This window comes from Acartia tonsa, chromosome 3, assembly GCF_053477335.1.
Source record: "Acartia tonsa isolate MP-2025a chromosome 3, ASM5347733v1, whole genome shotgun sequence".
NCBI lineage: Eukaryota > Metazoa > Arthropoda > Copepoda > Calanoida > Acartiidae > Acartia > Acartia tonsa.
Window position 1 is genome coordinate 21,826,051 of NC_137262.1, and position 72,089 is coordinate 21,898,139.

General features: G+C 30.7%; 3 protein-coding genes and 1 long non-coding RNA gene across 7 annotated transcripts; 1 reads left to right on the forward strand and 3 right to left on the reverse strand.

Moving 5' to 3' along the window:
- Positions 1-1,253: 1,253 nt before the first annotated feature.
- On the reverse strand, positions 1,254-11,677 carry LOC145313642 (uncharacterized). 4 transcript variants are annotated; one of them, XR_013877433.1, is made up of 8 exons: positions 11,519-11,677; positions 10,946-11,005; positions 9,882-10,166; positions 8,957-9,160; positions 6,617-6,729; positions 5,939-6,084; positions 5,066-5,285; positions 1,254-1,461 (listed from the first exon to the last, which is right to left on the reverse strand). XR_013877433.1 is itself a non-coding variant. In XM_080153148.1 (6 exons), the coding sequence occupies exons 2-6, from the start codon at positions 10,144-10,146 to the stop codon at positions 5,165-5,167; spliced, it is 849 nt and encodes a 282-aa protein (XP_080009274.1). In that variant the 5' UTR covers positions 10,147-10,166; positions 11,519-11,660; the 3' UTR covers positions 5,061-5,164. The 4 variants fall into 4 exon arrangements, 1 of the variants encoding a protein (XP_080009274.1); XR_013877434.1 differs by having other exon boundaries at positions 1,254-1,502; XR_013877435.1 differs by having other exon boundaries at positions 4,870-5,285.
- A 3,448-nt stretch (positions 11,678-15,125) lies between these two features.
- LOC145313643 (uncharacterized) lies at positions 15,126-17,482 on the reverse strand. Its single transcript, XR_013877436.1, has 3 exons — positions 17,356-17,482; positions 16,125-16,212; positions 15,126-15,498 (listed from the first exon to the last, which is right to left on the reverse strand). It is a non-coding gene; the product is annotated as an uncharacterized LOC145313643 (long non-coding RNA).
- Positions 17,483-22,097: 4,615 nt separating this feature from the next.
- LOC145314796 (uncharacterized) lies at positions 22,098-30,423 on the forward strand. Its single transcript, XM_080154875.1, has 9 exons — positions 22,098-22,227; positions 23,504-23,726; positions 24,097-24,401; positions 26,102-26,204; positions 26,850-27,104; positions 28,548-28,673; positions 29,092-29,228; positions 29,492-29,604; positions 30,173-30,423. The coding sequence occupies exons 1-9, from the start codon at positions 22,112-22,114 to the stop codon at positions 30,421-30,423; spliced, it is 1,629 nt and encodes a 542-aa protein (XP_080011001.1). The 5' UTR covers positions 22,098-22,111.
- A 2,291-nt stretch (positions 30,424-32,714) lies between these two features.
- On the reverse strand, positions 32,715-58,401 carry Tes (testin LIM domain protein). Its single transcript, XM_080153149.1, has 19 exons — positions 58,161-58,401; positions 57,900-57,941; positions 56,448-56,543; positions 56,185-56,261; positions 50,997-51,097; positions 50,095-50,201; positions 43,342-43,517; positions 42,947-43,183; positions 42,273-42,444; positions 41,255-41,582; positions 37,892-38,010; positions 37,489-37,551; positions 37,173-37,246; positions 36,754-36,887; positions 36,208-36,314; positions 35,601-35,964; positions 34,539-34,800; positions 34,113-34,189; positions 32,715-33,890 (listed from the first exon to the last, which is right to left on the reverse strand). Exons 1-19 carry the CDS (start codon positions 58,271-58,273, stop codon positions 33,762-33,764), a joined length of 2,778 nt encoding a protein of 925 aa, XP_080009275.1. The 5' UTR covers positions 58,274-58,401; the 3' UTR covers positions 32,715-33,761.
- Between the last annotated feature and the right edge of the window lie 13,688 nt (positions 58,402-72,089).

Below are 72,089 nucleotides of genomic sequence, written 5' to 3' on the forward strand. Positions count from 1 at the left end.
TCCTGAGCAGAAACTAGGGTTGGAGAAAGCCGGTCGGCTTGTAGGAAAAATGAGTCGACACCCAAGGAAAATAGGATTAGTGTTATTAGTTAAGCATTCTAATAACGTTTTTATATGTACATCAATATTAAGCATCCGGTTATTATGGTCCAAATTGTTACAGAATTTTTAAAAGCGAAGATTTTCTATAATTAGGGTCGGTCCGTACGTCACGGATAGCTCTTTTCGTAAATTTCAGCAAGTTAGAATTGTCCTATCAATTTCAAACTTTGCATGGTGATTCCTATAGGAGTTAGGTACGAGTTAGAAAGCGAAGCAACTCTATAATCGTTACCAGAAAGTCCGTAAGTCCATTTTCAACATATGGCTTTTTAACATTAAATTTTTATGTGATAAAATTATCCGATTGGTCTGATTTTTGGAATACTGATTCCTAAGACAACAAAGTACATTGTTATAAGCAAAGCATCTCTTTAATCAAGTCTTAAAAATGTAAGTATGTCATAAACAATATCCTGTGCTTAAGCAGTTTTTTCAGCAGATTTTCTTACAATATTGTTTCGTTCGACTTTCTTTTATACATTTATATTCTGATTATTCACTATTCAGTTCTGACACTCTACAAGTGTTAATGTTCGTTTGTCCAACTGTTTCAGAGCTTTGCTTTTATGGATGTTGTCATCCTTGTTTTTTAAAAACTTCCAGGTAATGAGAACATATTGAATGCGATGTTAATCAACCTTTATTTCTCTAACTTCTAATATTTCGAGATTAGCTTTTCTGAATTGTTTTAATATTTTTTATAAAGTGACTATAACCAGATGACCAACAAGATGACTTGTAGTTGGCTTCGCTACCAAATAAAAGCGTAATAACACAGATAGCAATATAACCTAGATCAAAATACCAAAACATGTTTTTTATACAAAAATATTTTCTCTCTAATATGTAATACCAAGACGTAGAACCATAACATATTTCCATAATTAAAAGGTAAAGAATGTCCGTAAAAAAGGACGCGCTGCTTTCACAGTAAATTAAATACCCCTATCAAAACGACGCATTTTTGAGCTAATGCATAACAAATTGAATATCACTTTTTCATAATTTTATCCATAGAAAATAATTAAACAAGAATAGTTTTCATGAAAACTCATGCCCATTTTTTTTTGCATTTAAAAAAAGATTGAATTGGTGGAAGAATGGAAAACTTGATGCCTTTTTTTCGATGAGTCATAAAAAATATATGGCCGTTTGTTAAAAAATCTAAATACACTTTATTTCTACATAATTTACATTGATTACATTTTAATTTACATAAAATATGAAATATTTGAAATACATAAATGCATGATTTAGCTTATTTTAATGTACACATAGAATAAAAAGGAGAAGAATTGAAAACTCCGTAGAACATAAAATGACACATACATAGATATATTATCACAAAGGCTCTAGTTACTTATAAAAGCGGGAAGTTTGTAAATATTTTACTCAACACACTAAATCGTTACAATTTTCATGAGAAATACGCATTTTATAAGGCATACAAAACGCTCTAATTTTCGTTCTATTTAACGTAATTTTGTAATTTTTTTTGCTGGTTATTTCATTTTACATATACTTTTATCATTTTATCAAAAAAAAATTATCTTTTTTCATCATTTTTTGGAGAAATTAATGCTTAAACTAAGGGTATCTTTAAACGCAAAATTGACGCACTTAGAATTAATAATGCATATTGAGTACAAAGGGGGGATAATTTCAAGACATGCATGTTCCAAAGATATCTTTTTTTCCATAAAATTTTAATGTTTAGTCCACCGGAGATTACCCTGAAAATCATATATCAATTTAGGAAGATAATTTTTGTAGAATAGTTACTGAATTTACAACTTTATTTACTATGAAAGTATTGTTAAGCTCAAAGGCGTGCAAAAGGTTGGTATAGGGGTTGTTTACACCACCCTTGTAAAATTAAGGGGGATGGATACACCTCCCTAGGTGTCCACCCATGTCCACCCTCTTGACAAGAGCTTACACCCTCAGATACACCCCTCTATAAATTCCGAGGGGGTGTAAAGGAAATAAATTTACACCCCTTAAAATAAAGTGGGGTTGGGGGTGTTTAAGGAGGGTGTATTTAAGCAAGTCACTGATTCAGATAATTCTATGCTATCTATTTTTAGGTAAATTAATTACCAGACTTTACTAAAAAAATCTTGCAATATTCTGTACAACTGTACTGTACAACTTTTAATTAGTAAATTGAGACATGAGGAAACTCTCATACATATGTAGGGGGGGGGGGGGGAGTTAATGCAACCATCCCATAATCAATTAATCCAAATTTTGTTATGAAAATTGGCATGTGTAATCCTTAGTAGGTCTGTTTTCAAAATTTAACAAAAAGTTAAGCTTAGGGGGGGGGGGGGGTTAAGGCAACCATCACGTAATCAATGCACAAATGGCACCTAGAATTCAAATTTCATTACAAAACTTGGCATGAGTAATCCTTGGTAGATCTTTTTTTCCCAAAATGGAACAAAAAGTTGGAAAAGTAATAGCTAATGGCTGTTTAGCCATTTTTGGGCTATTTTCAGGGCAAATCCAGCAACAATTACGTAGGAATCATCCATTAGGGATAGGTTTTAATGGGTGTTGAGCTGAAAAATACTACCAAAAATAGTGGCAGCTGGGTAATGGCTTATAAGGATATAAAAATTGACCATTTCCATCCATGGAATTAAACTTTTCTTAATTAACATTATGACTTTATGTCGTGGACATATTACTAAAAACACTTTTTTAATTTCTAGATTTTGCTGTCATAACAGCTGAAAACTGCCAAAAATGGCTGAGAACAGCTGTCAACAGCCAAAAGTATATATTGTAGATTAAATCATCCCGCCATGGAAAAACTTTTGAAAAAATTTTTGCCCCCAGTAAAAATGTGGTTGATTTAAGCAAAAAAATGACCCATGCTAAATATTTTTTCTGTGATGCAATAATTGTGACCTCACAAGCACTTCTAAGTTTTTGAAATCTGAAATTACCCATGCTAAATATTTTTTTCTGTGATGCAATAATTGTGACCTCACGAGCACTTCAAAGTTTTTGAAATCTGCAAAAAGAATGTTTTTTTAGTTCTTTTGTGTAATCTCAATTTTAAAGATTTTTACAAAATTTCAATTCTAGTATGTAAATATAAACCTGAAATTTACCAAAAAAATGGAGCAGTCTCAATTATAACATATGAAGGTGTGGCAAGAAATCTGCAAAGTCAAATTCCATTTTTGCAGTTTTTCTTACCTAACTTAAAAAAAAAATTTTAATTTTGTTTTTCTTTTAGATGCAGTAACTACTGGACCAGGTAGTTTAAAAATTTTAGCTCAATATATATCAATTTTGCCCACCTTCCAGCACCAAACACCCATTTATTGATAAGAAGACCATTAATTTTATTTTATTAATTTTTAAAATACCACAAAAAAATTTATTTGGCAGCTTGCTAATGGCCGCAGCTCAGCTGGGAGTAGCCAAGAGTAGAATGAGTAGATAGGGCTTGTGATGTGTCTCTAGGTAGGTTTTTAACAGTCTGTGTAACAGCCCCAGCTGCCAAATGAATGGACCCCCACTATTTATAGTAGTATTTTTGAGCTCAGTACCAATAAAAACCTACCCCTAGACATGTCACAAGCCCTATATACTCTTCATACTCTTAGCCGCTCCCAGCCAGTTCTAGCAGCTGGTACAAGAAATTTTAAAAATGTATATTTAAAGCAAAAATATGTTTCAAAAAGTTGATTCCTATGCAATTAATGATAGTTTCGCCCTGAATATAGCCCAAAAACGGCTAAATGACTGAGCCGCCAGCTGTTAGCCGTCACTTTTGCAACTTTTTGTTCCATTTTGGGAAAATAGATGTACCAAGGATTACTCATGCCAAGTTTTGTAACAAAATTCGAATTCTAAGTGCAATTTGTGCATTGATTACGAGATGGTTGCATTAAGCCCCCCCCCCCCTCAAACTTGAGTTAATTCCTTTAATGATCTTGATAGATATATGTTTATAACTTTTAATATATTTTACAATAGTTTTTAAAGTTAATGTTGGGAGGGAGATATATCCCAATCATCTTTTTATAAAAAAAAATTTAAAATGTAATAAATTTCTTATGTAAAGTAGGTTTGGTAAAATCCTAATAAAATCACCCTTGATTTTAGTTAAAGGGGGCTGTTAAAAGTCATAAGTGGGGTGTCAAAAAATTTAGTTGTAAATAAATTAATGGAATGTCTGTTAGACCAAGGGTAGAAACTAAGTAGATAGACAGACAGACGGGCAAGAAGAATTATCAAAGTTTTACTAAAATAGACAATTAATTAGATAAAATCCAATAGACAACCTGTGAATGATCAGACAGACAGAGGGACAGACAGAGGGACAGGTAAATAGTAACAGAGAGTCTTTGAGGCATTAACAAATTACAATTAGGCTATGCTAGATGATTCATTGAAATCCAAAAGAGAGGCAGTTAAACAGATAGATAGACAAGTGGTGGGACAGACAGACAAAAGGACAGACAGACAGAGGGACAGACAGACAAATGGGTATTGCCTAAAACAGTTTGGCTGCTATATGAATCATTAAAACCCACCGTAGAAAAGAAATTTACATTAGTTTCTTATTTCGATACTCAACGCCCCCCCCCCCCCCTCCAAGGGGTTTATTATTTCTTAATATCAATAAGTGACTTTTCAGCTTAATAAAATTGAATGTACTTTTTATTTCATCAATTTATCTTAAATAGAACGAAAGTTATAATCATTTTATTGTCTACAAGATATATGCTTTGAGTAAAAATCAACATAATTGTCAGTAAAAACGTCATATTTATGCATATTTACACAGTAAATAAATTTTAAAATTGTATTTTACTGTAATGAATAACTTAAGGGGGTTGTATGAAATATCAAAAACCTAAAAAAAACCTAATTTGGTTAAATTAGTCCAAGTAATGATTGATTTAGTACAGTACGTATGAAAAAGTTGTCAATTTCCTACCAGAGTCCTTGTGTTATGTGTGTATTGTATATGCCATTTTAAATGAAATATATTTCTTTTGTTGACTGTTGTTGTACTGAAATGTGTGTGGTTACACCACTACATGACAACACAATCTTTGCAATTCTGATCATCGTCACCACTGTCATCATACGTCAGGGATCCGAACCCAGTCTTCCCAGTGTGGTAACCAGTTTTAGAGTTCGGCTTGCAGTAGGTTCTAAAACATACAATTCAAATATACAGCAGGTTGCCAATACACAAATACTAAGTAAAACTTTAAACGTAAGCAATGGATAAACTGATATTCAAGAAATATTCAACAAATAGGTAAACCAAATCACGTATTGATCTATTTTTATCCTTTTATATATAGTAAGCTTTTTTGTCTGCAGCGAAAGATCTCGCTAACAGCTAAACCGATATGGTTCTCCTTTACAACGAAGCTTCTTATTTGTCCAGAAAAGGTTTTAACCATTTTCGGGGAAGGTGTTTCCTCCCTCCCAATAAAAAATGACCCCCACTTTAAGCGTTCTTAGATAGCCGCTAGTTTTGATATATTTCATCTCAAAAATAATAATTTTTCCAATCTTAAGAGCATAGACGTCTAAGGGTTGGATTAAATGAATGTTTCCCACCCTCCACTCCAAACATCAAAACCCCTAAATTTACCCCACTAAAAATAAAAAAAAGATACATGCGATTACCCCCCTCAAACCTTTGAAACTCCTCATTTTACGCCCTTCAAAATAAAAAGCTATAGGTAATATTTTAAGATTGATTTTTTTCTATCATGATTTACTTTTAGACCAAAACAGTGCAAAATAATTCTTATCTATAAGAAATATATAAGATAAGATTATATGACATTACCTGTAATCATTGAGACATCTTCCAAATCCCGGACACTCCTTGCAATGATTATGGAACTTGCCCGAGTCCAGCTTGGGGTGGGGCGTGCACAGGTTTGTAACATAGGTTCTTCCAACGTCGCAATCATCAGCCTCAGAGCCATACTTCTAAATATTAAAAACTAACATAACAAGGATGAAAACATCAATAAAAGCGAAGCTCTAGTAAAACGATAGAAAAATAAAATTAGACTATATTGAGTAACAACGCCTATAATTTTCAACAATGTCTAGTCTAGAAGTATATAAAAAAATTATTAGTTGGTACCTAACTTTTACTAAAATCATCATACAAAGTAACATGCCTAAATTAACGATAAGAGATATCTAATAAAGACTTATGGAGCGATCGTAAAAATAGAAAAGCTTCCGTATTAAGCAGTAGAAGGATATCCATGTGTTTCCTATTCATTTTAAAAACAAATCCATACATGGAATTAGAAAGAGAAAAGGGGCAGATGTTTGGTTCTTAAAAGGAAATGCTTAATTGTATGGCTAAGAAAAAATGATTATCATAAAAATGGCCCTCCAAAGGCCAAAACTAAGCTTGCTTTTAAAATTGTAAAGTAATTGGATCAGTCATTTACGAGATCTAACTGGGCACACATTTTTTATACAATATTATTGCAGATTAGATTACCTCACAGAAAACAGTTGCATCCTGTAATCCATCTTCATAATCAAGTCCTGCATAATCTGGTTGTTTTATTAACATCCTTGTTGTAACTTTAAACATATGTGGACACTCATCACCTTAATAAATATTTAAATTTCAGGTATACTTTTTAAAATTTTATTAGGGTTGGCAATCCCAATTATTGGGACTCAGAATCCGCAATCCGCAAATCAAATTGCAGATTGGGATTGTTAATTTTTATGACTTTTGTAGCAATTAATTTGGATCTACTGCAGTTCACGGTAAAATATTGCTGGTAACGACTATTGCTAAAAATCTATGAATTTCAAGTGCTGCTAGCTGCCAAACGGCTGAACGTACAGATCATACCCGCACACCATTTAAAACGGTACAAGAAGGCCTACAAATAATCTGGAATGGCCAAGATCCAATGATGCACAGGGAAAGCTTCACTGAAGAAAAAACGCGTAAAATAGACCATTTTCGCGCATTTCTCTGCACTGCGAGATAATTATGCATTATTAATTTATGGCTATTCCAGATTATTTGTAATCCTTCTTATGCCGCTTAAAACAGTGTGCGGGCATGATCTGTACATTTAACCGTTTGGCAGCTAGCAGCCTTTTAAATCCATAGGTTTTCAGCAATATTCGTTACCAGCAATATTTTACCGTCAACTGCAGTAGATCCATTAATTTTTTAAAATGTAGCAGACAGGGTTGTCGAATTGGGCACTTTTTTTGATATTGGGCGGCCCAATTGCCCAGAAGGGTTTTAGGCGGGTTTTGGGCGCCCAAAAGTGGTTTTGGGCACTCTTTTTGGGCAAATGTCGTAAAAAGCATATAAAAAGGATATAAAATAGCCTAAAACCATACCTAGACTTATTATTAGAAATAAAATAGCCTAAAACCATCTCAGGACCTATAAAGGCTCCACTGGAAAGGAGAACCATATCGGTTCAGCAGTTAGCGAAATCCTTCTCTAGATACAAAAAAGCTTACTAATTTATATAGTTAAGTAGCGGATACGGCCCTAGAGGCCTCTAGGGGCACTTGAGGAGGGGCGAGTCAAATTTGATAATCCAATTATTATAAGTATTAGATTTAAAAAGAAAAAGTAAAAAAAATTGGGGGGGAGAACAATTTTTTTTTTTTTGGGGGGGGGGTGGGTTTCCTCCCCCCGATTTTTATTTATAGTTAAAAAAAAATTTAAAAAAGTTTTTGGGGGAGTGTAATTTTTTTCTAGGGGCGATTTCTCTTAGGAGGGTGGTGGTACCCTCCCCCAAAATAGTTATAAACCTTCCCAGAACCTATGAGAAGCTACCCTGTTAAGGAGAACCCGATCGGTTCAGCGGTTAGCGAGATCCTTGGGTACAAACACACAGACACACATCCTGTTACTTTAGTATAAGGATATCACCCAAAAAATAGGCCCGCCCCCCCCCCTCTTTTTTAACCCCCTCCCCTTTTTCTCTCCCCCTAAAAGGGGGGTGCCCAAAAGTGCCCAAAAGGACCTTATATTGGGCGGCCTAAAACCGCCCGCCCAAAACTGCCCGCCCAAAAGCGCCCGCCCAAAATGACAACCCTGGTAGCAGACAAAACCAAAAAAAGTATTTTATTGTTTCTCAACTACAAGTAAGATGGTGTGTAGCATTCAAAGTTTTTGTATTTTTTTCTACTGTAACGTTTCATGCTTATTTTAGGTTAGGTTAAGTAAAGGTTAAAAAATGGCCGCTATAAAAAGACCTTTAAATTTTTTTCTATAAAATCCACGATAATTAAATTCACAATCCGTAAAAAGATAAGAATCCGCAATCGAATGATTAATCAGCTTTATCTTAGGGCGGATGTTTGGAAGAATCCGAATCCGGCCCAAAAATTTGGCGGAATGCCGTCAACCGTAATTTTTATATTAATAGTTGACCGTGGATATATTTATAAACATTTTATTGCTCCTCTGGGCCAGCAAACAAAAGTTTTTTATTTATGTTTTTGTGGCCAATCTTGAATAAGAATTTCATAAATATAAAAATCAATTTATCTGATGAGATCATTCAAGCTAAATTTATGTACAATAGTACTTACTAGATAAAGTTCCCCTAGCCTGTTGTGGGGGAAGGGGGGGCATGTTCATAGAATAGAACTATTCTAAGATATTTATAAAGCTTCCCTGAAAATTACAACCAATTTAAAGAAGCTATTTTAATTTCTTTAATGTCAAACAAATAAAAAACTTACTGCTTCATGTTATAGGATAATAATAATATTGAAAATCACGAAACCTTTCTAATTGAACAGTTTGGTAAGGGGAGAAAAAGTTTCTGTGTTAAACGAATAATATTACCTTCAAGATTTAGTATGACTGTGTCCAGATCTCCACCTTCTGGGATTTTAATATATCCAGCCATTAATCCTGCTAACAGGCATTTACTAACTTCAGACTTGTTAACATCCTCACCATAGCTGGAGAAAATATCAGAGACCTCCTTGCAGCTCAACATACCTGGATCCTTTTTACCGCTTCTTTGGTAACAGGGATTTTTCGGACCTTATAATATATATATATATATTACTATCAGTCCAGCCTCAATAATGAATTAAAGAGTTAAGCTTTAAATTTTTTCGGCATTTTATAGATAGGGAAAGGCTGTTTTTTTTTTAAAAAAAAGGGGGGGGGGTACAAAACAATATTTTAAAATGAGAACAAGATCATTAGAAAGATCTCGGAAAAGCCTATCAGGTCCTAAGATAAAATTATCCTAGGACTTTGCGAAGTTTATCAAAATTGTACCTAAAAATTCTACCGACTTCGCCCCGCCTCGAGGCGAAGTCGGTTGTCGATTTTTAAGCTTTCAAAAACATATGACACATTGATTTAATTACAGCATGCCTATAGGTTAAAGTTGCTAAATGTAATAAACAGCACGCACATTTTTTTTAAAGATGCTTTTGTGGAGAACAATATGGAACTGTGAAGAAATGGCGGCGGAACCGCCGCTCCCGCCAAAAACCGCAAACAAAATGTTTTTTGCCTATTTTTCGTCAAATTAGACAGTTCTCAATCATCTGAGATAAATTTTTAAGAAAAAAAAGTTTATCTCAGATGACTTTGAGACCCAATAAGTACCCTAAAATTTCATCTCGCACAAAATTTAATAACAAACAACTTGGGTTTTAAGTTTTTTTTCTGTCAGTCGATTAGAACACGGAGATAAGGGTAATTGAAAAGAAACACAAAGATTGTGACTTTTCCAACAATATTTCTTTACCTGGCTGACATATTTCAACACAGTTCTTTGGGTTCCTAATTTTGTCCTTCTTTGCCACCACTTTCTTTACTTGTTTTGCCGCTGCTTTCATGCCAGGGGTAGATTTCTTATTACTATTGGTTCCTTGGCTTAGTGGATGCACGTTCTCTTGGTCAGGATTTTCCTTGGAATGCTGGGAAATTTTGAGTTTTCCATCTGAATCCCGTTTTAAATTTGTGGCATTATTGGTGCACTTTAGCAGGTTATTTTGTTCTTCGTTTGACATGATTGTTCTTGGTTTGTTATCTAACAAAATAAAATTAAGAAAATTTGAATTAAAAAAAAAGGGGGGGGGGGGGTTAATGCAACCATCTCGTAATCAATGAATAAATGGCACTTAGAATTCGAATTTCGATCTGAAATATTTCATGAATAATCCTTGGTAGGTCTATTTCCCTAAATCGAACAAAAAGTTGGAAAAGTAACGGCTAACCCGTTTTGCCATTTTTTGATATCTTAAAAGCAAATTAGATATTAAAACCTATCTCCATATAATACATTTTGTGGCTCAAAAACCTTATCAAACGGTTCTAGCCGGTAGCTCTTGGTACTAGAAATATAAAAATGGTTATTGCTATCAATTAACATGAATTAAACCAAAAATATGTTTTAAAAAGTTGAATCCTACGTAATTAATGATGAATTTGCCCTGAAAATAGGCAAAAAACGGCTGAGCCGCCAGCCGTTACTTTTTCAACTTTTTGTTCGATTTAGGGAAAATAGACCTTCCAGGGATTACTCCTGAAAAATTTCAGATCGAAATTCGAATTCTAAGTGCCATTTAATCAATGATTACGAGATGGTTGCATTAACCCCCCCCCCCCCCCTATATTATCTTTCATCTTTTACTGTTGTCACGGAGGTAAAAAGTTCGACACATTTAGCCCAAACCGTGTATTAACTTGAGATATTAACAATTAAGATGATGTCAAATATGTTAGATGCACTTTTTTTGAGCTTATGAAAGGGAAAACTTTTGCACCTAACAATTGTAAAAACATATTTGTAAAAATAATAGGACTTACCCAAATTTCAGTTATGTCGTTACTCTTTAAGATCTTTGCTCCACAAATCACAAGTGTGAACTGAAAATAAAAATTAATCTTTTAAAATATAATACTTCCGAACGGGCTGGAAATTAACCCACCCCCTTCTATCCTCTACACATGAAAAAGATGTTTACATAATGCAGCAAATCTAAATCTTTATTTGAATATCCCACGCAGTACAGTATCTACACAATTTGTTAAAATATGATTGTAAGGGTAGATAGGGCCAAAAATCTCTCTTTATTTTGTTAGTGCAATCTAAAAATCAAACACTGATATAAATGTAAATATGTGAATTATTGACTAGTTTGTAGGAACATTATAATAAAATTTGACCGGCTCTGGTAGCCGATTTCCTTATCCCAATTAAAGAACTCCTCCCCCTCCGCTTTTTAAAAGTTCCCACTAAATTTGACTAATCTTAATATCAAACCTTTTGCATGGCAAAATCATCTAAGATTGTCTAAGTCGATCGGCGGATTTTGCTGTCGGGCATATACTTTCCCCCCAATAAAATTACTTAGCGAAGTTAAAATTAATAAAACATACCTTCAAGCTTCGTATCTATCACGCTAAACTCACTATCAGACGATCTACAACCTCTTCTTTCACGAAATGGGAATTACTCTCAGAGATGTTGTTGGCACCTCCGACACGTGAAAACACAATTAATAATTGCGCGCAATAAACGAAGGACGCAACATTGCCGCGTCACACACATAAAATCTGTCTGCTTTTTTATTTATTTTTCAGACCGAGGTTACCAACTTTTACCTTACACAGATGTTCAAGGCTTTTTCTACATCTATGGTTTTCCTGATTCACTCTTATGGATGAAAATTTCCTTGTTTATTTACATTTTAAATTGATTCGGCGCACGTTTGATAAAATCTGTAAATAGTTGTACATATATATCCGCCAGTCAAAATAAGCAATGAATTGAAATTCTATTTTTTGAACAATTAGAATAATTTATACAGCTAAATATGCATACTATAACATACAAGAGAAACAATTTATTTCATTTAAAAATATTATTTTTTGCTTGGGTGAATGATATATATACACCTCATCTCTGTATAATTCGTAGAATCAACAAGGCTGAAATTTTGAGATGAAGGTAAATAGGGTCACAGGACAAACTCATGAGTGTGTTTGTCCTTCCTGAGTTTGTCCACTCCAGCGTTTGTCACTCCTGCGTTTGCCATGTAAATATTGATTTTCGGACAGGGCTAATCTTTGTTTTAACATATGTTTCAGTACATTATCAAATTATAAATATTTATTACTTTAATTGGGTGCGAAATTTTTGAAATTTTAACTTGGCAATAAAATTTTTAAGACATGGAAGAAAATTAAGTTTCCTTACACTCACCAATTATTTTTTACTTTAAAGATTATTATTTACAAAGTTATAAAAACAATATTTAAAACATTATTAATTCAAAGCACATTTGTTACAATTTAAATTTAAAAACCAATAAAATTTATCAACAGACCATTTTTTTAATTAACAACATAATCAGATAAACAATTAACTGTAGAAAATAATACACATTTGGAAGTGATTCCTATAATAGTTGGGTACGATTTAGAAAGCGTAACAGCTTTATATTCGTTACCAGAATGTCCGTACGTCCATTTAAAACCCTTTTTGTAAAAAAATATGTGATATAATTATCATATTCCCATTTATCAGATTTGTAATACTGATTCTTATTACAACATGGTACCATCTTATAAGCGAATTCTAAAAATCTAAGTATGTCCTGAAACCAGTGTTTCGGAGCCGGAGCCGGGAGCAGCAACATTTTTGGTGGAGCCGGAGCCGTATTTTTCGTTAAAAACGGCTCCGGCTCCAGATAAGCTAAAAATGTTTCGGAGCCGGGAGCAGCAACATGTTTGGTGGAGCCGGAGCTGGAGCCGTATTTTTCGTTAAAAACGGCTCCGGCTCCAGATAAGCTAAAAATGATTTTATAAAGTAATAGTATAATTTGGTAACGGTCTATTTCCATATAATAAACTGAAAAAGTATTGTTACTTAACAAATAGACACACATCCTTCTACTTTTATATAGCTTTAATGAAATAAAAGCAAAATATTTTATATTATTTATTTTATTTTATCAAATTCAATAATGAACAAAAATTTATATATTAATTTTAAGGTAGGAGCCGGAGCTGGAGCCGGAGCCGCATCAAAATTATACGGCTCCGACACCCTAGTTGAAACAGTAACTTCTATTTAAGCAGTTTTTTAACAAATTTACTTACAATTTTGTTTAGATTTTATACATTTATATTCTGTTTAATCAGTTCTGACACTCTATTAGGGTTCATGTCCGTTTATCCTACGGTTTTAGTGCTTCGCTTTTATGATGATTGTCATCATTGTTTCATTGAGTATAGAAGCCTTTTCAATTTGAAGCTGCTTCACTATCTAATAAGTTCGAAATTATTTGTATAGTTACCGTTGGACTGAAAAGGTTCTCTTTTACAGTGAAGCTTTCTATTGGTCCATGAAATGTTTTTAACTATTTTGGGTAGAGTTCCCTTATTTTCTTAAGAGAAATTGCACCTGAAAATATTGCTCCCCCTCTTTATACTTTTTCTTTTTATACTTTTCTTAAATTGAAATTGGAGTGTTGACAGTCTATACTTCCCTCCAGACATTTATCTGGACCCCCTACTAGGATGCTAAAAAAAATCTGGTTTTTTTTGAAAACTGTCGACAATTTTTCCTCTGTCATAATATCCACGTATATTCTACATACTTTAGTCAACTCTTCGCACACTGTGCATGCATAGAAAATGAGAAAATATTTTCTGTTTCGGCTCTCGGATAATAATATTGTAAAGGAGCTTATACCAACAACGAAAAATTACAAAACATATACGTTGGGGGGTAACATTTAGTTGAATTGAATTTGACAACCTTTTTATCTACCCCCTAAATATTATTTTTGATTTATTCCTCTTGTTGCCTATACCTTATTCCTGATAGTAAAGTACCATTGCTATTATAAACAAACTCATAATTCAAATAAAGAACATTTTATTTTATACTATTATTACTATTAATCATACTATAAATTTATTACAGAAACAAACCAAATGTTAATCAATTGTTATACTCTAATTATATATAAAACTATACAAAATAAAATGATATAAACTATTTTTTTAAAGACTGCTTTATTTCCATGTATACATACAACACATTGCCGATTACTTATATAGTTTTTGGAAAAAGCTAAATTAAGACGAAAAAATTTTACAAGTAGAAATAATTTTGAATTTTTGTAATGGAAGAAAACAATCTTTATATATTTTATTTTTTTTCTTTACTAATAAAAGTACATTTAAACATAAAGTAACATAAAAATCGGTCAACTGAAAATAGTTGCCGAATGTGTACGCAGTTTCCTGAGTGTTTCCTCATCCTAGCTCAATATTTACTACTAGCTAAAAAAGCTTCAAACTTCAAAAAAAAAAAATCAAAATTTAAAAAATTCAAATTTATAATGTATAATGTATAAATCGTTTACACATTCAAATTATGATTTTTTAAGGGAAGTTTGAAGATTTGTAGCTAGTAGTAAATATTGAGCTAGGATGAGGAAACACCCAGGAAACTGCGTACACATTCGGCAACTACTTTCAGTTCATCTAAAAATCAGTATTCTTGTAAAACATCTAATTTATTTCCAAAATTTGGAGATTTCCCCATAAAAATATTTTTGTGTTAAGAAATATAGGTATTCTATTTAACATTGAAATTTATTCATCCCTTTATTGAAAGTGTCCTTTGTTCTAATCCAATAACTTTCCCTTCTTTTTAAAAGTTCATAATTGTTTCCTGGTATTTTTTCAAATGGCGTGAATATCATATCGTTGATAGAATGATTAGGCATGTTGCAAAAATGGTTGGGAACACTCTTTCCAGTAAATCTGTTCTCTACGTCCCTATAATGTTGTTCAAGACGTGTATGAATGGGTTGGCTAGTGCGCCCTACGTATTGTTTGTCACATTTCTTACACTCAATAGAGTAAATAATATATCTGTCTAAGCATTCTATCCGCGAATAGATGGGATACAGTTGACCAGTTGCCTTAGATATGTGCTTTTTTATATCATTTGGAAACATAATACCACACTTATTTCTGTCACAAGAATAGAACCCATGAGGATTTTCCCCATTGAGGATAATATCCTTTTCAATTCTATCATCGTTGATTAGCATTTCAGCATATTCTTTAAAAGAAGGGTATTTACCATTATTTATGTATCGGAAGTATCCAAATTTTTTACGTGCAATGTATTGCGCCTTAGAAGGCAATGATCTCCAAAGAATATTGTTCTTTTTAGTGTCTAGTTTAACCTTATTGGAAAAAGAATTTGTAACAAGATTATTGATATTACTAACAAAATCGCTTAAAATTAGGTTCTTGGGAGCCTTCAGTTGGTATAGTTGTGTTGGTTCCATCATTCTTGTAGTTGCGCAAAATTTACTAGTACTGCAAGGTTCCTAAAAAATCAATGTAAAATCAGTAAATTCCAAAAATATAAATACATAAATACATTTTTATTTTATTATTTTTTTTTAGGTTGTACAGTAATGCCCAAATCGTGAAATAACTACATTTGAGGAGGGGGGAGTTGAATTCAATAACCCAATTTCTTATTTTAGATTTTAAAAGAAAAAGTAACAATTTTTTTTTTGGGGGGGGGATTTTTTTTAGGGGCGGTTTCTCTTGGGTGGGTGGTGGTACCCTCCCCAAAAATAATTATAAACCTTCCCAGGACCTAAAGAAGATCCTGATAGGTTCAGCGGTTAGCGATATCTATCGGTATAAACATACAAACACACAAACAAACAGACACACATCCTGTTACTTTTTTATGTGGACTAGCGGCTAAGCCTCCTATTTTTTTGATAAACCTTTTTTTTAGATTTAAAAAGAAAAAGTAAAAAAAAAATTTTGATGACTCTCATTTTTAATTTTAATTGAAATTTTTTAAGGGTATTTTTCCTAAGGGCGATTTCTCTTGGGCGGGTGGTGGTACCCTCCCCCAAAATAGTTACAAATCTTCCCAGGTCCTATGAGAAGCTACCCTGTAAAGGAGAACGTGATCGGTTCAGCGGTTATGTACCTGATTTCTTCTTAAGCTTTTATGGCAGAATTGAATTAGTTCCAAACGAAATAACTCCAAAGATCTTTGTTCACAAGTTAAATATATCCTGAATTAAAAGATTTTAATTATTGTTATTCTTTTTTATCTTTCCCCTCAAAGGGCGAAGGCCTAATTAAGGGAAGGGTTAGATTGTAAATTCATAACGGGTATATGAAAAATTACAGGCGATTGAACAAAAAGCTCAGAAGCTGGCTCGCCTTAAAAAGTTAATAATCTTTGCTTTTGTGATTATTATCATCCTTGTTAGAAATAAAGCCCATGCTATGACATAAATCGGTGATAGAATACATAACAATAGACATAATATTTTTATAGTTAAAAAGTTATCATATCAGGGCTCGGCAGCCATAGCACAACTCTGCGTATTTAGAAAGATAAATAGATAGTCAGATATAAAGGGGCTTAACAAAAATAAACATGCGTGTTAAAAAAAAATAATTTAATCTTTTTTGAATAAAAATTTTTAACACAAAAACAAACGAATTGGATTTAATCTTTTTAACATATTTACTAAGTATATTTGCGATTTCTTTTATTTAATGAAATCTTCCAATTTTTAACATGTACAAAACGGCCTGCTTAATTGCTTCAAGATCCATGTCAGATCTATATAGGAAATAAATGTCTATAAACGAGCTCAAGTTTTCCAAGGAATATATGATTAAAACTCATAGTGCTCCAATAATCCATAATAAACTCTCATTGCCCAGAACGATAAGACCCATTATTTTACTTTATTAAAAATAAATTCATTTTTTTCATTTCATGTTGCTATTTACCTTATATTGATGTATTTAATTTCTAATCATAAAAAAGAAAATTTAAATTTATAATATGATAAATTTAAGAAAACTATGTTTTAAAAGAATTCGATTTTGGCGACATTTTGTGTGTTCAAATATTAAACTAAAATTGTAATCATCATCATTAACCCTTTGGTGATGGTAATGTAAAGAAAAAAATATAATTTAAAAAAATCTTTTAAAAATCATTTAAATTATTAAATATTTACTTTCTTTTAGATAGTAATGCCGGTTGAGGAAAATAGATTTATTGAGAAATAGATATGCATAATCATATAGAAAACTAGCCAATAGGGAGATAATTATATCGAGCCAACTCTAGTATCATATATACATTAACTTTTAAAATCTTATTTTTTTCTTATTAACTTTTCTTAAAGAAATACCTTTCAATATACTTAACAGTAACTTGTTGTAAATAATTAATATCTTTGTTAACAATAACTAGACGAATAAGGGTCTTCGTAACAACGCAAGTATTGCAAGTTGTTTGCTTACTAGAGCATAACAAAATACCTTGACAACCCCCCACCACCCCTAACCCTACTACTATTACCCTATCTGGGACAACGGTTACAGATGTACGCATTTTGCGCGTAATGTACGCATTTTTTACCTGATTTTTGACAAATGTACACATAGGGCAAAACCGGCGAGGATGTACGCATTTTCAACATTTTTTAAAAAATGTACACGTGTACACACAAAAATTGGAATTTTCCTTCCAAAAATGGACTATTTACCCCCAAAAACCCAAAAATTGGCTTCCTTCCTCGATTTTCTGGTTATAAACATTGAAGTTTAACTGAATATTTATATTTTTTTGTAGTAACTTGCAAAATTACAACTGAAAGTGTGAGGTTGACTCCCCCTTCTCCCTTAAGAGCTCCTAGATGCCACTAGTGTAATTCCTATTAGGATAGCGTAGCAAATCCCCCTTGTACCCCATTCCCTTCTCCCCATTCCCCCTCTCTTTTCCCCTTTCCCCCCCAAAAAAAATGTATCTGGCAACTATGATCTGGGATGACTAGTAATAAAATGCCGTTTCTACCTGTCGTACGTGGTCATGAGTCATGTAGGAAGGGTGACGCAAATTTCAGATATCAGATTTTACGATTTGAGAAAAATTTATCTTTATATTTTAGCGAATTAAATAATTTTGCAAGCGTCGCTTTTATCTTTTAGAAAAATAGTAAATCAAATAGCGAAAACTGAGATATGAAATTTGTGTCACACTTCCAACATGACGCATGACCACGTACGACCGCTAGAACGATATTTTATGACTATAGCCATTTGTGAGGAGTGCGTTGAATTTGAGGAGGTATTTTAAAAAAGGTGTATAAAAGTAACAGGCTGTCTTTGAGACTGTCTGTCTGTTTGTAGTTGTACCAAAGGAGAGATAATATGCAAAAACCAATGGAATATCAAGAAACTTTCAAATAATAATGTTTATATCCTACAAAGCATGGCCGACAGATAGACGGACAAAGCAAAGTATAAAATATATGGACATTTGTCATAGGAAACTTCACTGAAAATTCAATATCAGCCGAGAAAATCACATTCTCTCCATAGCGTTGAAGACTAGCTGACGGTCAGACAAAGTTATTTGTGAGTAGCTTTGCTACTAAAAATTTATTTTATTTCATATTTAGATTAAAATTAATTTTTATTACTTTTTTAACATCTTGAAAACATAAAAAAAAAACATTTTTAATCAACGTTCTACTTATGCAGGCAAGTACGACAAAATCCATTTATCAAAAGATCAATCCTTCCTTATATAAAAGTAACAGGATCTGTGTGTACCGGATCTCGCTAACTGCTGAACCGATATGGTTTTCTTTTATAGCTTCTCTCTCATACGTCTTGGAAAGGTTTCTAAAATTTTGGAGGAGGGTACCAACACCCACCAAAGAGAAATCGGCCCAAGGAAAAAGAATTATATTACAATTTTTTTTTATAAATTAAATTAAAAATGGGAACTCTACTACCCCCCCCCCCCTCACCCTCCCAATAACTTATATGCCCAAAGAATATTATAGAGTTGTCTAGCTTTCTAAATTATGCCTAAGTGTTACAGGATTCATCTTGCTAAATTTAAATTCAAAACTACCATTTTAAAAACCTAAATTAACGATAAGAACGTGAGAACCGATCATGAACTTACAAAAGATTCGTTGGGGAAGAATGGACAGACCAACATTCCTTTATGCTGATGAGTTTCTACGTTTTTAAAAGCGAAGCTTTTCTATAATTAGGGTCGGTCCGTCCGTCCGTCCGTCCGTCCGTCCGTACGTCCGTCCGTCCGTCCGTCCGTCCGTCCGAGATAGATAGCTTTTATTCGTTAATTTAGGCATGTTAGAATTGTCCTATCGATTTCAAACTTTGCATGATGATTCCTGTAGTAGTTGGGTACGATTTAGAAAGCGTAGCAACTCTATAATCATTACCAGAATGTCCGTACGTCCATTTTAAACATGTTGATTTTTCTACATTTTTAACAACAAATTTTCAAGTGTTTTAATTATCCGTTTGATCTGATTTTTGTTATATTGATTCCTGGGACAACAAAGAACAATATTATAAGCGAAGCAACTCTATAATCAAGTCCAAAAATGTAAGTATGTCCATAAACATTATCCTGTTTTTAAGCAGTTTTTCAACAAATTTACCTACAATTTTGATTCGACATTTATACATTTATGTTCCGATTTTTCAGTTCAGATACTACACAAGTGTTAATGTCCGTTTGTCCTACCGTTTCAGTGCTTCGCTTTTATGGATGTTGTCATCCTTGTTTTCATAATAATTTAGAGACAGCCACCAATGATTGTGTTGAAAACTAGTTTTTTTCTGTGCACACTTGCCTAAGATCTACTGTAAAGGTGTTCCAATGTTATGGCGGGGAGGTTGATTCCCACTTTACCACCCTTCCCCTGAAAAATTTCACTCTACAACTACCTTAATGGGATTGTCAAAGGGTGCAAAAATTGAGGAGATGGTTTATTTGTTGGAGGCACTTTACACGCGCCGACACTCTAGTGTAGATTTGTATTTAATGTTCTCAGTTTTTACTGAACATACGTGCTAAATAAGTTACTATTCATCAAAATCACAGTGTATTCAAATAAAGGCATTTTTGTTCAAATTAAAGAATTTGTACACATAGTCAGTTTAAAATTAAAGAGGTAAAATATGTTCATGGATGACAAGCTAAAATTTCTTTAAAAAGCATTCTTTCCTAATTTATAATGTTATACTTATAAATAATGTGTTTGTGTGTTTTACTACTAGAAAATGTGCAAGTTGGTCGACTAGTGATTTTTGTTTGTGTTGCTAGGTTGATTAGGGTTCAATGAACTATATGTAATACATAGTAGAACGATGTCTGTCTGTTTGTCTGTTTGTTTGTAGCAAAGGATCTCGCCAACCGCTGAACCGATCGGGTTCTCCTTTACAGGGTTAAAACTAATTTGTTACCTTAGTTTGATTTTAATTGTAAATTTAAATTATTCTTATGGAAAAATGTAGAAATTATTGAAAATAATGTAAAGTTAAAATAAATTTTTCCTAAATTAAATTCAAATACTTTTTTTTAGAGTAAAATTTCATCATATTTTGAAAATTGTACACTTTTGTTTTTCCTTTTTTAGAACAACTGTTATAATATTGTAAAAATTCTAAATATATTTAGTCAGTTGATTGTAAACCCGGAATTAGATAATAGTTATTTATCGCATCGTATTATAAACGGCTTTCCGCGGATATAGAATGTACAATTATGAGATTAAAACTAGTTTTTTTAGCCCCGAGGTGCCGGAGGCACCGGCTAAAAAAACTGGTTTTAATCTTATGATTGTACATTTTTATATTCGTAGAAAACTGGATATAATACGATGATATACATAGTTTTTTCGTATGGATGAGAACCGGTTCCTATCCACCGGATTCAAATGAATACGAGAAAATACAAATTAAATAACCTAAAATTAATTGTTTATTGATTACCCCGATCGTCACAGGGTAGCTTCTCATAGGTCCCTGAAAATTTATAACAATTTTCTTGGGGGGTGGGACACCCCCTACCCCTTAAAAAAATGAAAAATACCCCCCAAAAAATTTCTCTTTTCTTTTTAAAACTAAAATTAAAATAGTGGGGTCGACTAACCCCCCCCCCCCCCCAAAAAAAAAAAAAAAAAAAAAAAAAATTTGATCAAAACTCTTGGGGCAAAGCCCCTAGAGGCCAGGGGCGAAGCCGCTAGTAATGTATGAAGAAACAAAGAAACTATGTGTAGCATCGTTTTAAGTGTCCGCTTCCTTCAATGACTTTATTCCCCCCTCGGGGCTAACAAAACTGGAATTAATCTTGTGTTTTTTATCTTACTTTCCGAGGAAAGCTGTCTATAATACGATGTAATTAATAACAGGGATACAGGGATGGGACAATGGGCAATTAATTCAATTAAAGAGTTTTCGATGAAAGGCCATGAAAACCAGAATTATCCAAATAATCTAAAGAAAATAGTAAAGTGTTATTGATAATAAAATTTTGAAAACTCCATAATGAGAAAAAGGTATAAAGTTCTAAAATTAGGTTGACAGTACATCACAATGAAGTAAACATTATGTAATTAATCAGAACCTTAGAGCTTGTTCATCCCTTATAATTATATTAATAACTGCTATACTAAAATTCATAAAACACAATATTAAATATTAGGGTTTTTAGATTGTTTATCACACAAATATCACAGTAGATATTCTACCTATGAAATGATTGAACTATGACACTGGCAGAGAACAACAATTTTGTTTTACAATTAGGGCAGGTTAGTTTATAGGCTAGGGTGCCGAGTGATGCGGCTAGGCAGTCTAGGGTGCCGAGCGCCGCGGCCAGAGTTCATAGTTCTGTTGGAGTCGAGAGGGAGAGGGGATATAAAATTTTAAAAATTGAAAAAAAATATTTCTAAGAGGATAATACCAAAATTTGTCTTCTAGAAATTGTTTTATTATCTTTCTATTGATCCTTGCCATATTTATTTATCTTTTATTCCTTTTTAAAAGCGTCAAAATTATAAGCGCAATCGTCTTTGTTGAATTAATAATATTTCTCTTCAGAATTTCTTTATTATAAAAATGTCCGGTGCAAGTGATGATGAAGATATAATTTTACAATGCAAAGATGGAAATGTTTTGGCTCCTAAATCTCGCCTAATTTTATATTCTCCTCAAATTAATAGTCTGTTGTCAAGGTAATAATTTTTGCATGTTACAAAGATAAGCAATAAAAATATTCTAGGCTTTGTAATTCCGTAATGAATAGCTCTGTTCGTTATTTTAGGCATGTTAAATCGTCCTATCGATCTCAAATTTTCAGTTTTCATTCTTGGAGCAACTTAGAAATAACAGTAACGTAACTAGACAACGAGTCTCAAAAATCAGCCATGTGACGTCATAACAATGAGATAATATCCATCTCTTTTTTAGGGGTTTCCTATCCATCTCTCCTCTCATCTCCGTTATTTTTATGACGTCACATGGCTGATTTTTAGATACATTGTCCAGTTACAACAGTAACACTTTAATTTCATTACAAGAGGTCGATAGCTTAATTTTAAACATGCATTCGCGTCGTTTGACATAAGCTCTATATGATATAGAAGTATCTTATATTCTTTGATTTTTTACGACAGTGCAATGCTAATTGTAAGCGAGGGATCTCTATATTTATAACTAGAGTTGGCTCGATATAATTATCTCCCTATTGGCTAGTTTTCTATATGCATATCTATTTCTCAATAAATCTATTTTCCTCACCCGGCATTACTATCTAAAAGAAAGTAAATATTTAATAATCTAAATGATTTTAAAAAGATTTTTTAAATTATATTTTTTTCTTTACATTTCCATCACCTAAGGGTTAATGATGATGATTACAATTTTAGTTTAATATTTGAACACACAAAGTGTCGCCACAATCGAAATCTTTTAAAACAGAGTTTTCTTAAATTTATGATATTATAAATTTAAATTTTCTTTTTTATGATTAGAAATTAAATACATTGATATAAGGTAAATAGCAACATGAAATTAAAAAAAGGAATTTATTTTTAATAAAGTAAAATAATGGGTCTTATCGTTCTGGGCAATGAGAGTTTATTATGGATTATTGGAGCACTATGAGTTTTAAACAAATATTCCTTGGAAAACTTGAGCTCGTTTATAGACATTTATTTCCTATATAGATCTGACATGGATCTTGAAGCAATTAAGCAGGCCGTTTTGTACATGTTAAAAATTGGAAGATTTCATTAAATAAAAGTTATCGCAAATATACTTAGTAAATAATTTTTTTATTTCATTTAAATGGATTTTCTGTTTCTTCAAGTGCTCATAAGTGATACAATTATCTTTTTGATAATCTTATTTTTGAGCTTCACCTATATTGATTTTTCTGTTTTTTAATAATATTGAAAAATTATGTGCTTTAAAATTTTATTACTTTTTAAAAATTATGCTTGTTTTTAGTTTGGAAGATAATTCATTAAATTTTGGGTCTCCAGATCCCAACTTTCTTCAAGATGAACAATTTGAATTTGTTAACGGAAATTTAAACAAGATTGCAATTGTCCAAAGTAGGACATTTAAAGTACTGGATTTAACAGCATTCGACCATTCTCCCGTTAAAAATCTGGTGTATCTTCTGATTAACAATAAACCTCCATATTTTAACAAATTCAGCGATTTAGAGGTAGGTCTACTAAGGTTTATTTCTCTATTAATGTAATCCTGGACTACAAACAGGGCCATGTTAAGACTAAGCAAGTAGTTTTTGAAATGCTCTATATATGTATATTGAGTTTGTAATTAATAAGAAAACAGTCAATAATCACACAGGTTTCGAGCATCCCTTTAGGGTATCAGTGCTCAACAGACTCTTTATTAGAAAGCAAAAGAATAGCAGACGAACTTATGGACAGACAAAGTGAATTATAGAATAGCTTCGCTAATAAAAATTTGTTACATGCACATGTGTTACATCAAGACGAATAGAGCATAATGGAACCCATGTGGTTTATAGAAAATGCCTATTGTTTGAAAAGTAATTAATCTAATTTTAGGCCATGCTCAAACTGTGTGATGTGTTTGAAATAGATGTTTTTGATTTTGATACAGAAAATTGGACACAAATGAAGGAAAAAATCTGCATCAACAAAATTGCTAAAGCCTACTCTGTTGCAGAATCTCTTCCAGAAAAGTTTAAAAATATTTCGGACACTTTGAAGTTGAGCTGTTTAGAAACAGCATGGAAAAAACTAAATACAGGAGAGGAAGTTCTCAAGTTCTTGATAAACAACCAAGATAACATTGATGCTGTGGTTCAAATTTTCGAACATCTAAAAGATGATTTGGATGTTACCACAAGGTTTGGTCAACATTTTAAATTATTATGAAACATTTTTATGCCTTTTAGAAAAAAAGGCATATAGTTTTTACTTGTTCCACCTATTAAATTTTGTTAGGGCTTTCTCGTAATTTTATATGTCCCTTGGCATCTAAAAGTTTTTTTTACAGTTTAAAACCGTTTAACGTAGTCTAATCAATCTACGACACTACAGACGTCCACATTCATATGACCTTATGTTCGTCGGTCGCAAAAAAAACTCCAACTTTGGCTATAGTAGGGCAAAAAGAATTGTTCTTTCAGTCTTAAAATCATCAACCAAGCTTAATCAATCTAGGATGATTACCGGCTCCCGTCCGTCTGTCTGAGCTAGGTAGCAAAAACTTTATACTATTGAATAGCTAGAAGAATGGTTCTTAATGTTGCAGAAACAGTTACAAATGTTATTTTTTTTATTAATTTTGAATTATATTTTGAGGGTAAGGTTGCTATATATTGATATCAAACTTTTTTAGCATGTAAGTTTCAGATATAATTTCTATATGTTTAAGGTTTGTACAGGGTGTTTCAAGAGAAATGTCTTTAAAAAAAACTTAATTACGCAAAGAAAAAAAACCGATTATATAAAATGCTTTATATATTTAGAAAACCTGTTCTGAGACATTTATGTTTCAAATATTTAATAGTTATTTCTCGCATCGTATTATAAACGGCTTTCCGCGGATATAGAATGTACAATTATGAGATTAAAACTAGTTTTTTTAGCCCCGAGGTGACGAAGTCACCGGCTAAAAAAACTAGTTTTAATCTTATGATTGTACATTTCTATATTCGTAGAAAGCTGGATATAATACGATGCTAGACATAGTTTTTTCGTATGGATGAGAACCGGTTCCTATCCACCGGATTCGAATGAATACGAGAAAAATGATTATTTCAACAAATTATACCTCAAACCCGGGTTTTCCAAAGGCCCTATTTTCCAAATATATAAAGCATTTTATATAATTGTTATTTTTCTATTCGTAATTAAGGTTTTTTAAAGACATTTCTCTTGAAACACCCTTAATAACTTTACACGAAAGGACTGTAATATTTTTCCAATTAAAAAAGGCATCAGTTTTTATGAAAACTAGTCTTGTTTATGCGGTTGCATTGACACAATGGGACATCAAATTGTCTAGGCTAGCCTAGGAGTTAGGGTTTCTAAAACCTTACATGTATCTAAAAAACGTTTAATACTTAGAAAACTCAAACTCCTAGGCTAGTCTGAGAAATTTTATAAAACATAAATATATACAGAGTGATGTAAAGTACATATACATTATACATAGATGTACATAGGTTTGAAACTTTTACGAAAAAAATGCCTCCTTTTTTAAATAGTAGAAAAGATAAAATACATTTACATGCAGACTTACAGACCAAGTGAGCTATATAATAAATGCGCATTGGTCAGGAGATTCTACAGAAAAAAAATCAGCTGTTTATGTATGATAGCAGCCGCGTAAATCGAATTCTGCCAACAGAAACCAAATGACTGTATGAGCATTACCGACAGACTGGCAATGTATATTTATATAGAAAATCACGTTTAACCCATAAACGTAGCTGACATAAAGACAAAGAGACGGACATTTCGAAGTATAGAGTAGCTTTTCTTTTAAAAATCTAAGATGAGTGGCGAAGTTTCTCTAAAAGAATTTTTTTCTTGTGTTTAGATTTGAGATAGAGGATATTTCGCAGATAGAGAAAGTAACTTTGAAATCAAGGGTGATAATTCAAAATCTTGATCTTACAATAAGCGTATTGGATTTGGATAAGGTAATATTCTTTCAAAATAATAAAAAGAAACATGTTCGCTTAAATGCATTTCAATACAATCCTTATAATAAAGTAACGGGATGTCTGTTAGTCTGTCTGTGTATGTTTGTACCGAAGTGTCTTGCTAACCGCTAGGGGCCTGGGGTGTAGCCGCTAGTTTAAGATAGAGAAATAATGGTAGCGAGAGAAATTTATTTAGTTTATTTAAATCATGAATATGGAATAATTCAACCTCTAAAATCTAAACTATTATTGAAGTTGAATACTAAATTTTCGGAAATTAATATCGTTTTACTTAGATAAAAAATTTAATGTCTTGTAATAACCTTTTATTCACACAATAAATAACTGTTATTTCAATTTCCCTAATTAAATTTCTTCGGTATAAATATGACGTTTTTTTTTTTCAAAAATGATTAAAATTCGTATAGTATATTCTTATAATAAAGTAACAGGATCTCTGTCTATACCAATCATATTTCTGAAGTCCCACTAGGCGCCCATCATACAAGAAAGCCAAAACTTTTTCTTTTTAAAACTACAATTAAAATTGGGGGATGGGACTTCCTCCCCATCACCTCGAGGACTTTAAAGGCCTCTAGAGGAGAAACTGCTAGTTATTCATATATTGTATTTAAATTACAGGATACAATCAAATGTTGTGGGAATTCAATACACTTCAAATTAGAACATAAAATGACGAAACTTCCCAGCAATTTTACCTATAAGAAATGGAATTTTCAAGCTAGTATTCCACATGAAATTTCTTTATCAAGCAAAACAAGAAAAGAAATCATTACTAAAGAAAAAAGATTGACTTTTTATCCTGAAGTTTCAGATGGCGAAAAAGAATTCATTAGGGAACGCGTATTTGATCACCAAGGACCTTGCATTCCAATGGTATGAAATTAATCAACTTTATTCGCGGTTTTGTAATGTCGCGGTTTTGTAATTGTCGCGGTTTTTTAATGTCGCGGTTTTGTAACTGTCGCGGTTTTGTATCCACTCCATAAAATAAATCCTTAACAGTAAGTAAATTGTTTCAACTATATAAGACAAGTTAAATATCCCTAAAAACATTATAAGAAAAAAAACGTTCAGATTTTCCCTGTTTTTTCCTTTTTCCCTCCAAAATACCAAAAATTAAGGCATTATTCCTGGATATTTTTGTTAATAGGACGTTTTTGGTTGATCAGTGTAGTGAAATTTGCTTAGAAAATGTTAAGATTTGATAATCAGATGAGAAAAATTTACGTTCACACTCCCTTTAATCGCATCGTATTAATAACACCGAATATTAAAATGAAAAATTATAAATAACAGTAATTTTTTATTTTAATATTCGTGGAAAATTGTTTGTAATACGACGCTGTACATATTTTTTTAGTATTGCTGAGAACCGGTTCTAATCCAGCGGATATTAATTGGTTTCGAGGCCATACTGAATAAGTGTAATCTTATTAAGTATTTCTTTTAAAGTGTGTTACCTTTTTATATGTCTCATCATTATTTGGCCAAAACTCAGTCAAAAATGCTTACAAAATAGGACTTTTTGACCTAAGATACTCAAATAGTTCCTTTACAAGGCCCATCAATCAAATCAATAAAAAAATGCTTATTTATACTTTTCTCTCATTTTTAAAGTTTGATTCTGTTGAATTAAATATTCTTGAAGGGATTTATGCATTGATTTATGATTATACAGAAACATAAAAAGTTTTTTTTTGTGTAAAAATTAATATTCCTAGCAATCTCCAATGAAAAAATATAACAAGGACTTTTTTTGTTTAAAAACTACAGTATTTACCTTATGAATTTGAGAATTAAAAAATCATGAGTGTATATTTAGTGATTTCTCGTGATTGGAGGCTGCTAGGAATATAAAAATCAGAACATAGTTTAATAGTTGTGTTGTCATAATGCTCATTTACTTCAATGCCATCTGGGTCCTCTAGAGCGATGTGGGTTTAATTTCTTATTTTCCAAAAAATAAAGTGTTTTTGAAGATCCTTTATTTCTACCCAATATTATGTTTCTGTATTATCAATGTATAAATCCCTTAATGAATATTTAATTCAACAGAATCAAACTTTAAAAATGAGAGAAAAGTATAAATGAGTATTTTTTTTATTGATTTTATGGTATCTGTGCATATACAAGGTAACACCCAAATTTGCCTTTTTTGTCAATTTTCCTTGAAATATTGAGATTTCTCAAACTGATTGATTGGGCTTATAAAGAAACTATCTTAGGTCGAAAAAGGTCTATTTTGTAAGCATTTTTGACTGAGTTTTGGCTAAATAATGATGAAACATATAAAAAGGTAACACACTTTATGTTTAGGATGGCTCCATGAAACTAGAATTTACTGTGAAAATATTTGATAAAGGAAACATGGCAAACATTAATGAGAGTAAACCCGTTACTTTTAGTGAGCCCATACCAATGAATTCTTTAAAAGTTATGCAGGTATACAAGTTATTTATCTCTCACATAGAAAGCTACTCTGTAATTCTAAATGTCCGTATGTCTGAAACATTTTTTGGGGAACGCAATTTTCTCTGCCCCTATAAAAGATAGAATGCTTGTCAACATTCCCATCAATGGAGCATGAATATGTATAATACATCCATGGCAGTCTGACTGCTTTTTGGCAGGTTTTTAGCTACTTTTATATTTTTAACATATTTCCCAACATCTTTGAGTTTTTAGTTTGATTTTCAATTTTTTGGATAATGGTATCAAAATTGAATTTCATTATTATTCATTATTAAATTTCATTATTATTCATGATCTTTTTATGCTTCGCTACTTATGGATGCTGTCATCCTTGCTTTATAATATCTAAAATATAAAGCAAATTTGCTGTAAACTTTTCTACTCACAGATCATACAAGAAGGAGCTGATGATTATCCAGTGATGATTACCTGCAATGGCGAAATCATAAATACAATCTACAAATCAATTTTGGTCAAATTTTCAAAGTATTTCCAAGTAAGACTGAGCGAGAAGTGGATGAATAGGTAATGGCTTTTTTTTAAAGTCCGAAAACGTCCACAACACGCAAATATTCGACTACTAGTATTATGTATTATACTAGAGGCTTCGCCCCTATCCTCTAGGGGCTTTGCTCCAAGAGGTAATGAACTGGGTTTGATCAAACCAATTTTTTCTATTTTAGATTTAAAAGTAAAAAAAATGGTGCTCTCTGTGCGTGTTAAAAGATCCATATAAATCTATATATAATAAGAAAGTCTAGACAAAGTCATGTAACCTATCTTTTTAGAACCAGCCCTGAAGATTGTCAATGTATGTGTAAAAATGTAGAAACTGTTGAAAAGATTGACATTGAGGGAGATGATCCAGTAGCTGTGAAGATCTTATTTGAATATTGTCTAGGTATTTATTTAATAATACAAAAATAAAACAAGGATGACAATATTCATTAGTAGCAAAGCAAAAAAATATTAGTAGACAAACGGACAAAGTGAGTTATCAAGCAAATGTTCAGTGGTATTAATTTAAATGAGGACGAAAAAGAAAGAGAAAGAACGACAGAAGAAAATATTTAAAAAATGATAGAAAACTATGAAGACCTCACAAAAAAATTATGTCATTAAATACATGACCAACAGACAGACAGACAAAGTAAGTTGTGTAAAGGATAATTTTCAGAAAGGGGTATCTTTAATAAAATTCTCCAACTTCAGCCGTGAAATTAAAAATTACGCTACGTGTCCTTTTATCTATAAAATTTCTAGATTTTTTTTGTAAGAAAGGGGTTTTAAAAAATGTTTAATCCCGAAGCTGTTAACTTGGGTATTTGTAAGGAAATTATTACTATTTATACTCGCTCTACTTTTTTTGATCTATAATTCCCCTCTTCAAAAATTGTATTAACTTCAATCCCTTCCTTTTAAACTTATATGGCTAATTGATTAGCTATCATTTTTTAAAATATCTCAAGGTTATCCTAACCTACTGATGGATTGCTTAGACAATGGAAGGCTCTGTGAAATTGTGAGACTTGTTGACTACTATGACATGCATCAGATTGTAAACATAAAACCAATTGTTGAGAGGCTTGAGGAAGTATCTGTAAAGCATGTTTCTACATATAATGTTATCAATTTGTTTGAAGGTGCTAAGAAGCTCACCTTAATTCAGGAAAAAATGCTTTTATTTTTTTTATCTTTTTCTCTAGACCTGCCATACTGAGATTATATTGTAAAATGGAAGATTATTACCAGACCCAAGGTTAATCCTGCTTAAACCTCAAAAGTTTAAAATACAAGAGACTTCTAAAATTGTTAGCTTTGACCTATTCTGAAAAAAATATGCGAGAAAGACTTTCGGAGGCTTTGAGGCAAAGCTTAATACCACCTTAAATCTTTAATTGTCAGCTTGATAGTAATATAAAAAGTGATGTTAGGTTTCCATGGGCAAAAGTTAATATGAAATTAAGCATTTATTATTTTAGGCATACAGCACTCTGGCCCACAACTTGATGTGGACGTGTTCTGAGTTTATTGGAAATATTTATCAAAGGCAAATTTTTTTAGAGTTTATTGTGCGTGAGAAAAACAGAATTCAGAAACTCCTAAGTTTGTTTTTGTATGTAGAGGATTATATTTCAAAAGGCAAAATTAAGCTATTTGATCAAAGATAAAAAATAATTCTTAATAATTACACAATGAACTTATAATTTACTTAGAATCAATATATCATTTGTCCTACGAATATGGAATTAAAATGATCTGATAATTGACTTTAAATATAATTATATAAGCATAATTATATTTTAGTAAAAATTAAATTTTCAAAAAAATATAACCGAAAAAAAGCACAACCTATTTTTTCTCTTTTTTCGTCTGTTTAGGTTTATTATTACTGAATACGTTAAAATTATTTCCTTTTTTATGTAGTAGGAAATCTTTAATTCTAGCATCAAATTTTTGACTACATTGCATGATCTATTTTCTTTTAAAGTTAAATCTCCTTCCTTCCCTGAGTATTGGTCGATATTTTGTTGAATCTATAAAGTTGTATTTAACCCATTATGAAATAAAATGTGATGTAAAAAAATTTTCCAATGAATTTGGAATTAGGTTTATTCTGTATTTGTGTTATGCCAATAATTCTTTTTGTCTGCGGACATGTTCTTTTCAAATCCCATTACACTATCCCTGTCTGTCAACGAATTGAAAATTATATGTTTATAATTGATGAACTCAAGCTTACATTTATCATATATAAACAGCCAATTTTTAAGCCTTCCTTTGTAGGTACGAGCCGGATAGCTTGTCAAAATGCATGTATGTGATGCATGATCACTGCATGATTGCATGCCTATACCTTTTCTTTGATGAGCCCATTCTTTTGATTTTCTTGAAATTATTGTCTACAATAATGTATCTATCAGAATTGTTTGTCAGTAGTAATATATTCATTTTTGAATAAGAAAATTCTCCGTTTCCTGTAACTTTTTGATCAGCCATATTAGTAATAGTGATATATATCTTATATTGTTTTTATGTCTATGCTATGTAAAATTAATTGTAAATATTATTGTAGTTTGAATTCTTTAATGGTTTATGCATAATAAACGACACGGGGAACAAATTTAAGTAGTTTTTCATTTAGGACGCGTGCTTTTTAGGGAAGTTTATTTTCAGTCCATTTGCAGGCAATATTCTATGACTCTATAAATGTCTTTTTTTGCTTTTTACTACAGCAAACGAATGAAAGTAATTCTTTTCCATTCCTGAAAAGCATACCAACCAGCATTTCCAAAACTATATAAATACATTAAATAGACATATTAGTTAAATGCTGCTAGCCTGGATATTATCACCCTTGTTGGAATATAATATGCTTATTATTTTATGGAAATATTTTTTAAGCTAGCTTTGTAACAAAAACCTTTTAATTTTGTCAAATTTACTGGGAACTTGTAACTGAATTGAAAATTGGTGGCAAAGCTTATTTTTGTGTGGCTTGATCAAAATAGCCTATATCATTTACTTAAATATAGCCTCAACTGTTAATAATTGTCAACAATCCCTTTAAACTGTTTTTAACCTATTTTTGAAAGGTAACTTACACAAAAAAATAAAAGCTGGGAAACCGTAGACCGAGAGACAATATTATTTATAGAGTAGACGTGCATTGGTCAGCAAACATAAAATAAGCCTTCTGCCTTAACCCTGAAAGATCGGGCCCTCTACTTCTTCACTGATAGGATTTTATATCTTAATAATTGCATCAGCCTTCTACCTATCCAGTACGAATATTTAATATACTCAAGAGCATTACAGACCAGTGAACAACGTGAGCTGTAGGCTAGTATACCATATTTAAGAATTTTAGCTCAATGTTTATCCTATCCAGATGTCATTGCGCGCTCCCCATCCCCCCCTCCCTTAAGTTTCTTTTTACTATATAAAAATAAATAGTTTTTTCTTCTGATATTTCTTCATCCTGTTGAAAGTGAAAATAGCCAATTTGGCTCTTGAACTAACTTTGTTATATTTAAATTTTATTATAAAATACATAAATAATATGATATAATACAGACTGTAATATTAATGTACACGCATCTTTTTGACTTTCAAACATTTTTAAGCCGCTCGATATAAATATTTCATTGCTTTGAATGATTGTTTTAAAGTAATCATTGGAAATATGAAAAATTGATGATTACAATATCAATATTATATTATTATTTATAAACTACACTGTAGCTTTCATTACATTACAAGATTCAAGATTTGTTGAAAAGTAATTTTAAAGTGATATTTTATATTGAAAGCGAAAGAACTTGGAAGTTTAAGAAGTTTAAGATTCAATATTTTAAATTGGTATAAATAAATTACTATAAACATATTGCATAAATAGTTTACATTTAAATGCCTTTTCATATTTATAAATAATTTTTATTGAAGCTTTAAAAAGCTGCATTTAGGTTCTAAATTTAATTTTAAAGATTATTAACTAAGACATAATTAAATTACAATTAGAGCGAAGAATACCAAATACAAATTTTTATATAAGTCACGATAAAATCTAAAAATTTAATTTATTTTTAAGAAAAGCTCTAATTATTTTTAACTTATTTTTTACAGATTATAATATTTGGTTCAACATAGTATAATTAGGATTCGTTGTAATACATTTTTTTGCAAACACAAGGGGAAGACATTATAAAGACACAATTAATTAAAATACTTTGACTTATTTATGTTTGTATTTACAAATTTATATAAAGAACTATTATCTATTATGTCAGTAAAACTATTTTTGAAAAAGTATAAAGAAAAGAAACTACAATAATTTTATTTATAGGTAATTTTTTATTTAAATATGAATAACTTGGATTTAGTAAAGTAAAGAAAGGATTAGTAATTAAATGACATTTGAAAAGCAGGGAATTTTGGGTGGGAATTTAATAATTCATGATTTAAAATTACACTAAGTGTCATTTATATCAAAAATTATTAATAGTAAGGAATGTCACCCCTTTTTATGAATAACATAATAATGCAAACATTTGATAATTAAACAATAGTACTGTAGCTGCTCTCTCTGCTATGGAAAGGAGGTGTAGAATGATTGGATGAGTAACCATCACTGGACTGATCAGCACCAGGTCGAGTACTGCTTGCAAACTGTACATGCCGTCCACTCTAAGATAAATATTTTCATTTCAAAACCAGAATATTAAAATGATTCAAATTATATAACAATACAAGATTTTAGATCCAACTTGTAATAAAATCCAAATTTCATTAAGTATTCCTTTATTAAATTGTTAATTATCAAAATTTGTCTTATCAGACAATCTCGTAGGCACAAGAGGAATCTAGGGTCGTCTGTAGTTTAAAAATAGAATTGTACTATAAAATTACCTGATGGACTGAAGGTTTCTGTTGCTGAACATGAAGTAAAGGTTGGTAGGGCAACAGGTTTCCGGTTGCTTGAAGTCCTATTTATATTTTTTTATGATAAAAACCTCAAAATTTGAAAATCAGAAAGAAAAAAAAAACAATTCAACCAGTGACGTGCACAGAAATTCACCAGGGGGTTGTAAAGCAATTAGGCGATAAAAAATGCAAAGACTAGCTTTTCCTATCTAAAATATAAGGGGGGTGTTGAAACCCATTAACGAATGCCTCTGAATTACTTAATCGATGGAGCACATGATTCTTTACTTTTTGATAGAAAATATTATTTATTTTGCTCTTAAGGATAGGTTTGCTCTTAAAGCCTAGAAAGTTTATGTATCCATTTGGCTAAGGCTCTTTACAGACGAGAGAAACAAGAAACTAGCTTACCTGGCTTTGGAGGGGGTGGCGGTGGAGAAACTGGAGAGTTTCTATGATTCATAGGGGTGGGGGATCCAGCAAGGTGCCCTCCATACGCATGCGAATAAGATGGGGAAGTCAAAGGTCCCGGAGAAGATGGGTTTGAAGAAACTAAAGTTGATGAAGAACCTCTGTGTGCTGAACCTATCATGGTTGATCCAAGTGGCCTCGGCGAAGAGGGCTTTCCTGATGACAAGTTTGATGAAGACACTCTGGTTGCTAATGATGGCACCTGATCAAAAGAAACAAAGTTACTAATTAAACCATGCATAGGAAAGGGTCTGTTGTTTAGTAATAAATTTCAGAGTATTTGCTAGCTTCATTGTTTACTAATAAATAAATGCATTCAATCAAATACTTTAGATAGGTTAAGAAACACAAAAAACAAAGAATTGGTACAAAAAACTTAAAAACTTCTATGCGACAACTTTAATTCTTTTGCTCTTCAATTCATTTTAATTGACTTCTAATACCAGTGATTACTTGAAATAATTAAAAATTATTGTTTATTTTCTTCTTCTGTAAGCCTGTATTTTTTGTTTATGGTGAAAACCACGTGTATTTAGAATTAATTATTTTTACAAAACCATTTAAATCTATAACTTAAATCAACTGTAAGGTTTCTTTTCTTTGAAGGATTAATCAACTAATAATTATATTAATAATGATTTGAATAGTATTTTCAACAATAAACAACTTTTGATTCAATTATTCATGAAATACATTATTACCTACCGGTTACGCCTTTAGGGTTTCTAGGGCAACTTATGGGAAGTGAGGGAAGCGCGGTAAGTCAACCCTCCACTTAAGATTTTTGTTTTAAAAGAAAAGGAAAAATTTTGGGAGGATAGTTTTAGAAGGAGATGAAGTCTCTTAATATTGAACAAGAGATTAGCGAGATCTTTGTTATACAAAACAGAAATCCTGTTACTTTTATATGAAGATAGTTACAATAACCGAATATTATTAAAATCTTATTTTATTGAAGTATAATTGGTACCAATATAAAAATAAGAATGATAAAATACTTGCCTGTGGACCGGGCCTATTACCCAAGATTTGTCCAGTAGGAACATAATGACCACCATTGGAAATGGTACTACCACCATAGCTAAGGTGACTGCCACTGCTGCTTGATCCCAACTTGTTGCCTAATAACTGGTTGCTGCTGTTTCTCGGGCTGCCAAGACTAGGCAGTGTTGACTGTTTTTGTTGACTAGATAAATTTGGCGCCGACATAATAGAGGAGCCTGATGGTTGGCGGGATTGTTTAGCCGCGCTTAATTGTGGCACAGCAGCTGGTTGATTTTGTTGTTGGCCCAGCTGGGCTGCACATGCTGAACTACAGAGCAGTGTTCCCTCTCTGCGAGTCATTTTTCCACCAAGTAGACTTTTACTGCAATACAAAAAATGTGATCAATAACTGGTTTTATTTTTATTTATTTCTGTAATAAAACTATGACTTTAAGAGATAGGATCTATGCAAAATAATGCTTTTGAATAATAGAAAAATATCAAATATAAAGAGAAACATACTACTACTATCATCATCTGTCCCTCAACCGTATTTTTTCAAAATCTGAAAATATACTTCAACAAATGGAAAGATAGAGGCTCATAAATTGTAAAAAGTGTTTACCTGCAAACGCCACATTTAAAGCATTCAGATTTAGCATGCCAATGTGAATCTCCTAAAGTGACCCTCTGATCCTCGGGATGAATATAACTTTGACAGGTGTTGCATATCTACAATGGATTTTAAATTAACACAGTAATAGTTTTTTATAGTGCTATAAAAAAATATGTTTAAATAATCAAAGGGGTAGTTTCACGAAATGCATTTGAACTTAATTTAGTGAACCGCATATTTTTTGCTAGTTAATGGGTTAAACTATATTTATATGGCATATATTTGAAAGAATTTCAATTTTCTACCACGTAGTTATGAAAAATCAAGACTTGAAAATCGTCTTTTTGTGATATATGCAATTTAAAAAGACGATTTTCAAGACTTGATATTTTAAAAACTATGTGGTAGAAAATTAAAATTCTTATATATATGCCATATAAATGTAGTTTAACCAATAAACCAGGAAAAAATATGCGGTTCACTAAATTAAGTTCAAATGCCTTTGGTGAAACTACCCCTTTAGTAACAGAATGCAATAAAAAGTAATGATCTAACCTTTCCATGAACGTTTTGCCAGCAGTTAAGACAATGTGGTTGTCCATTGACAGGTATATACTTGTGACCTGCCAGAGGACTGTCACACACAAAGCAACAGAAGTGCTTCAGATGCCAGTATTGATCCTCAGCACCTAAAATTTTTTTTAAAAATTAACTATTTTTTCAAATGATTTTGTTAAGTCTACACTACATTTATTTGCTTGATTTTACAGAATGGAAAAGACAATCAATATACAAAAAATTAAAAATATTTAATTTTTTGTAATTTAATCTTAATCATTTTCTCAACTTTCCGTCATTAAGTTAAAACATAATTTTGAGGTATTATGATGATTCTAAGGCTGTCCCTTAGTGAAACTCTGCTTAATTTAATTTAGCTGTGGCTGCCAAGCCTTCAATATAATCCTTGTTTATACCTGTATATTCAGTAGCAAAAATGAGTTCATCACAAGCTGCACATCGTGGTATGTCCATCATAGCAGCAAAATCCCTAAAAATGATAATGAAATTAATTATTTGAAATAAACTACAATAACCATCAATACCTTTTTAGAATCTCCTTTTACCGATATTGTAGTTTGTTGTCTTTAACATTTATTATCATAACATTTTTGTAACGAGCATCGGAATAACTAGCTGCATTACTTAACACAAAAGCAATATTGAGATGAGATGACCATATAGGTAACCCACACATTACTCGTTACTTTTATAATTATTGAATAGCCATACCTGCCACAATATAGTTTTCCTTTGCTGAAAAAGTACAGGAGGTCTTCCAGCAACTCACCACAACTAAAATATTAAAGAAAAATTTATATTTCAACAGTCTAGAAGTACAGTACGGATAATGTAACTTATCAGAAAACAAAATCAAATTTAAAATATAATCAAATATAAAAACAAAAATATCACGAAACCTTTCATAACGAGCAAATCTCAACACATAAAAAGTTGAACAATGAACATTTTACTTCTCAACTAAACCTATAGGCGGCTGAAAACAATTTCAGATAAATCCTAATTATCTTATAATGTTTACAAGGTACCTAAGGCAGATTTACACACGTGAGACTTGGAGTTAAGATTTATTTCTCGCCCTAATTTCTAATTTTGTATCATGTTTTAATCCTACCTGCAGCATGAGAAGCAAGAAGGATGCCAGCATTTATCCTGTCCAGCTCTCTCAGCAAATATTGCCACTGCACCTGGCAACATTATCTCTCCACATCCAGAACAATGCCAGGTGCCAACCTACAAACATTAAAGTTACTGACTACTATTCTATACAACCCATTAGAACGACTGAAAAATACATTTATTGCTTTTATTTTATTTTTATAATTTTGAAAATCATGTAAAAATGAAACGTCAATTTTAGTTACAAGAAGACACAAATTTCTTAAATTTATAAACGCACATATTCATTTAGGACTTAATAATTATATTATTTATCTGATTATCAGTTAGTATGTTCAATAGTTATTGATTCAAACTTTTAATACTCTTTTTGGGCTTTTATTAAAAAAATCAATTATATTCAGAAATGGCGGTGTGGTTTTTATTATTTGTAGTTATTTGGATATCTTAAGCTGTCATACTCAATATGTTCACTTGAATATTTACTTAAATCTCTGTATATATATGATATTATCCTTGAATCTCTTTGTCATTATAGTTACAAAAAATTCAAATCCGAAAATAATCAGGATTAGCTTTCTTTTGGTTTAAGTATCAAGTTGCCTCCATAAAATGTTAATGTTACTTTGTGTGTTAATGATTAACCATTTCTTATTCCCAGAATTATTCTAGATAATCTGCTGTATGATAAGGGTGTCAGCTTAATAAAAAATATATCGTCATAGCTACTGTTTTGATGATGCAATGCGACTTATTGTGATCAAATATTTTTAGTATTAAGTAAGAAGTTTCCCTTAATACTTAAATTTACTATCTTTTATTTAGGGTTGGTGTGGCTTCTAAATTGAAATAATATCTTTTCATAATTTTTGTCTAATTGTATCAATTGTCTGTGAGCAGTATTTGGTAAAATTAGATCACTACTGCAAAACTAAAAAGTTAACACATAAACAAGGTTGATATATTATAAGAAGTATAGCTACGTATAAACTACTATAGAACTGATGCAATTGTATAATATAGTTATTTATTTAGTAGCTATGCTTCAAATAATAGTCAAAACTAGATCTTTAAAAGTGCCTAACAGTTACGTTCCCTCAGTACAGACAAACAAACAAAGAGAAATATATAGTAGCCATGATAATTATTATAAGAAAACTCCACCTATAAATAAATAGAGAGACAAGAAGCTTGGGTGGAGCAAAACTAATCATAACAACTTTTTAAATAAATAAATCTTACTAAAGCTTAGCTCACAAAAAAGTTAAACGTAGTATAAAATATAAGCTTAACTGAATCATGAGAAAAAATTATTTAAAGAAGATTATGAAATATATTCATTAATCAATGTGGAAGTAAAATGGCTTCACTTTATTTTTTAAAAGGTTCTGTTTTAAGAACATTTTGTTCCTATTTGCAAGTTATATTTGCTATAATTCCTATCAAACTAATTGACATTGTATTCAAATGAAGCTATCCTTAGGAATTTAAATAAATGAAAGTGAATGATAAAAACGAAACTTATTTAGAGTTAGGAATGTTGTCAATTGAATGCCTAGTTAAACTAAAGAATGCATATCTTTCAGAGATAAAGGGATTTTTAAATTAAGTAACCTGTAAAATAAATAATGCATGTATAATTTGAATGAGGGGTTTCATAAAAATCAAGACGTTGCGAAATGTTTTTTTTTAAATTTTAATATATTTAGCTCACTTTGAAAACAATCCATCACGTTAAGATAAAACATTTAGTGATCCTTTTACTCCAATAAAAGTAGCTTATATCTAGACTTAAATGAATAATAAAACTTGTTATTCTGGCTACATGCAGAGTTAATACGAGTATTGAAAAAGTTACTCAGATTAACAAACAAAGTTGTTCCAATCCAAAGAACGTAAAGAAGCTCATTACACATATGATCTAAATAAAAAACAGATACATAAAAAACATCTTGTATTTATATTTTCACGTACTTTTCTAGTAATTTTAAGTGCATGCCCAAAATCAAAACTCACCCTTAAAGCAACATGAGCAACCTGAGGAGTTGCTTCACTACTTTCAATAAAAAGGAGAGAACGATAGAGAGAGAGAGAGAGAGAGAGAGAGAGCGAGTAAGTTTAATATACAGTTCAAATACAAATAAAAATAATTTGAAACTCAAAATCTGTTTGATTCAATAGATCCTAAATTATGACTTTTAATACATATATAAAATCTCACTTTTCTCACTGTTATGATTTAAATTAATTAAAAATGGTTGAAACGCCCTGGTGAGTTTAAACCTTGCAAGTCATCTAATTCTACCTTTTATTTCTCAATCTTATTTTCTTTGTATTGAAATTATAAAAATTCTTAATCTAACAAACTTCTTTCTATTTAACTAAATGAATTATGCCAATGTTTTTTTTTATCCTTGGACATTTTTAAGGATAGAACTGGTTTTATTCAACCTAAAAAGAAACCAATATCAGGGTGAAAAGGAAATTTGTTACGAAATGATAACTAAATTACAGAAATAGATTATTTGTAGAGTAACTGCGCTGATATAAAAGATAGAAGACAAAACAATTGTTTGGTAGATCATGAGACAGAGACAGACCTATTTCCGTTGGTTTATATTTTCAATTCAATTTAATTTGCGCTAACATTGTTCATTTAATTGTGCGTCAACCATCATGGATATAGGAATTTTAGGATAAACCAAAAGAGTAATTTCATAAACAGAAGTTTCTCGAATAATATTCATACACGCCCTTATTTCCGTGGCAAAAGTTCTTCGGAAGTCATGATGCAAAGCAACACATCACTTGACATTTAAAAACCATCAATGATGAAAAATTTATATGCTGCATGGAAACTAACTTTTTATTTTGTTTGCCCATTCTTGTAACCCTAGTAAACCAACTACACATACCAAAAGACCCACATAAACGCACAAAAATAAAAATATGTACCAACAAAAAGTTCGTCACACTTACACACACACAAATTATTTTGTACACGCCCATCCTTCAAATGGATTAAAATAACAAAAGTAATTTTTCTTAAACATATGACTAAATTATTTCATTTCATTAAGAATATTTATTTTCCATCATAATAAACTAATAGGATTATTTTGATAAAAAAGAATCCTAACTTTGCTTACAATTGCCCTAGTAATCGGCCTAGTTTAATTTGAATATAATATAAAAATCTATCTTTACTTAAATATAAAGAATACACATTATCAATTTCTTTACATATTTCCATGCGAGAATAGAAAATAATTAATCTATATGCGAAACAGTATTAAAGAATCAAAGACGAAAAAATTTAACAATTGTTTTGTGTAGTTTTAATTCATAATTATTTTACCTGACCATTGGCAGTCTTGTTAGAACCTGCACTGCCATTCAAATGTCCACCATGTCCGCCATTTTCAATGACGTCATTTCTTTCTGTTCCGTTCAAACCTCCGCCATTTTGATTATTGAACAATTTGGCGGGTTTAACTAGATTGGAAGTTGGTTTGGGAGCGGTGGGTAGGATGTTAGGACTGCGCATACCTCCAGGAGAGCAAAGCCCGTTGCTGGAGCGTCCAGCTCCCTGACCACTGCTTCCAATGTGAAGGTTGTCAAGGTGTAGGGGGGGTGGGGATGGACTGAGTCCAATAAATGCTGGAATTTCTCTGTGAATCTCACTTCTGAAAAATGAAAAATACATTGATATGAGACAGAAATATTGAGGATTTTTACAGAGAATTTCTCTATAAATGCTTTATTTTTTAACAGCTTTGCCCCTAACATCTAGGGACTTTGTATCCGATCGGAAGGCAAAGAAATATAACCTGAATAGGACCAGTCATTAGGGTTTTTATTTGCTTTTAAAAAATCCCCTAAAACTACCCAATCATAAGGCTTCCATGAAAAACTCAATCAAAATGAATCATAATTTTTCGTGTCATTAAAATAAATTAAATAACCTTTTACAGCTTAATGATAAAATATTGCATTTTCTTTCAAGTACTTGTCGGATAATATCAAAGGAAATGAAAACTATTTTTATTATTATATTTATACGTTGTATTTTTAAATCTTAATGTCATATTTGCTCATTGATAAAAATTGCCCTTTAGATTAATTTTATTTCCAAAGAAATTTATGTTTTAAATATTTATTTATGTTGCTACAAAATCAAAAAAGGTATTTCTTTTTTCTAAAATAACAATTTTGTAAAATAATCCTATTATATAAAGAAATAAGGTTTTTTAGACTGTAGTTCTAGATTTGGGATGGGTTAAGTCTATTTTTTTCAGTCCCTTAGAATGAAAGGCCCACATATGCAGGGGGCTTAGTCACTAGTTTATTGTATTACTTTTAAAAAAATAATAAACCTGTAACTTGGTGAAGTCTTGGGTGGCGATGGTGAAGAAGAATTTGAAGGTATGCTTGATCCTGTTGATCCTGCGTACCTAGAACTTCCTTCTGATGGGCCTCCAAACCTGGAGCCCATGCCAGAGCTGGATCCTGGTGTACTTGTCAGGTATGGTGTTGCATGGTACATTCCTAGACAGTTATATCATTCATAAATCATTACATTTTATTTGAATCTAAAGGGAATTGATATTATTTGTAAAGATTTAGCAGCCTGACAGATAAAGCTCATGGCTAAACCTAACCAACATAGAGGAACCCGCGACTGTGACATACCACTTAGCGCATCCGCTCGTTGTTGGGAAGGTGATAGTATACAATCTGGATCCAAAACTGCTCACAGCTAAAGACCTAAAAAATGGTTTCTACTGATGCTACGTAAGGTGTGCGAAATAAATATTTAGAGTAGGGGGAATGCCTTGGCTTAAAGCAGGTGTAACTCATTATCGTGCAAAGTTCATTAGTACAATCGAATGGTTGGTTGTCTGAAGAACGTTTGCTTATATAATCAATCATGTGAACCAATAAGCATGATTTGGCTCAGATATAGACCATAAATAAGATCTCGTGGTGAATCCCGCCCAGTAATCATTGCCGCGACATTACAAATGCTGCTAACCTCCTCTAAACCCACCTGAAGAATTAGGACCATTTCTGCCAGACAAGCCAATAGCATCAAACTTTTCTTTCAAATTAATACCACTCAGTCGGGGAGGCATTGAGTTGGGGAGAGGGGGTGGGGGCGGGCTTTCACTTCCACTGCGCTCCTCATAACCAGCTCCGCCACTTCCCAACAAAATTTCTGGGGGTGGTGGAGGGATGTTACCATAAGAACCTTCATCCTCCTTGCACCAGGCTGGGATGTTGTCATCTGAATAATTACACTAAGTTTAGGCAAGCTTTTTCACTAATATAATTATTAAAATGAATAAAGTTAAAATTTTTCCCTATTAACCTTTTCTTTAAAATCTTATGATATATTGCATCACACAATTATTTTCTATGATAATTAAGAATTTAATGACAAACCTTGACTTGAAGTACTACTGTGATAACCAGAGGAGTGTACACTGTGTACTGTAGCTTTGCTGCTGATGCTGTGCATATTGCTAACAGAAAAACCAGTTCCATTGGCACCACCCAACTCTAGCACCTTGCCCTGCCCAGCTATGTTCTGTCTAACACTCTCCACATAACTTTGCATACTGAAAAAGGAACAAATTGATTTTGTATACTAAGAAAATTTAGTTTTCAAATTTCTACAATGTTAATTATGTCCTTAATCAGACAATAAATTATGATACCTAGTCACATAACAGCTATAATGTCTTATTACTCGCCCTTGGATTATTTGTTATTATCAAATAGTTTTCTACAGAAGTGGAAGGATTAATTCCAAATTTCTTTAGTAGGTTATGTCGGAGGTTATTGTCAAACAGACACAAACTAATTACATTGTAGTTATTTTTCTTCTATAAATTTGACTATGGCATGTTTGAAAATGAATGATTTACTAAGAAGAGAGAATGATGGTAATGATAACAAAATGTTCAAAATAGCGAAGAAGTATAAAGAATCAATTTTTGTTATACATAGTAATTTTTTTAATAATACAGAAAATGCCTTTTTTAATATTGAAAATACAATATCACCCAACCTTTTAAACATTATATAACAATACAATTTTAGGGTATAGCCTTTTCGTGGCAACGCCCCTTAAGGGGCTATTTGTCGTATTTTAAATTGGCTTTTAATCAATAGGTTATTTTAGGTTAGGTTAGGTTATATTGGGTTAGGTGATTGCCCCACAGGGTTAGGCAATTGACCCCGCAGGGTTTGAGCCCCCCCGCAGGGGCTAGAAATAGGAGATAAGCCACTGTGAAAAAATGAAGAATCGCCCCTTAAGGTGCGTTGCCACGCAAGGGACTATACCCCAATTTTAGGTTTTAACATGTATTGTTTTTGGATCAGTACAATAATTACTATTCCAATTGTATCAATCTTTAAGAACAACACTGAATATAGAGTTGCTACGCTTAAATAATGTGTACACAGCTAATAAAAATAAAGTAGGTATAATTAACAGTTAGGGCACTTCTCTTTCATTAACAGAGGGAGTAATAACTATAATATAAAATAAAATGGGACCATATAATATACATAAACATAAACAGTTTGTCTCAATTGCTTTTAATTTTGAAAGAAAGGGTGATTTTAATATTTAACAGACAGTATTTTGTTTTTGTAGTCTATTGATATTTATTATGAAAAATTTTAGAATTTCAGATTATGACATCATTAGTATATTTTGTGGACTTGTTTACTTGTAAGAAAAAATGTTTTTCAACACATTTAATACTTTCATGATTACATATAATAGCATTGTGCCCTAAATTTCACAAATATTTACATTTTTTGCTTAGCTAGAAACATCTAACGTCAGTTCACAAAACATTTAAAATGCCGCTGACTACAAAGGTTCCATCTACAATCTAAATCTAAGAATTAATTTTAAAACAAGATAATCTCTATAGAAGAGTTTAACAGTTTTAAAAGTTAGAGTATTTAAAAGATAAACCTTTAATGATCTGTACAATATAAAGCATTGTTCAATAAGAAAGAAAACGATGGAATTTGAAGCATTAATAAAGGAAATTATGTGACCTTTTTGAGCTGTCTCATTCAACCCCCAACCCTTTTCTACTATAACTCTTACAAAAAGCCCTCTCAATTTCTATCTTTCGCCTTTAGAAACTGATACCTATTGTTTAAAATCTTTATATTATATCAAAGAACCATTGTACGAAAAATCTTTTTGGTAAAGATTTTATGAGTGTAGCTACTCTTCAGTTTATTTCTAAAAGAATTGCTTATAAAAGATTTTTTTGGGTAAATAAACCAATGTTGGTCGCTCAGTCTTGCCCTTCGTGTTGTAGGGTTCAGTTCCCGGCAAACACATATACGTGTCGAAAAGATATAAGAAAATAATTTAAAAGTAGAAAATTATCTTTTCATTACAAAAGAGCTAAAACTTTGAACAGCTTTGCCTTTCCTTTCAAACTTGTCCTTGTATGATTGCAATAAAATCTTTATCTTAAAAGGGCAGATCAATAATTGAAATATTAAATTATGTGTTTTCAAATACTAGATTTTTGTTCTAGAAAAAAAATATTAGGTATTCTAGATAGATATTTTTCGCGTATTTTACAGTTAAATATTTTTGTATTATGAAAGTGAGAAGACTCCACTGATTAGAAAATAATAATAGATAATTATTCATCTCCATAATTTCTGTGGGGGAGAAAATTGACCTAGTTTCATTAATGAAAAAATAAGATTTTAAAATTGCCTTTTTTCCTATTTTAAAACGTTAATTAATTTTCAATTTTCTTTTTGATAAAAAACAAGAATAGCTAAATCAATAGAACCAAAAATCTTCTTATTGCATAATTTTGCAACCTTTTGTGTTGCTAAAATAATTTTCATTTATGTTTGAAACAGATGGAATAATTCTATAATGTTTAAGAATGTCACAGACAGACACATCATTGATATCGAAAGCTTTGCTTTAGAAAATATCGATTTTTTAAGCCGGGTGGTTTGGTGTATAAAGAAAAAAAAAGATAGTTTAAAAAATGTTGAGCCCTAACATGGCGGCAAAATGATCGCAATTATGTGATAGTGGCGTATCTACAAAATTTTTTATTTGTAATTTTTTGTCACCAAATGATTAGGTTTAATAAAATCTTAAAACTTTAAATTTCTATTTCTTTGATAGATTAATATTTAATATATCAATAGTTAATATTTTAACTATTCCTAAAACAAAGTATGTAAAAATTGTAATTTTGTAGGCCTACCCCAATTATGTGATTACATGCCCTAACTTCCATGAAATTTAGAAGTGGCGGTTTTTAAAAACATAAAGATTTATTTTTTACCCAAAATGAAATCACGCTGGCATTAGAAAAAAAATTTAGATGGAGTGTTATTTATATTAAAAATCTTATCTAAACAGAAAATATACATAAAAATTCTATCTTTGTTGTAAGGTTTAGGTAATAATTAATGTTAAGATTAAATAATATATAAAATTTACTCTAGCAGAACACTTTAAAATAAGAAGAATATTCAACTTAATTCAAAATCTGTTACAAAATACTTTAAAGACCCGAATCTAAAAAGTGATTTTCGTAAACATAATTGATGTATAACCTAAATGTTATTGGTTTTTAAGTACCTAGAAACCATGCATAATGTAGATAACTAATTTTATAGAGCAAAGCTTCTCCACATCTTATTTAAAGACAATAAAAAACATAAATACAAATTTGTTATGACAATTGCTCTATTGGGTGAAATATGGAATTGTGGAGAAACGGCGGCGAAACCACCGTCGGTATTCGAAGAGAGCTGCGGTTTGGTCGCAGTTTCTATCCAAAACCATGTTGTAAAAAATTAAAATATTTTTCATGTCAAGTTTTAGCAATCTACTCCTGTTTTAAATTTTTTAACATTAATGCCTCCCTCTCACCTCCCCCCCTTTTTTTCAGTATTTAGAGTTAGCTTCTATGACGAAACCTTTGTGATTTTGTTGCTTATGTATACACCTAAAGTAAAAGGTAACATTTTTTCAATTAAAATAACGCTTTAAATACTCTACCTTTCCTTATTTATTATTGTTGTTAGTAGCGAAGCTACTCTATAATTCACAATGTCCGTCCGTCCGTCCGTCCGTCTGTCCGTCTGTCCGTCCGTCCGTCCGTCTGTCCGTCCGTCCGTAATTAATGAATTGGGGGAAACGTGATTTTCTCGGCTCCTATAAAAAATAGAGAGCTAAAATTTTTTGACAACATTCCCATCATTAAGGAGCACAATTAACTATAAAACATCAATGGCGGTCGGACTGCTTTTTAGCAGGTTTTAGGCTATTTTTTATATTTTCCAAATTTTCCCCATATCTTTGGTGTTTATGGTCCGATTTTCAAATTTTTTTCAGTTAAAGATATCAAAATTAAATTTCCCGTCATTCGAAGAAAACAACAATGACGGTCAGACTGCCTTTTTGCAGGTTTTTGGCTATTTTTATATTTTTCACATTTTCCCCATATCTTTGGTGTTTATGGTCCGATTTTCGAAATTTTTTCAGTTAAAGATATCAAAATTAAATTTCCTGTCATTTGAAGAAAACAACAATGACTGTCAGACTGTCTTTTTGCAGGTTTTTGGCTATTTTTGAATTTATCACATTTTTACCCACATCTTTGGTGTTTATAGTCCATTTTTCAAAAAATTTTCAGTTAAAGATATTAACATTAAATTTCTGGTGTTTTAAGAAAAGAAACAATGGCGGCCAAACTGCCTTTTAGCAGGTTTTTGGCTATTTTTATATGTTTGACATATTTCCCCATATCTTTGGTATTTTTGGTCCAATTTTAAAACTTTTTTGCATTAACAGTTTCAAATTTTTTTCCCCCATTGTTATGTGCATCTAGTATGTAATTTACTTTAACCGTCTTCATCATACAAAATAAAACAAGGTTTCGTGTTTATTTTCTCCAATAAATCTATTCTTGATTTTAATAAATACACTTTAAATCTACTTCTACGTATTCCCATCCACAATTTTTTGTGCTTCGCTACTTATGGATGTTGTCATCCTTGTTAAGTTATAAATAAAATAATATTATGTAAAATACTTATGTTCAAAATTGCATCTAAAAAGATTTTTTTCTAATAAAAAAGTGACATTCATCTAGTTGTATAATATTTACATGTGAAATATAATCTTTCTTAAATCTAAGATTAAATTTGTAATCTAACAAATATACATTCTTGTAGATTTATGGGAAGAAGCTACTCTACATTCAATTCTTTGGTTTGTTTTGTGGTTAGAGAGGACTTTTAACAGAAGGAGAAGATAAATAAACGGTTTGACGCCAAAAAGTTATTGCAAAAATGTATAAATTAATTTAGCCTAATATGCCTTTATTTTCGTAAACATAAGTCCTTGTTTACTTCATTTTCTCAAACTTAATTAAAATTTACAATAAACATATATGTGACAAATACACATAATTGTGTAATCAAATTTGTATATATGAAAGATTTGAGAATTGTCAGATCAGAGATTAAAGTTGATTAAATTGAAGGGTTTCCTATCAAATTGTTTATTATATAAAATTTGCAATTAATTTTAGAATTAAAATAAAATTTTAATTCAGAGCAACTATATGATAGGGATTAAAAAGTAAAATTTTGTGATAATAATATAATAAAAAAGTATTTAAATGCAGAAAAAAATTAAAATTCCAAATTGAATTTGAATTTAATATTTGAAATTAGTCCCAAATTTTTATCTAAGATAAGATAACTTCAAATTTAGGGATATTGCATATTAATTTTTCACGTATTAAATGATATTTCTATGCCCCATAAATCGTTTTTTTTTTTATAAATTTAGACATACAAACATTTAGACGGAGAAAACATTGTTATTCACAAATAATTATACTTCAGGTTCAATATCCCTTGTAGGCTTGACTCCATCAGATTATCCCTTTCTTTGGAAATATGAAAATTAAATCAAATAAGGCATTTTACTTGTACAGTTGAATTTAATTGAATTTATCTAGAATTTTTAAAAATGAACCGAGATTGCAAATAACGGCACAAAAACATATGAATATGTATTCAAGATTTAAATAATCTGGTGCTTTCCCTCAAAGACCTAAACGAGCACAGAACCTTCTCCCAAATTTTTTAATAGTTTAAATATAAGGGAGGAGGTTAGCCAGGTGGCCAGGGAGGGGTTGTAGATTTTTACTTTATGACTAATCCTGCATGGGGCCATAACCTCACAGAGCTACCCTGTACCCAATATAACCTCACAGAGCTACCCTGTACCCAATATAACCTCACAGAGCTACCCTGTACCCAATATAACCTCACAGAGCTACCCTGTACCCAATATAACCTTACAGAGCTACCCTGTACCCAATATAACCTCACAGAGCTACCCTGTACCCAATATAACCTTACAGAGCTACCCTGTACCCAATATAACCTTACAGAGCTACCCTGTACCCAATATAACCTAACCTGGAGTATAACAAAAATACACAAACTCCCCCCTTATTTTCAATCTATATTTGAAAAAGGTGGGGATTTCTATGCTCAACTAAGCATTATAAGGGGAATCGCCAATAATTCACATTGAAATTTCAAGATGCTTTTTTGACAATCCAAGGTGGAACTGTTTTTTCAATGATTCAATCCCTTTTTCCTTGATTGTTTTTTATGCATTAATGAAATTCATATTCGTATTAGTGTTGTATTAGCACACTTGTGTAACAGATGACCTTCAATAATTTCAATATCAAATAATTTGAATATTATAATTTATGTAACATTATTTTAAATAAAATTCTGTACTATTTTCATTTAATTTGAATGATTTAAGTAACTACTAAAGTATTTTTCATGTTCAATAATAAAGACACTTGAGATGGGGAGGGGGGGAAGGGTTAGTCGACCTCCTCCCCTCAACATTTAATTTTAATTTCAAAAAGACGTAAAAAAATATTTGCGAAGGGTCATTTTGTTGTAAGGGCGATTTCTCTTGGAATGGTGATTCTTTAATACACAACAACAGACACAGAACATGTTTTTTTTTTTAGAAGGATTTTCAAGATCTAAGTGACTTACTTGAGGAAAATTATCTGCCTATTTTCTAAATGAAGTCATTGTACTTTATTGCAGTTTTAGGCCAAATGTACTTACGTTTCTATTTCCTTTGTAGTTAGTTCATGACAATTTGTTGGTTCAACATCATGGATGGGAAATTGTTTCTCCAACTGTTTCTTTCGTCGTTGTGCACCCTCAGATCCCTGGAAAAAAGCAAAATAAAAAATAATTATGTATTTAATTTGAGTAAAATTGTTTAGTGATAAATATTATATCTAGTTCTTCGTAAGTTAATAATCTAGTTCTATTGAGCAAATTATAAAATTTTTTTCTTAAATGAAAACTTTAATGATTTTTTGGCTAAAATTGCAGAATTGCTGATACCCCCCCCCCCCCTTCTAACCAATAATGTGGCGAAGAATCTAGAAGAAAGAAGCACAACCTCTAGTAGTTTAAAAGTATATATATTAAAAATAATATAATATTCGATGTATATGTAGTTGCTAATAATATACAATGACCTAGAAATTAGATTAATAATAAGCTAGTGCAAAAATTTGCATTAAACAGACATTTTTTGTCACTAGGCGTTTTCAATTAGATTTCTTAGGCTAAGCTACCTAATATTCATCTCTTGAAATTATCCTATTAGGACATTGAGTATGATAATAATCATCGATATCCTTCTATTGCTCTTTTTTTTGCATGTCCGATTGTTTGAAAATTTTTAAAGTTGGTATCTCAATTTTAGATTAAATATATAAATTAGTTAAAAATATTAAATGTTTTGCTTGATTTTATAACGTCAATTAAAACTGCATCAATATTAAAAAATAAACAAATTAATATTTATTAATTATTGTTTATCATACCATATAATTACGTATTTTAAAAACAAACTTATCAGCTAAATTATTTATTTTTGCCAATTATGTAATATGAAGATAGTAATGTACATTAGAGCAGCTACTCTATAGTAATTACTTTGTCCAACTGACCTGTATAGAGACGTACTGTTGGGGCATAGATTTAAGGTATTTTGCCACGACATTGCTGGCAGTTCCTGGCGGTACCCAGTCAAGTTTTATCGCCTTGCCAGCTGAAAAATGTAAATCATGATAAATAAATACAAATAATAAAATGTATAATGTAGACGGGATAATTTTCTTTATGGAAAAGGTAATTTGTTTGCTTTTTTTCTGTCGAACCTATGATTTTGAAACAAAATGAAGTTTTTTGTACTATATTATATTGTAATTATTATCTAAACAAGGAATTATTACAATATCTAGACGAGTTATTGTTATAAAAGATTTTGATTTAGAGTCAAAAAGGGTTTCTTTAGGTTCAATATTTCTTCTTGATTTCCACTTTAAATAAGGATGACAAAATCAGATAAAGCTCTTAACTCAGACAAGGGACAAACAAAATTAAATATTGATTAAGAAGTACTACTTTTAATATTGAAGAAACAAAATATTTTGCATAAGTCTGAACTAAAATTTTGAGGCAACCTAGCTACATAAAAGCATTAAATCAACTGTCTTATATATTGAAATGTTTCGACATCCTACGAACAACCTCACAAAAATCTTATTGTAAAATTGAAGAACATATTTGCAAACTAATTCTGCATGATTTTGATTTAATAAACAATCATTCTTTTACTAATAAAAAGTAATAATAATGACATTTTAATTTCATTTCCATTGATGGATAGACAAATGAAAGAGAAAACAGAGAAAAATTGAAAAAGAATATACAACAACAGTTTTTGGTAGTGAAGCCTCTCTAAAAGTTTTTCAACCTCATCTATAAATTGATCTTTAGTTCTTTAGAGTGCAAATGTCAAAGGTAACTGTGCTTGTAATTGATGGAACTTTATAAAATTAAATCTAAATTTCTAAAAAATCTGTCTACTATTACATTGTCAATTATAAAATAAAAGAAGTCAAATAGGAAACTCCACCCACTGTATAATACAATAAAACAAAAAATTCTGATATAAAAGGGAGAGGAGAGGGAGGGTATGAAGACATTTTTGTGAAAGAGAAAGAAAGGTTGAGCTCAGAGGTTAAGTTGTGAAAGGCTGAATACTATAATACAATGCATAGAAAAATTCATGCACTCACTGTGTACTGCCCCCCACCCCACGTATTCTTCTCATCTCATGATTTTTTCTTTCCCATTTACTTCAAGACAATGTAATGCAAAAATATGAACAGTAATTGATGATGATACATTCGGAAAACTATTTTGATTTTCAAAAATAAAGATCCTAAAAGTAAGAATATGTTTAATGTTTTTGTTAGTTACACTTTTTCACTTATATGCTGTTCTATTATAAGCCAATTTTTTGTTTTATTTACGTGGCTTGGTGGAAACACAAAAAGAGTTAAGAAGCAGTGTACGAAAGGAAAAGAGTAAAGAATGAGTTTCCCAGAGGAAACGAAAAACATGAAAAAGGTTAAACTACTTTTTAAAAAGATATAAGTTACAAGGCCTCAATTTTTTAAAGAGAACTTTGCTATTTTTCATTGTCCTAAGAAAGTGGAAGCAAAGCGAATGTAATTGTACAATGTATAACTAGATAATATAACTCAACAATTGCATGATTTCCAATATTTTTCTACAGGGCTACTCTACAATTCAGTCTTGTTCTCGCTAAATCAAAATATGTAGTAATTTGAGATTAAATGAAAAGAATAGCGGGGGCATGAGCTATATGTAACTCTGCACACGGGGTGGTGACCATGTCCCGATTTGGCATTGGGTTTTTGATATTAGCTAATATGAATAGAATAGAAAATATGAATAGAACACAGCTGAGTCTCTAATAAACAACAGAACCAATTTGCTAACAGACGAAATGGGTCACTACCACTTGAAGCAGGTAGTTGTTTAATTTATTCTTTCAATGCAGCCAAATTTGAAATTTATAATCCTTAAAAAGCAGCTCTTTTCTTTTGAAGAATAGAAATTATCATTTATAAACAAGAATGAAAATAGTAGGGAAAATCTTACAAACTAACAAACAAATAAAATCTTAAACACAAACAGCCAAATTATCTTTACTTTTATTTTATCTATGAAGTTAAAAATAAAAAAATATTACTCATTTAAAATAATAAAAAAATAAAATTTAAGTCCTGTTTGAAATGGTATAACCACTAGAAAACAATCAGTCCATAAAAGCTGCAATCACATAACTTTTTAATACAACCAATACAAGTCAGTAACACAAAAACTTTTTACGGATTTTTTAACGTCAGAATATTTATGCTTTTAAAATGATATATTCTTGCAAATATATTGAGTAGGTAATGCTTACAAAGAAAAATATTCAGAAATATAATATTATTTTAATCATATCTAACCAGGATTTTTTTTATATAATTAGTCGCAATGATTAGTTTAAACTCAAAGGGGGGAGGCGGATGTGCCACTTTTTGAAACCAAAACTAAAAGACAACAAAGGAACTCGACTAAAAAAAGAGTTACAGGTCTGAGATTTTGCATGGCAATTGCTTTATAGGGGTACAATATGGAACTGTGAAGAAACGGCGGCGTAACCGCCGAAAACCGCCGTTTCCCGCCGAATTTTTTTTTGCAATTTCTCGGCGGTTTTCGGCTGTTGCACCGCCGTTTCTTCACTGTTCCATATTGTAACCCTATAAAGCAACTGCCATGCAAAATCTCAGACCTGTAACTCTTTTTTTTAGTTGAGTTCCTTTGACTTTTAGTTTTGGTTTCAAAAAGTGGCACATCCGCCTCCCCCCTTTGTGTTTTTTAAGCTACAGCATGCATGACTATTTGATTCAGTATATTGACTATAAAAATCCGGCAACAGTTTTTTGCAGTAAAGACAAAGTTTGTATAAAAACCTGGACAAAAATACTGATTTGAATATTGATAAGTTATAATTGGACGCAGCAGTTAGCTTGAAACTTGCGTACGCAGGGTGTACGCAGCTCATAAAATGGTAATAATTTATGCGTAAGAAATGTAATTTAAATTTTCCTCCTTAAACAATAGGAAGGTCCTTTTTCATCCTTTTTAAGTAGTTTTATGTGAGATAATGTTAATCATCTGAACTAGAATCCTCACTTCAATTGATTTTCTATTCATTCTCCAATTAGTTTAATTTAATTTGATTAATTGAAATAGTTAAAACATTATTTTATCTTATTAAGAATTTATAAAATGTGTTTGCTTTAACTCAGTTTTATTCTACAGTGATTTTCTTATATTCTCTTGGTTTTACCCAAAGACTTTTTTCCCCTACCAAATGTGTCAAGAATCCATTGTTTTATATGAAAAATCTAGTAAATTTTTTCACTCCTATGCATTTACTACCAAAAGAACTACAGAAAGTAAAAAAAAACCTTGCATTGACCTTACAACATTAAAAAATGAAACTAAACAAAAACAGGGAAAATACACTTTTTTTTGCAAAAAAAGACCTTGTATAATGTATATTGCCAAAAAATTTGCAAAAATTTGCTATGTTGATGATGAGTCCGTTATTCGCAAAAATGTGAAGTAGATTGGGGTTTATTTAGTGCAAATATATTGTATTACATTGTGGCGTGGATAGTTGACATTTCAGAGATTCAAATTTTGGGAAAGAAAACAAAAAATCTTTAAAGATAAAATCATTTAAACAAACTAGATTAAGAATAAAAATATTTTTCCGTTGTCTTAAGTTTAGAAAATACAATTTTTTAAAAAGTTTTTGTATTTATGTTTCGAATGGTCAATTTCTATAACACAAGTAGAATATTGATACTCTTTTACTAACACAAACTTATTTTCTTAAACCGCATTTTTAAAAAGTATTTTTAAAGCTAATTGTTATAGAGACGCTATTTGCTCCCTTACCTACAGTAGTCTGGGTGTCAAGAAATTCTTAAAACCATTTTTCTTTGTGTTAAAAAATTAAGTATACACACAAATAAGGTTTAGTCAATGAGTTAGCCAATTAAATTTAATTTCTTTCTAGGCCATTTACAGAGCAAAGCAGGGTATGGAAGGGAAGGAAGTAAGAAGAGGAAGGTGTTAAAGAATTTAGTGGCACGAACACATTAGCTTTAACAAGGATAACAAAATGCACAGTTAAAAGAAAGAAAATAATAACAATAGTGATTGTTAAATTCTAGCGTATCTTGACGACATCGAGGCAAATGTTCCATTACTTGTCTTTATTGTATTCTTCTACTTTTAAAATTTGGTTAGGTCCACACGTCCGCCACGACATTAATTTGGACATCTGAGAATTGTCCTAAGTTAAGTAACCCTAAGGACAAACTTATAAATATGAAATCCATTGTTTTAGACGTCTTTGGGTTGTTAAAAATGATGAGAAAGCAGTAAAGAATGCAATTGGCAAAAAAAGCAAAAAAAATATTCTTCTCTTAATAGGACAAAAATTATTGTTAAAGTTGATTAATGTATAAAATTATCCAATTCTAAATGCTAAAGAATGATAAGCAAGTTGTTTGCTAAGTAGTGATGTAGTCAGTCTCATGTGATTCTGCAAAATGTTATTGAATACGTTGAATAGTATCTTATTTGCTTGTATTGTGTTTCATAATTAAACGCATTAATAATCCAAGCTATAGGGGGGCAAGACCTTTTCAGTCAGTTTTTAAAATATTAATTTCTTTTATTTTTGCTAGGACATAACTATAGTTTAACCCGTGAAATTAGTGTAGATAGAGCGCATCTGGTCATCGCCAGTGAGGTAATATGTCCAAATCTCATTCTCAACAAAAGACGTGAAACTATGTACTGTTAGGGCTTCCTGAAAAAGTTCGTCCAATCAAAGGATTGGATTTTTTTGGAAATTGTGATGTTATTGCTCTAGAACCTACTACAAAGATCTGGTGTAAACCATGAAGTAATTAGACCCCACTATTAAATATTAAATGTTACTAGGAATACTATAACTTTAAAAACCCGACTATTTTGGCAATTAATGACATTAAATTAGTTTTGAATGCTTCTTACGCTGTGCTTTGCTAACAAGACACGAAAAGGAGAAAAAGAAAAAGATAGATAGTGACACAGCGGTAACAAGGATAAACACTTCCGTAAAAGGAAAAAGTATAAAATTATAGCTGGTTTGTAGAAACTCATAACCGACACTCCTTTTTATAATTAAAATAATAGAAAAATTGATTTTACCTTGGCTTGTATCAAATGCATCATCAAAAACATCCCCATATACAAAGTGTAACTCCTCTTCTTTAGTTCTCAGTGGTCTACAAAAAGAATATTAAAATATAAAAAAACACTTATATATAAATACAATATTCTTAACTTTTTACTTTTGTCCATACATGTATCTTTAAGGTATAATATATCACAGTAAAGTAAAGGTTAAATTAAAAAAAAATATTAAAATAAAAAGATTTCCTAAGCAAAAGATATAGTATATTTGACCTTACCTGTCAAATAATTTACCAACAATAAAGAATCCAGGATCTGACTGATCAATAACATTATGTTCTGCCTTCCCACAACGACAGTTCATACAAACTTTCCTAAAAAATATAAATATGAAATAAAAGAATTAGAACTATAAAGTATTTTAACTAAGATTAGAGATGAATTTTAAACATGTAGTAATTTATGAAGAGATTATCTACATAATGTCTGATTGAGAGACAATTTGACGCATAAAAATTCAGAGATGTAGGTTGATAAAATAACTCCATCTGTACTCATTCTAAAAGGTTACAGTATAAAGAACATACCACTCAGGATAGGCCTGTTTTTCTTCCAGTGACCTATCCTTTAATTCCTAGTGAAAAGGTCATCTTAGTTTGTTCTAAATGAGTAGCTATGAGCTTGCTCACAAAATTTCCTTGAATTTAGACCAACATCACGCTGGTGTTTGAGAGGATTGACCAACATCACGCTGGTGTTGAGAAGATTGACCAACATCACGCTGGTGTTGAGGAGGATTGACCAACATCACGCTGGTGTTGAGGAGGATTGACCAGACTTTCACCATTAAAAGCTCTGGACGAAACTTCAGGAATGTTAGAATCGTACTATTGACTTTAATGTCACCTTTAATAATAGCGTTATCCGGAAAGCGTAGCATGTAGCTGCTCTATAAAGCTCATTTCATTTTAAACATGTTAATGTTTTACTTATTTGACCTATTATGTTGGTAAGGTAATATAGAGCAATTTTAATAAAAAGATAAGTTTAATTTTGTCTATCGATTTCACTGATTTGTTGAACCTAGCTTGTGGATTTTTAAATGTTTTTTTTTCTTCTCTAATGTCCTGATGTCCTGTATATTTCTGATACATTTCTAAACAACGGTAACTCTATTTAACTAAAAATACACACAACAACTATTTTGCCACAATCACGAGTTTAGGATAAATTTTCTTGGAAAACAACTGTTGCAAGGTACAAATAAAGGAGGGGTGAAACGAGCAAGGTTACAAAAAATTGAGTCCTGTACAAATTCTCATGAGTATCTTTAAAATCCTATATTTACAAACATGGTTATCATTTGTTTTGATAAGCTAAGCTTTTCTATATTAATGGTCCGGTAAGTCTGTCCGTCTTAGCCTTATCCATTTCAAACCAATGAGAAAGCGTAGTAACTAGCTTTATAATCAATACTGGAAAGTCCGTGAGATAATTTTAACATTATTGTCCTATAATTGTGATTTTTTACATGGCAAATCCTCTAATGATTAGAAAAAAATAATAAGCGCATTATTATTGGTTTGAAGAGCTCCGCTTTTCTGAATATTGAATGTTAGATAAGATCATTTTTTATTCTTTAAAACCATTTGGATAAAGTTACAACGATAAAAAAAGCTTTTTGTTTTAATTTTATTCTGTCTTTTAAATATAGTTTTAATAAACTTTACCTCCAGTAATGAAGTTGAAATCCAGGACATTTTTCTCCACATCTAATTTTAATGGGTTTTAAGTTAAAGATTTAAAAGTTATACATAAAAGATAAAGAAAAATAGGAGCTTAGATTTTAAAACTTAATTACAACAATACTTCTGTGGCAACAATCCAAGTAAATTTATGGAAATGTCCCTTATAAAATATTTGTCCTTCCTCGACAAATTATTCTTACTGCTTTGTGTGTGTGTGTGTGTGTGTAAAACTGAAAACCCTTCCTTAGACAAGGTGCTCCTTGACCGAGTTCATGCGCCAATCCTGGCCGCTTTTTTAGCTGCTCTAGCTCATACAGCAGCGCTGGGTTGGGCGACAGGAAACCGTGTTCAGACATTTTTAGTTTTTCACAGTTTTTTTTATTTACAATTATTGAGTCAATTTTTATGCTGTATATTTTAATATTTTTACGTTAAAATTACAGTTCATTTAATATTTTTTTATTAAATAAATAAAAACACTTGAAATTAAATGATACTTTACATTTTTAACACTTTTAACACACCATTTTAATTATATTTTTTTTCTGAAATAAAATAAAATAAATAATATCTAGTTCTCGATATGATATTAAAATATAAAAGAAAAACAACTTTTTCGAACAACGTTGCACTTGAATTAAATACTGCAAATATCAGCTGATTTTTTATTATTGTTGTTTTTCGGCATTAAGCTTTTAGCTACAACATTTTTTAACATTATTTTGAATAAGGTCGACGAACTTTTAAAAAGATTGGAATAAATTTTTGGGTATAGTCCCTTTCGTGGCGTTTCTACGTTTTTTTCACATTAGCTGTTCTCCTATTTCTAGCCTTTCGGGGCCAATTGCCTAACCATGTGGGGCAATCACGTAACCAAATATAACCTAACCTAACCTAAAATAACCTATCAAAAGCCATTTTAAAAATACGACTAATCACCCCTTAAAAGGACTCTCCACAGAAAAATCAACTTTGGATTTTTGAAAATCTAACCTGAAATTATTATTCTCTGTTCAATTTTAAGCATTTTTTGTTTTTGTGGCATCGCGATCGAAGCCCTTTGAAATTTTTTACCTCCTTTAAGTGAATCCTCCCGCCATTCAATTTGTGCTGCTTTAGTGATTTTTAGCTTCTATGTTGCCGCATTCATCGCCCTTCTCCGCCGCTACTCCGCTCTTCATTGCTGTACGTCGCGTTTCAATACATGCTCCCCTCTCCCTTGTTCAGAAATTAAATGGAGGCTGGGGGTGTTGTGTATAGCGACGTACGCAATGTATAGTGGAGTAGCGGCGGAGAAGGGTGATGAATGCGGCAAATGCGGCAAAAGATGGTTATATTTGGTGGAGGCGAACACAAAATGGAGGCGGCAGGATTGTCCAGTCAAGGAAGAGGATAAATCGTAGAGTGGCCGGTTGCAATGGAGCAAATGTTCTTTAGCGGCAAACATATATTGAGTGGAGGAAAGTGTAGTATATATTGTTATAGCGGCAGTACAAATAGGTGGCGGACAAAATTTTCAAAGGGCTTCGATTCAGGTTAGATTTTCAAAAATCCAAAGTTGATTTTTCTGTGGACAGTCCTTTTAAGGGACGTTACTACGAAAGGGACTATTCCCAATTTTTTTGTTTGTTGAGAGAGGGAGGGGTTTTAAATGGATATGTATTAAAAATTGAATAGCTTAAAACTTCCCATTGATCCAGTACAAAGCTTCACTGTGAAAATGTCTGTAGACAGAAAGTTAAACATACATTTTATCTCTTTTGCTATCTTATTTCTATCACTCTTTGAATTTTTTTAAAAAATGCGTGGCCTTAAAAGACTTGAAAAAAAATAAGATTCATAATTGATTTTTTTCAAATTTCTTTTCATAAAAGTCCACCTACTCAAATCATGAACTTTTTATGGGAACATTTATTACAATTATAAATCATGTTAATGAGTAAAAGTACCCATTATTAATTTTTGAGGTATGCAAAAATTAATGGGTTTTATTTGATGATTTTCTCTTTTTTGAAAGGGAGAGAGAGTTACTTGGAGAGCTGAATGGATGAATAAAAAGTAAGAGAAAAATAAATAGAGAATAAAGAGTGATGGAAATGAGATAGAAATGTTTAAATAGGTAATCTTTGGGCTAACAGAGAGAAAAATAGATAGATTGATAAAAAGAAACATTTGATAGATTGGAAGGTAAGGAGAAAGTGATATAAAAAGAGAATAATAGATAGAAACAGAAAGAGAATATAAACTAAACAAATATACAATATATGTATAGAGAGAAGAAAAAAACATTATAAAAAGTGACAAACAAACATAGATAAAGATAGATAGAAGAGGGAGTATGAGGTTTTCTTAAATAGTTTTATGGGTGATAAAAATCATGCTCAAACAATAAATTTCAAAATCTTAATTTTGGTATTTCAACGCCTGTGGATATATTAATGTATACAGAACGCAACAATTTTAGGATTGCAATAAGTTAGCCGTTTTAGAGATTTTTAGGATAAAAACACTTTTCTTATGTGTATATGAAAATTCATATTAATATTTCATATAGGAAAAGCCAGGACAAGCTTTAAATTAAACATTTCAGGGAGGCTTAATTTCTGCCCCTAGCATGTTTATGGTATTGGTTATTGTTTTTTTTTGTGGGGGGTAGGTAGGTCAACTTGAGCTCACCCCCCCCCTCCCCCCAACACCATAATAGTTAAAGGTTGCCCCTTTACTTAATATTTTTCCCTTTAACACCAAAAAATCTAAGGCAAAGCAAATAAAAAAAGATATTCACGAATCTAAATTAAATATCCGAACTTGTATGCTTAGTCTTAATATATGGGAACAGTCTTAACATTTTTTTATAGGCATTGTTTGTTTTTATGGTTTTAGCAGTAAATTATCGCTCCATATTTTGAGTAACATGCACATATAATATTGCTTTGTTGGTGTTAGGTATAAAGAATAATTGAGTCAAATTGTTTTATTAAATCATGATATAATAGATTAGTTTCTTTATTATTGTAAATTATCTTATTTTGTTTTATGCTCTTTGTGTAAAACTTCTTGAATTGGGCCTTATCAATTTATAGAAATCTATTCAAATGATAATTTGATATCAGTGGTTAAATTCTTTTGACAACACATCTATTTTATTTTCATTATTATCTCAATTTTTCTTCTTTTCCTAGCTCTCTCTATTTCTTTTATTCTCATCCTTTTCCTCCCTCTCTCTCTTTTTGTGTTTCTTTTTATACCATTCTTTCTTATTACATAATACATTTTCTTCTTTCCTCTCTATCTATTCTATATTTCCTATTTTCTCTCTCTCTCTCTCTCTCTCTCTCTCTCTCTCTCTCTCTCTCTCTCTCTCTCTCTCTCTCTCTCTCTCTCTCTCTCTCTCTCTCTCTCTCTCTCTCTCTCTCTCTCTCTCTCTCTCTCTCTCTCTCTCTCTCTCTCTCTCTCTCTACCTCTATATCTCTCTATACTTTAAACAATTTGAAGTTGATTTAAAACGAAAACAACAACTGAATCTTACTTTTCCTTTCAAGAGCACTAATTTTTAAAAGCGAAGCTTTTCTATAATTAGGGTCGGTCCGTCCGTCCGTCCGTACGTCCGTCCGTCCGAGATAGATAGCTTTTATTCGTTAATTTAGGCATGTTAGAATTGTCCTATCGAATTCAAACTTTGCATGATGATTCCTGTAGTAGTTTGGTACGATTTAGAAAGCGTAGCAACTCTATAATCATTACCAGAATGTCCGTATGTCCATTTTAAACATGTTGATTTTTCTACTTTTTTAACAACAAATTTTTATGTGATCTAATTATCAGTTTGATCTGATTTTTGGTATATTGATTCCTGGGACAAAAAAGAACAATATTATAAGCGAAGCAACTCTATAATCAAGTCCTAAAAATGTAAGTATGTCCATAAACATTATCCTGTATCAAGCAGTTTTTTAACAAATTTACTTACAATTTTGCTTTGACTCTTATACATTTATATTATGATTATTCAGTTCAGATACTATACAAGTGTTAATGTCCGTTTGTCCTACCGTTTCAGTGCTTCGCTTTTATGGATGTTGTCATCCTTGTTTTGTTATAAATCTTGATAAATCTAAATTTAATTTTATCTATTTTCTAATTTCTCTTTTTCAATTGCTTTATATCTCTCCATCTAAAATCTTGGTATCTCACTTTTTCAAGTGTTGCTTTTCTACATTTATGGTAAGTTCGTCCGTCCGTTTGTTAACTCGAATGATTTCTGTAACAGGGGCATTTTATAAAGTGATCACCTGAAAGATTTTTGTGTAAGATAATTATCCTATTATCAAGGGGCAGTATACAATTTACTAATGTACGTTTTTCCTTTTGTCAGAAACGTTCAATTGGGAACGCCTTTGTGGATATTTTTATCCTTGTTACAAATAATAATTGTTTTTATGACAAAGGAGCTGAAACTGATTTGAAAACTTATCTATAGTAATAATAGTAATAATTTTCAATTTTTAGAAAGGGCTATTTCATTAGGATTTTGTGAAATTAATAAAATATACTAAACTTGCACTGATTTAGTAAAGTTCAAATATTTGTTTAAAAATCAAATCTAAAGCATTTTTCAACATAGAAACATTTGTAGTACTTTCTTCTTTTCCAATAAATCCAATGTTTGACATACATAACAACTTATTAATTTTGTATAATTTTTCTTTATTTTTCCATAATCTTTTATTTGCTTCTCCAAAGCAAATTTTTTCAATTAAAGTTTTCTCCAAAACTTTTTATTGGCTAGAGAACTCGTCAAGTATACCTTTTAAAGAGAAGCAGACAATTTAGTTCAATTCTAGAGCGTAAAAAATGCTCGCCTATTGCTAAAATAATACACCTTTGCCCTTATTATTACCTTCCCCACTTACCTCTAGACTGGGTACAAACTTAACCTAACCCAGTTTCTTTAAATGATCACGATTTTTCGTGAGTTTATTGTTTGTTAGCAGATATTTTGAAATAATTGATATGAATTATCATCAATTTATGTAGGATTAAATAAAATAATATTATGGGCTTTGAATTGTTTTAAACTTAACTTTGTTTGGAGTGTTACATTTATGAGGCAAAAAATATATAACAGTCATTCTTATAACTTTTTAAAGAATAGCATTTTTTAAACATTTAACTCCCCCCTAGCCTTTATATTAGAAGAATAATTCTAAGGAAAATATATTTCTTTTTTTAAGGTAGACTTTCCTCTCCTCCCCCTAAAAAAACCCTGTAGCCAACTGTTTACGAGATCTTACACTCAACTTATTACTTAAGTCTGTAGAATTTGAACATGATATGTTAGAGTTCCCAGTACAGTTTTTGGTTGATAGAATTGTAAATGACGTGGCTTGTAATGCTATCATATTAAGCACTCTTATCTCTAGCTCTCTACAATATATCAAGTGTTTATTTTAGCACCAAGCAAAATTATGTCCATATGTCATAATATTTGGGTCGTACAGAAGGACATACGGACAAAACTAGCAATGAAGTACCAGCCAAACAAAAATTCTATTATGCCAATAAATTGGCATATCTAACCTTTTATGTTCTACTTATGTTCTAAAATTGTAGATACGATGTATAGACGTATTGAAACACCCGAATTATATCGTAGCTTCAGAATTAATAAAAACTTATTAAATGTCATTCGGGCTCTTATACATATACCTTGTTCAATAAGATAAAAATATAAAATGACAAAAACTAATGAAAATGATAAAATTCTTCATTAAATTGAATGACTTATCATTATACTAGCGGCTTCGCCCCTAGCCTCTAGGGGCTTTGCCCCAAAAGGTTTAATCAAACCAATTTTTCGTATTTTAGATTTAAAAGAAAATTTGTAAACAATTTAGGGGGGGGATTTTTTTTTTTGGGGGGGGGGAGGATTGTCGACCCCTTTAAAAATTTCAGTTTTAAAAAGAAAAGAAATTTTTTTTTGGGGGGGGGTATTTTTTATTTTTTGGGGGGGTTAGGGATGTCCCACCCTCCAAGAAAATATGAGAAGCTACCCTGTAAAGGAGAACCCGATCGGTTCAGCGGTTAGCGAGATCCTTCGCTACAAACAGACAGACAAACAGACATCGTTCTACTTTGTATTATAGATAATGTGAGCTTTTAAAGTAAAGGGTGAATAAAATTAAAATTTGGTTGTTTGGGGATTTTTATCCCCTTTTCATACCTACCTTTTTGTGAGTCATGATGATTCTTTACATTTATGACCCCTAATTTAACAAGGTTGAAAATATCCATAATTAGCGAAGCAAAAACATCAAGTTCCACTATTGCATAAGAGGATAGATGACAAGGTATTAAGAAAAAGATGTTCAACAACAATTGTTTTAAAAAATTCTTCAGTCTTTTTTTAAATATAAACCAAGAAAATAAAATTTTCTGTATAGAAATCTCATGTATTCTAGAGCATTACTGACAACTTAATTTAGATGAACTGAATTTAGTTTCCGAAAGTGTGCGTAGCTTCCGCGTCCTATCTCAATATTTGCTACTAGCTAAAAAAGCTATAAACTTTTTAAAAAATCAAAATTTGAAAAATTAAAATTTTTGAATGTATAATGTATAAATCGTTTATACATTAAATCGCTTTTCCATTTGACCGGAGTCGCTGAAAATAGGGTCTGCAATAATTGGGTTATCTGCTGTACACTTTAGGAAACTAGGGCTCGAATAGGAAATTTATTTCAGCTGATCTTAATTTATTGTTTCCCATAACCGTATGTACGAACAAATAGACAGACAAATTGAGTAATAGAGTGGATTTGATACTAGAAATGTTATGACTACATAAATATTAAAACAATTGTTTGAATAAAAAAAATATTCAATCTTTTCACTTACACGTAGAAAATGGGCAAACATAGATTTTATTTACTAAACCTTGCACTTAAACTCTTTATTTTAAACACTTTAACAAAATGTCTTTGTTGAAAATCTTTATAAACCCTTGCTCTAATTTCTAACTCTTTGTAAAAAGTGTCGATGTTAAAATAATTTTTGTATGAATCATATATGCTTTGGTTTGTCTTATCTCTTAAGCACACAATTATGACTCACTCTATCACAATAATTTTTATTCAAATGTGTATTTTTATATTCATTAATAATATTTTTTTGACAAATAACTTTCTTGTCTTTCCTTATATCCAGGGACTCCATGGGGGGTTGGGGGAGGAAGGGATAAAATTGTGACAACCAAAACTACAATTTTGTCATCAATTTGGGGGAGTTATTAATCTTGGTTCGAAACCTTTGATTTTGATAAATCGGGTAAATATTATGCATTTAACACAAAATGTGTTTTTTAATTATTATTATGTATATTATATATTAACAAAATAGAAGACAGCTACCAACTTTAAATCTATAAACTTAGAAATAAAAATTACTTGAGGAGTTTTAAAAATAGGTCCCATTTACTTCTATAAATCTGCATTTTAGAGTTACCCTTATAAAAAGTATTAAAAAGCTTGTTCTTAGATTAACGGGACTACTGATCACAACAAAAATGGCACAATCAGAAATCTAATGCAGTTAGGAATTTTAAGGTACATAGTATTATGGGGATTAAAGTTTCTGTATATTGATGAGTATTATCCTTTTTACTTTAGGACAACACAAGTATAGGATAGACACCTTAACACATGTATGATTATATAATTTTTAAAAAAAATATACAATATCTATTAAATATAAGTTCTTTTTCGGCTTTTTAGTTTTTGTATGCATGAGTTGCTTTTTCCCTTTTAGGCAGTATTGTTTGTTTCTTCTAGCTTTATTTCTTTTCAAAGTCCTAACCAAAAAGCAAAACAGTAATATTTTGTGTTGATTCATTACTATAATTTGCCTAGTAGCCCGCTCTATCATGCAAATATAAACAAGTTTGCAGACTTTTCAATTTAGGTTAATTTAGTTGTGAATTAACATTTTGGTTTGAACTATGATGAACACACGTAAGCTAAGTAGTTTTTTTTACCTTCTTGGCAAAAACTTTGATATTTCTTTTTAAAGACTGATTAAACAAATAACAGAAAAACTTTTTTAGCTCTGATACTAACTATAAGCATATTTAGAATAGCAATATGATTTCAATTCTAAATATTTCCCTTGAAATAAACTTAATAAATTATATTCTTAAAGAAATTTTAAAATAAAGAACAAGACCTATTTGATTCAAGAGGTACTTTAATGTTATCGAAGACTAAATGACATTTATGACATTATGAAATAATACTTTATCCATGATATAATTATTTATGATAGACTTGTAAAAAAAACATGATCTAGATAAATGTTAATCATTTGCCAGTAAAATGACTGACAAGGCATCTCTCTCGCTCTGCTCTTCTCCTCATTTTGGTCCCTCACTTTTAATCTCTCTTTATTCTTAAAAGATGACTATGTTATTTTTAAAGGTGGAGCAACTCTTCAAGTTGTATTTGTAATTATTGCTATTAAAGTTACATTTAACAAATTTTATACATCTATATTACCTAACATTTAAGAATTTAAGAATACATGCGCCTAATAAAGAAAGGAAACAAGGATGACGACAGTCATAAGTAGCAAAGCAATTAAACATATAACCAAATAGAAGTATAACAGAAAAATTGATGTGCATTAGTCGGCAAAATTAAAAAAAACCCGCTATTTCTATTGTGAATATTTACAACTTGTTTCAGCTGGGTATCTTTAATAGCAACCGAGAATATCACGATTCCTACGTAGCTTACCGATGGACATGTTAAATTATAAATGTTCAAAACTGCAGGATGGTAAAACAACTATTGGATGTAATCTTCCTTGTGGCAATCTTTGTTACCAAAATGCTTTGGTAGATTTTTAAAGCTTTTGGCATTTTTTTTTTAATTTTTGAAACACCTTTAAAAGCACTGCTAAGCAAATGTTTAATCCTACTTAAATTTTCTTTTGATAAGTAAACAACTGAATGGTTTTGTTGACTACAATTAAACTCATAACAATGAATAAACTTAATTCTTAAGGATTTAAGATTTTTAAGTCTAAGGCTTTACTAATTATTTCATTCGAACAAATTATTATGATTATGATTTCAGGCATTTTTATCATGTTTGTTTACTTTCTAACAACTGGAACCAATTTTTAGACATTATTTGAAAAAGATTTCTCTTAATTTTTTATAAAACATTTTAGTATAAAATATTTTTATATTAATTTTGACTTATAATTAAAACTAATCAAAAATAATAAAAGAAAGTGAGTCTTTTACATTCACAAGCTATTTCAAATCAATTGTTTCGAGTTCTCTTTGATTTTACCAATCACAGTTTATAATTCCTTATCAGTATAATGGGAACATGGTGGCCTACTATCAAAAACTTAATGTCTGAAACGAATCTCCCACTATTTCATGGAAAAAAGTCCCTAGAGGCTGAGATTAAGCCACTGGTCTTGTAAAAAGTATAAATAGTATATTATACATACATGGTAAAATAAAGTTAATCCATCAAGCGTGATGAAGGTTATAAATGAAGCTATTTTCCGTCATCAACTCAACACTTTTTGCTCATTTAAACCCGTGCATGAACGCAAAGTTGCGGTGGGGTTACAAAAATACCAATTTAAAAATATAGTCCTTTTAGGATATAGCTTGTAAAAAAACCTGCGGGTGGAAACAATTTTTAACACAAATCTTTTACTTCCTAGTCAGTCTCTTTAAGAGATTCAAAATGCAAAGACATATGTATATTTTTTAACTCTTATTTTTTAACATTTTATTTGGAACTGGATCTATTAAAATTTATCTGAACCTCTGTCTGAAATACAATGGTAAACTTATAGAGGAGTTGGGAAGAAAAATTATTGTATGCTTCATGTAATAATGTTGTATATTTAGCAACAACATATAAATATGTTTTTTTGTATCCTCTCTATTTTTAGCACTATGTAATTTCTTTATATACCCTAGCCAGAGATTATATCAGAGACAAATTATCAAACTTGGCAAAAAATGAAATGAGTTACTAAAATTATGATTCAGTTCTTTCTAGATAATTAGGCTTCTATAGTCAACAACGGCATTTTTATCAAAACTTCTTAAAAAGACGTTCCTGGCGGTTGGTTTTTTTCAGAAAGATTATCGATTTTTTGCACTTTTGTTTATTTTCACATATTTAATTATTGAAGAAAATCAAAAATTTGACAATTAATCTAGATAACTAACAAAAGAAGTTGAACTATACGTACTGTAAGTGTACAATAAAGATACTTATTAACCCTTGTTCTTATTTAATTGTACTCATGCCATAATAATTATATGTAAATGATATTCTAATTACAAGTGACAAGTCTACATTCATATTAACAAGGATAAAAAAAATGTAACAGCGTAGCATTGCAACAATTTGTGACAATTAAATGCATTGAAAAAAGTTATAATTATTAAACATTCAAGCCAATTTTGTCCTGATTAAATGCCATTTTGTAATTTATGGGACTAGGTATATATATGATATTAAATGTATGTACTATTGAACAAAGAAGTAGATGTACGTTTACGTACATCACCTGCACTACAAATGAAGAGTAGCTGCGCTACTTGGAAGTTAAACCCTAAAATGATATGATTATGATATGTCTGTATTGTATTATATGACTGGAGCTATTGTGTGCATAGTATATTGTCTTCACAGATAGGAATACAATCACAGTTATGGAATCTCAGCGACAAAGATTTTTTTATCCAATCTTGACAAGTGAGGTATTTTTAGAAAGAGGAATATATATAGAAAACGCCTATGAAAATTAGAAAATCCGCAGAAATCAAATTTGCAAGTTATTTGCAAAAATCTGCAAGGCTAATTTGCAAAATTAATTTCATGCCTTAAATGACTTATTTAGAAAAAATCTTTTTATGAAATGTGTTTATTTATAAGTTTAGAACATACTTAGGGCAAAAAAAAATTCTTTAGTGTTACTTTTTTCACCTTATATATGAAAAAAGCAGTTTCTCACATTTTATGATAAAAAAAGGTATAGGAATAAAAAATATGATTTTTCTTGATGTAAACACAATAATTGGCATAAAATCTATCATCCTAAATGTAAAAATCAGATATAGAACCTTTTTTAGAGCTGATATAGTGCAAAAAGCAACCGAGAAATTTTTGAAAAGTATGAAAATCTGAAGAAAATAGTTCTTTTTGCTTTTGATATACATATCAGATAAATGTATATAAAATTAGTGATTAAAAACTATAAAACATGTTATAAGTTTTTTCAACACTGTCATTGATTAAATTGCACTTTTAGGTTTAAGAATTACCAAAGTAGTGCATAAAAACTCTTTTTATGATGTGATTAAACAAAATAAATGCCAAAGAACCAACTACAAAATGGTCTACTGCATTATAAAAAACGCCTAATTGTTGATTTGAATTTATTTTGTTTAATAACTTAATAAAAAGAGTTTTAATGTGCTACTTTGGTAATAAGTAAACCTAAAAGTGCATTTTAATCAATGATAGGGTTGAAAAAGTTATAACTTGTTTTATAGTTTTTGATCACTAATTTTATATACATTTATCTGATATGTATATCAAAATCAAAAAGAACTATTTTCTTCAGATTTTCATACTTTGCAAAAATGTCTTGGTTGCTTTTTGCACTATTTTTGCTCTAAAAAGGATTCTATATCTGATTTTTACATTTAGGATGATAGATTTTATGCCAATTATTGTGTTTACATCAAGAAAAAACATATTTTTGTTCCTATACCTTTTTTTATCATAAAATGTGAGAAACTGCTTTTTTCATATATAAGGTGAAAAAAGTAACACTAAAGAAATTTTTTTTGCCTTAAGTATTTTCTAAACTTATAGATAAACACATTTCATAAAAAGATTTCTTTTTAAATAAGTCATTTAAGGCATGAAATTAATTTTGCAAATTAACATTGCAGATTTTTGCAAATAACTTGCAAATTTGATTTCTGCGGATTTTCTAATTTTCATAGGCGTTTTCTATATATATTCCTTTTTCCAAAAATACCTCACTTGTCAAGATTGGATAAAATAATCTTTGTCGTCGAGATTCCATAACTGTGCAATTTAGGAAAATTATATCTGCAATGCTAATCGTAATTAGTGTTATTTATAACCTAGATCTTATTATGACTTTAAAATGTTATAAACCTTTGAACTAACCAGTGGACCAAAATACACCAACCCTTAGTTCAAATAAACAAGTTCTAATACAGGATTCGTTAACTATGTAGACTAGCCCTGCAGGGCTCGCCTAGCCAGTTTTAAAAAGTTAGTACCTCAGTATAAATATTGCATATTGTCATATTAATTTAGCTACAAATAGAAAAAACCCTTAAAAGTCTACATATTATATTTTTCCTAGATTATTTACCCCTGTAAAAGAGTAAAGTATCGGCACAAATACATGATTCATGAAATTAGATCCATATTTTATGTAAATATTCTTATACATACATATATCATATAGATATGCAAAATGCATCATATATACTTTTTGGACTCCCTTTTAGGTACAAAGCGGCTGCGCCAAAAACTTCTAATAGCCCTAAATGTGTTTTTTTATATCCATCTAATCTAAAATTTCTGTTTTACGTGCGCTTTGGATAGAATAGTTTGTGAGTCTTTGGGAGGTGGGACAGAATTTATATTAAACCCATAGAACATAATATCTTGCCGTTGAAAGATCTTACTGAGCACAAACAAATTACATTATTATGGAGACAAATACTTTGACAAAAAATATAAATTATTTCCAATTTATAATCAAGAATCTAAGCAATTCCTTGTCTAAAATTATAATAATTATATAATATGTGAGTTTTATATTAGAGCAGAATAGGCTAAATAAAATAAATTATATAACTCTATTTCATATCAATTTGAACTAAAATCTTGAATAAGTAGCTAAAACTTGGGCCTATTAATCTTAATGTTTATTTGTTTGCAAGCCATGGCATTCTTAAATGTTTGCATGCATTATCATTTGCAAAAACTAATAAGTAGGCCTCAGCCCTGTATATATATAGTTTAAATACATTAGCAATGTACAATATTTTATTTATTTCATTCGTACTCAATGACCAACAAATTGTTTTTAAAGCCATTTAAAAAGAATTAGGGAGTTCTACCTTAACTAAGTGGAAAAAACCGTTTTCTTAAAAAAAGGGTTTAAATCCAATTTAGAACAATTATTATTTTGTTTCACTTAAAAGTATTAATCTACAAAAAAAAAGGTTAAAATAATGAACGTGCCTATTATAGATACTAGAGTTGGCTCGATATAACTATCTCCCTATTGGCTAGTTTTCTATATGCATATCTATTTCTCAATAAATCTATTTTCCTCACCCGGCATTACTATCTAAAAGAAAGTAAATATTTAATAATTTAAATGATTTTTAAAAGATTTTTTTAAATTATATTTTTTTCTTTACATTACCATCACCAAAGGGTTAATGATGATGATTACAATTTTAGTTTAATATTTGAACACACAAAATGTCGCCACAATCGAATTCTTTTAAAACATAGTTTTCTTAAATTTATCATGTTATAAATTTAAATTTTCTTTTTTATGATTAGAAATTAAATACATCAATATAAGGTAAATAGCAACATGAAATGAAAAAAATGAATTTATTTTTAATAAAGTAAAATAATGGGTCTTATCGTTCTGGGCAATGAGAGTTTATTATGGATTATTGGAGCACTATGAGTTTTAATCATATATTCCTTGGAAAACTTGAGCTCGTTTATAGACATTTATTTCCTATATAGATCTGACATGGATCTTGAAGCAATTAAGCAGGCCGTTTTGTACATGTTAAAAATTGGAAGATTTCATTAAATAAAAGTAATCGCAAATATACTTAGTAAATAAAATATTTGTGATATAAGAGCCCCGCCTCTTGATTTTATCAACAACTAGATATCTTTCTAACTGTCTCTCTCTCTCTCTTTTTCTCCCTCATTCAATCTCTCTCACGTTTGCTATTTTAAATAATCAATTTTGCATGAAATTTTTGCAATATTTATCCGTAGCATATTTGACTTTTATCTATAATCGTTTTTAAATACAACTGTTATTCCATCA

What these genes read in the sequence shown, in the direction of transcription:
- LOC145313642 (XM_080153148.1), bottom strand. Translation starts at nt 10,146, where the DNA reads ATGTCAAACGAAGAACAAAATAACCTGCTAAAGTGCACCAATAATGCC. An exon ending in ATGCAACTGTTTTCTGTGAG is followed by an intron (nt 6,085 to 6,616) that starts GTAATCTAATCT and finishes TTTAATATTTAG; the next exon opens with AAGTATGGCTCTGAGGCTGA. An exon ending in AGATGTCTCAATGATTACAG is followed by an intron (nt 5,286 to 5,938) that starts GTAATGTCATAT and finishes TGTATGTTTTAG; the next exon opens with AACCTACTGCAAGCCGAACT.
- LOC145314796 (XM_080154875.1), top strand. Translation starts at nt 22,112, where the DNA reads ATGTCCGGTGCAAGTGATGATGAAGATATAATTTTACAATGCAAAGAT. An exon ending in ACAAATTCAGCGATTTAGAG is followed by an intron (nt 23,727 to 24,096) that starts GTAGGTCTACTA and finishes ATCTAATTTTAG; the next exon opens with GCCATGCTCAAACTGTGTGA. An exon ending in CTTATTTGAATATTGTCTAG is followed by an intron (nt 29,605 to 30,172) that starts GTATTTATTTAA and finishes AAATATCTCAAG; the next exon opens with GTTATCCTAACCTACTGATG.
- Tes (XM_080153149.1), bottom strand. Translation starts at nt 58,273, where the DNA reads ATGTCTGAACACGGTTTCCTGTCGCCCAACCCAGCGCTGCTGTATGAG. An exon ending in GTTGGTAAATTATTTGACAG is followed by an intron (nt 56,262 to 56,447) that starts GTAAGGTCAAAT and finishes TTCTTTTTGTAG; the next exon opens with ACCACTGAGAACTAAAGAAG. An exon ending in AAGACTTCACCAAGTTACAG is followed by an intron (nt 41,583 to 42,272) that starts GTTTATTATTTT and finishes TTCATTTTTCAG; the next exon opens with AAGTGAGATTCACAGAGAAA.